General features: G+C 37.9%; 1 protein-coding gene across 2 annotated transcripts; it reads right to left on the reverse strand.

Moving 5' to 3' along the window:
• Nucleotides 1-19,842: 19,842 nt before the first annotated feature.
• On the reverse strand, nt 19,843-28,202 carry LOC119794888 (G2/M phase-specific E3 ubiquitin-protein ligase-like). 2 transcript variants are annotated; one of them, XM_038302635.1, is made up of 10 exons: nt 27,811-28,202; nt 25,101-25,182; nt 24,700-24,914; nt 24,435-24,570; nt 23,691-24,106; nt 23,159-23,481; nt 22,887-23,068; nt 22,548-22,720; nt 22,229-22,443; nt 19,843-20,588 (listed from the first exon to the last, which is right to left on the reverse strand). In XM_038302635.1, the coding sequence occupies exons 4-10, from the start codon at nt 24,555-24,557 to the stop codon at nt 20,329-20,331; spliced, it is 1,692 nt and encodes a 563-aa protein (XP_038158563.1). In that variant the 5' UTR covers nt 24,558-24,570; nt 24,700-24,914; nt 25,101-25,182; nt 27,811-28,202; the 3' UTR covers nt 19,843-20,328. The 2 variants fall into 2 exon arrangements, with proteins under 2 accessions (XP_038158563.1, XP_038158564.1); XM_038302636.1 differs by lacking the exons at nt 19,843-20,588; nt 27,811-28,202 and adding an exon at nt 20,930-21,154 and having other exon boundaries at nt 25,101-25,423.
• Between the last annotated feature and the right edge of the window lie 43,887 nt (nt 28,203-72,089).

Genomic DNA, 72,089 nt, shown 5'->3' on the forward strand with positions numbered 1-72,089 from the left:
AAACTAAAAAGGGCTTTGGAAGTTCTGGAATACTTCTATCAATTTGCATATTCATAAAGTTAGTCATTAAGACGGCAACATTTAGAACTCTACAAACAGATGCCTCCTTTCCATTGCTGATTTTTCAAATTATGATGCAGCAAGCATAGCAAATGAAATTACTTAAAGTTGGATAAATTTAATTGGAATGTTGGTGCCCTCAGCAAAATACTTTCCATACAAACAGATGCATTTGACATTAAGTGATGAATGTTATGCTTTATATGACAATATGTTATGCTCTGTCAAACTATTATCTTGTAAATCTATTAACACAATAAAGCAAACTATTGTGGCCATGCATTATTAAATAGACTATATACAACAGCCCTCAAAAGTCATCTAACAAATAGTGCCACTTCAATCTTTTCCTCCCGGTTATCTCATTTTCATCTGATTTGGGGTGTAGTTGTGGTCAAAATCATTCAGAGAAACATTTCAGTCTTGGTCACTGTCATAGAATAACAGTTTCACTAAAATCTGTGGTGAAATCTGTGGTGCTAAAGAATGGCCTAATCCTAATATCAAACTGGTCCTTCACTACATCCTCCAGCACCTGGGATCCGCAGGAACCTACGCAAGGATCTTGTTTGTGGATTTCAGCTCTGCCTTCAGTACAATCATCCCAGCTCTGCCTCAGGAGATGCTCTCCCAGCTAAGTGTGCCTGACTCCACCTACAGGTGGATTACAGACTTCCTGTCTGACAGTAAGCAGCACCTGAAGCTGGAAAAACATGTCTCTGACTCACAGCTCATCAGCACTGGTTCCCCCCAGGGCTGTGTTCTTTCTCCTCTGATCTCCCTGTACACCACTAGCTGCACCTTCAGTCATCAGTCTGTCAAGCTTCTGAATTTTGCGGACTACACCACTCATCGGACTTATCTCTGATGGTGACGGGTCCGCCTATAGGTGGGAGGTTGACCATCTGCAACCTGGTGCAAGGAGAATTACCTGGAGCTCAACGCTCTCAAAACAGTGGAGCTGATTCTGGACTTCAACAAGAACTCAACCCCAGCATCACCCTGTGTGACTCCGCCATTGACACTCCGGAGTCTTTCCGATTCCTGGGAACTATAATCTCACACAACTCAAGTGGGAGCTGAACGTCAACTCCAGCAGAGGATGTATTTGCTGCTGCAGCGGAAGAAATTCAAACTGCCAAGGACGATGATGGTGGACTTCTACTCCCCCATCATTGAGTCCATCCTTACCTCCTCTGTCACCATCTGGTACGCTGGTGTCACCGCCAAGAAAAAGGTCAGATTGGAGCATGTCATATGGTTTGCAGAGAAGGTGATTGGCTTAGGATCTGTATGCCACCAGGACTCTGAGACATGCAGGAAAGATTGTGGCTGATCCATTGCACCACTGGCAAGATGCTGCGATCCATCAGGACCAAAGCCTCACGCCAGGAGTACAGTTTATTCCCATCCGCTACCATCCTTATCAACGAAGCCCAGAGTCCCCTGTGCCAATGACACTGCCTCTCCCCCTCCCGTGTTCAGGATCTAGAGGCTACACCAATGTAGCATTTCAAACTCTGCCAAGTCTATTTGCAATTTTTCAACAATTGCTTTTTCAAACATAGAAGGCGACAGCACAATATATATATATATATATATATATATATATATATATATATATATATATATATATATATATATATATATATATATATATATATATATACACTCACCGGCCACTTTATTAGGTACACCTGTCCAACTGCTCGTTAACACTTAATTTCTAAGCAGCCAATCACATGGCGGCAACTCAGTGCATTTAGGCATGTAGACATGGTCAAGACAATCTCCTGCAGTTCAAACCGAGCATCAGTATGGGGAAGAAAGGTGATTTGAGTGATTTTGAACGTGGCATGATTGTTGGTGCCAGAAGGGCTGGTCTGAGTATTTCAGAAACTGCTGATCTACTGGGATTTTCACGCACAACCATCTCTAGGGTTTACAGAGAATGGTCCGAAAAAGAAAAAAAACATCCAGTGAGCGGCAGTTCTGTGGGCGGAAATGCCTTGTTGATGCCAGAGGTCAGAATAGAATGGCCAGACTGGTTCGAGCTGATAGAAGGGCAACAGTGACTCAAATAACCACCCGTTACAACCAAGGTGGGCAGAAGAGCATCTCTGAATGCACAGTACGTAGAACTTTGAGGCAGATGGGCTACAGCAGCAGAAGACCACGCCGGGTGCTAATCCTTTCAGCTAAGAACAGGAAACTGAGGCTACAATTTGCACAAGCTCATCGAAATTGGACAATAGAAGATTGGAAAAACGTTGCCTGGTCTGATGAGTCTCAATTTCTGCTGCAACATTCGGATGGTAGGGTCAGAATTTGGCGTCTATAACATGAAAGCATGGATCCATCCTCCCTTGTATCAACGGTTTAGGCTGGTGGTGGTGGTGTCATGGTGTGGGGAATATTTTCTTGGCACTCTTTGGGCCCCTTGGTACCAATTGAGCATTGTTGCAACGCCACAGCCTACCTGAGTATTGTTGCTGACCATTTCCATCCCTTTATGACCACAATGTACCCAACTTCTGATGGCTACTTTCAGCATGATAATGCGCCATGTCATAAAGCTGGAATCATCTCAGACTGGTTTCTTGAACATGACAATGAGTTCACTGTACTCAAATGGCCTCCACAGTCACCAGATCTCAATCCAATCAGTGAGTGTATATATATATATATATATATATATATACACTATATTGCCAAAAGTATTTGCTCACCCATCCAAATTATTGGAATCAGGTGTTCCAATCACTTCCATGGCCACAGGTGTATAAATTCAAGCACTGCCATTGCGATATGCTTTTTTAACATAACATTTTTGGAAAGATGGTGCCTTTCCAGGTAGCCAGTGACACCAGCTGGAACTGCTGTAAGGAATGCACCTGTCAACCAATCCAGTCGTGAATTTCCTGCTCGCTCCTAAATATTTCCCACGTCAACTGTCGCTGTATTTGATAAGAAAATGCATGTATGCGAACGACCGCAACCAGCCACGAAGTTGTAGCTCATCCGTAAATTGACGGAGTGTGGGTCACCGGATGCTTCGACGGCATATGCGAAGAGGGTCGCCAATTTTGCAGAGTTCATCACTCAGACCCCAAACTTCCATGTGGCCTTCAGAGTCAGCTTTAGAACGTAGTGTCGCGATGAGCTTAAGAACTGAGTCTCATGGGGCGTGCTCGAAGATACCCCAGAGCCATCGAAAGCGTCGGATGCCTGGGTGCTGACGCCGCACACTGGCACTCTAGCGCGCATGGATGACCGCTTCTTCGGACATGGACATCGCGCTTCTCCATCTGCATCTGATGGACGGCAATCGGGCTTTGCGTGCCAGAAACGGTGTTTCCTTGTTCCTGCATTGTGGCCACAGTGTAAGTTTCTGTCTGATGGGAGCACAGTCGGTGATTTGTTCTTTGGAGCCTGGCTGGCCCCTTGTCCGTGAGGAACCTGCAATGGCTTCAGCATACCACAGTCATTTTGGGTCAAATTTCGCAATCTGCTCCCATCTTTGTGGGACGCAATCTGGAGCTCCCATTCCTTTCAACATGGGACTGTTAGCCCAGTGCACAAAGCAGGGGTCCTCTCAGAGCTTATGACAGAGTCTGGTGTGGATGACTCTCTGGCCCTGCACTGAGAGTTCCTAACTTTCAATCCCCATAGAAACAATTTCGATTAATTAGAACGGAACAGAGAGCCCACCTTTGAAGATCCCAAACATAAGCTGACCTAACAAAAATGTGTTTTTTGGAAATATACGTGCAAAAATTCCCATATAAAGATATATATATATATATATATATATATATATATTGTTGGGATCCAGAGGTCTGCCCTCCAGAGGGCGACGTGGATCCCTTTCTGAGGGGTTCTGCTTTCGGTTGGGATCCAGAGGCTTGCCCACCAGAGGGCGCCGTGGATCCTCTCCTGAGAGCTGGTGCTCATTTGAAGCAGCTGTTCCCCATCTGCTGATTATGCTCTCCCTATTTAAGCTGGGTGCAAGCTTCCCTCTGAGCCGGATTGTTGTCCTTTCCATGGTAGCAAGCCTGAGCCACCCTGCCTGTCTTAAACCTGAAAACCTGTAAGTCTGAATCTGTCACCTGTACCAGAACCTAACCTGTTCTGTCCTCTCTGCCTTCCAGGCATAAACCTGTGGCCAATAAACAATTGGACTTTTCCCCTGCCTCTCTGTCTGTGTGTTCTGCATTTGGGCTAGAAATCCTGCCTGATCATGACAGAACAATCCGGCCAACAGACTAGCCCAGCAGACTCACCTTTTTCATCCCTGAAGATGTTTGAGGGAGTGTTTGCGGAACCGACCTGGATGGCTTCGCACCGTTGGCATATTATGAAGTTGGAGTGGGTCTTGCAGGATTATCTGCGCCTGCTAAGGACCCCAAACTCGTCCCTGTTCTTGGGGACTCCAGAGTCAGTTCTGAACCGTCTAGTGTCCGCTGTGAGCCGTTTAAGAATCCCTGAGCTCGGTCTGAGGCGTCTGGAGACCCCTGAGCCCACTCTGAGCTGTCTGGAGACCCCTGAGCCCGCTCTGAGCCGTCTGGAGACCCCTGAGCCCGCTCAGCGCCGTCCATGGACCTTTAAGCCCTCTTCATTCCGGTACATGGAGCCACGGTCGGTGGCCTCCTCTGTTCCTGATCCGGAGCCGCAATCGGCGGCCTCCTGTGTTCCTGTGGAGCCACAATCGGTGGTTTCCTCTGTTCCTGATGTGGAGCCACAGTCAGTGGTTTCCTCTGTTCCTGATGTGGAGCCACAGTCGGTGATCTCCTCAGTTCCTGATGTGGAGCCACAATCGGTGGCCTCCTCTGCTCCTGATGCGGAACCGCAATCGGCGGCTTCCGGTGCTCCTGATTCGGAGCCACAGTCAGTGGCTTCCGGTGTTCCTGATTCGGAACCGCAATCTGCGGCCTCCTCAGTTTCTGATGCGGAGCCGCAATCGGCGGCCTCCTCAGTTCCTGATTCGGAGCCACAGTGGGTGGCCCTGTCTGAGCCTGTTGCTGTGCTGCAGAAGCGGAGGCGGCGTCCTCCTCGGAGCTTCCTGCAGAAGCTGGGATGGCGTCCTCCTCCGGGCCCCTGCAGCTTCTGAGATTCCGATTAAAATTTTTAATCGCGATTAATCGCATAGCTGTGAAATTAATTAATCGAATTAATCGCATTTTAATCGCATACTTGGAAACAGCAGGAAGTAACTTTTTCCACATGGATTTTGAATGACAACACATAAGCTTAATAAACAAAATATTGTTTGTTTATTTTTTTTAAGGAAATATCAACAGGCCAGTGCAAATTTTAAAGTTCAACATATTTAGGAACGCTAAACTCAGAAATTCAGGTTGCTCTATAGGTATAGGTAGAGCTTAATACTGCTTTTTAAATGCAAAAATGCAATACTCTCAAGTACATTCAGAACAAAAAGCCTCTGAGGCTTTAACACAATTCGTGGATTTATCAACAGTTCAACTGTTTACAAAAAATAAGTCAGAAATTAAATTAAATTCAGTCCAACTCTTTATAACATTGGCCATTCAAACAGTTCAGTTCAACATAAAGTGACAGTGATTGACCTCCAATTTTTCCCATTTGAAACACAACTGGCCAACTGGCCTCAGGATACTCATTTAACTGATTACTTCCTCTCTTTCAGCCAGTTGCTGAGACATACTAGCCTGTTCACATTTTCGGAGCTCAGGGCTTGCCTCTTCTTTTGAACTATATTACCTGCCAGGGAGAAAATTTTTTCGCAGGGTACCGAAGTGGCAGGGCCAGGACAGAGAGCTGTGGATGGGCTCTCTCATGAGTGGACCACAACTGCAGTGGGCAGTGTCTCTCACTGATGGTAGGCTCTGCCTTGTAGCGGGCCAAGGCTCCTTTGGGCCCATCTTCATCCTCTGATTCAGAGTCGGAATTATACAGCAGGAGGCTCTTCTTCCTTGCTGGCTCCTCTGTGCGTTCCGGAGTGGCTCTGCCTGGTTGTTGTTGCACCAGTGCCTCAATGCTGGTCCACACCTCTCCTCGCTCTCCTCTTGGTAGACACTTTAGGTCCTTAAGATCAGAATAAGAATCAGAATCAGGTTTGTGGTCACATTAATCAGAGATTTACAAGCTGGATGAAATTCATTAGTATACATGGTTTCCATCATCCAGAATCTCCTCTACTGGTTGTGCCTATGGTCAAGTCTAAACTGTCCAAATTAGAACTGCCCCAACAGCATCTTGTTTTAAAAAGAAATTAAAAATAGCATTATTCTCATCTGCCTTTGGTAATAGTTGGTTAATTATCTTCAATCCATAAAACAACATGGATTATTTTTTTCTGTTTTCATTTTTTTTACTCTTTAGCACATTGAATGACAATTATGTATGATAATGTGCTATACAAGTCATGTTGATGTTGTTATTCCATAAGAGAGAGGAGGGGAGGAGGCCGAGGAAATAAAAGAGTCATAAGCAATAAAAGAGAAAAATAAAGAAGACCATTACACACCTTAAAGCGAGGGTCGAGTGCTGTAGCCACTTGTAGAAATCTGTGATTTAGGGCATCCTCACGCTGAGACAGCCCCTTATCTTCTACCACAGCAGCCAGTCAGCTGGTGTAGTGTGGGTTGTTTCGTCTTCCTCCCAGTTGGGCTAGCTTCCACGCTAGTATCTGCCAAGCTAGCTGCTACATGCTTTGCGTTCAGTTGATATTTGAGGCTTGTAACGCGGCGGTGATAGGCGAATTCCTTGTTGCATAATTTACATATGACCGCGCTCTTATCGACTCTTCCCTCCTGTATTTTAAAACAAAATTTCCCCTGCAAAGGATCAACTAAAATGTTTTCATCTCCTTCGTCTAATTCTTCTATGGTTGTCTCTCCTTCTAGTTAAAAGTAACTTTCTTCTCTGTTCTTCTTCTTCAGTTTCCGTCCGACGGTATTCTGGCCATAGTTCTAATGCTGCCCCCACAGGTGAAATAATTACTTGGGTGAAATCCCAAACGACTTCCAGGAGACTGTGGTGTGCGATTAAAATGCGTTAATTTTTTTAACGCGTTAATATTTTTGTGATTAATTAATCGAAATTAACGTGTTAATGTCCCAGCCTTAATATATATATATATATATATATATATATATATATATATATATATATATATATATATATATATATATATATTTTTTTTTTTTTTTTTTTTTTTAATGGCTATTACTTCCCTAAAAAGTAAAAAACATTTGTGTTTATTCTGACAAAATAAAAAAATGTAGATGAACACAGATGGAACTACCTTCTCTATGAAATCAATACAAGGCTATTTTGATTGATTTCTAAGCTGAATGAGTAGTAAATGTTGAGCAATTAGCCTGCTTCTTTTTCTGCACTGTCAGCTTGTAGTTAATTTGTGTGTTCTATTCAGCTGTATACACTCATATGGACAAGAGATAGCAAATACATTAAAAAATAAGCATTCAGTCATCAGTTTGATTTTCATATATTGCATGTTAATGCTTATAGAGTATGATTTATTCTTTCAGTAGGCACGAGGGATATTCTGCAGCGGTCTGTCTTGCACTGGACATTGAGATACTCTGCTGCTCTTCAATAGTCTTCTATAGTGGATGTTTACTGTAGTACATAATATTGTTAATTTTATTAAAAAAATCCTATTTAAAAAAAATCAGCTCCAGAGGTTCAATATGAGTTTATAGAACAGAGTCACCCTCTCAATAAGCTTCTTTTGTCATGATCTGGCCTGTTTGCTCTCCCCTAATTAGTAATTCCTCTCACCTGCCCTCTTCCTTCCCAGCCTCAATTATAATTTATTCCTCTCACCTGTTTCCTCTGGTTTATATTCAGTTCAGCCTGAGCATTCAGTGCCAGATCATTGCTTGTCTCTCTGTCAGTCTTTCTGTTCAGTTTTTATTTGGTTCATGTCCTGGATCCTAGCTGCCAGTGGAAAGAGGGTTTTAGTGTTTGTCTCGTCTCCTGATCGTCCACTGTTCCTCTGGGTTTTTGGCTCATTATGGGGGGAGGTTCAGTTTTTATCTAAGTAAGCCTGGCTCCTGGGTGGAGACCATTTTAAAGTCTGCTTCAAGTTCCGGTTCCTACGTCCTGTCTCGGCTACCCTCTTCCACTGTATCTGCCTATCTGCACCTGATCCTGTCTGCTCCTGTGCGTGACCACCTGGTCATGCTTCTGGTCCCAGTCTGACTCTGAACCCTCCTGGAAGCCTGTGCATGCCTGGAAGTCTGGATCCTGCCACCTGTCTCTGTTCCTGCCTGATCTGGATCCTGCCTGTTCTGGATCCCTCACCAGGATCAGCTTCCAGCATAACCTCTGGGACTGTAGCACTGGGGACACTCGTGGTCTGGACTGTTAAACCAGGTAAGTGACCAACCCAGATAATCATATATCAGTTTATCGTGGTCACTTACCTGTGTTTCCTCCCCTAGAGTGTCTGAGATTGGGCGGTGCCCCGCCCCCCCCGCCTGCAGTGTCCGCGAGCCACAGCTCCGCTTTTGTTTTGTTTTTATTTTAATAAACCTTTTGAACTTTCCTACTGACTGTCTCTCCTGAATACTGGGTCCATCTCTTCACGATTCATGACATCTTTAGCTTCTATTAAGATACTTTCTCTAATGCTGTTACCCAAACAGATGATAACAGAAGAGAGACTTACATGCTGACTTATATGCTGCATCTTACTGCAAACAGTGAAGGACCCAAACTCCCTTAAAGAGTAGTCTGTTCTGTCACTTGTTGTAGACGACTTCACAGTTATGTCTCTGGTGAAGTCTATTGTCCTGATGAACACCAAAGTATTTATACTCTACCACCACCTCATCCTTTTCTCCCATCAATTATTTAGAATTAAATTATTTCCTGTTTCTTAAATCTACAATCATCTCCTTTTTGTTCAAATTCATGAGCAGATCATTGTTTCAAAACCATGCCACAAAGTGACTTACCAGATCTCAGCTTCTTTTCCATCCCTGATGCACCCAACAACTGCAGGGTCATCTGAGTATTTCTGCAGATGATGACAGTACTATGTCGTGAACTGGAAGTCAGACATGTACAAAATGAAAAGGAATAGGGAAAGTACCATCCCCTGTGGTGCTCCTGTGCTGCTGACTAATTGGTTGTACAGTTGACCCTTTAGTCTAACAAACTAGGGTCTGGTTTGTGAGGTAATCTTTGATCCAGGCAATGTTGATTCAGAAAAAATAAAGGCCTCAGAAGAGGCACATATATCCCATGATGCTTTACAAGGAGTGCTCTCCTTGCAAATCATTCCGGGATTTGCTGTCACAGAGGCCCACTGTCACCATAGGCTGCCCCTATCTGACAGTGGCTACTAATAACAAAGATGGCGCAGGCACTGCGCGGTAGAGGAGGAGTTACATCACCAATAGAGCAAAAGGTAGTGATCATCTGTCTGAACGGTCACTTAACTAAGTTTACTTTAAAGACCACTATATAGTCCCCACTGTATGTGGAGACAGTAAGCTTGTATGAGCTATGAGAACAGCACATTTTAAACAGGGCATGGACGAAGAGAAATGGCCTTGTGCATGCTCTTGTACGAGCATTTTTTTTTTTAAAGTGGAGAGGGCGGGCCTTATCAAAATTATCCACCTTTAATTTCATGTCTCCTTTCCTAAAGGCTCATACACCATATTGAATTTCAAAAGTGGCCGAGGTAAATCATGCATCAACATATTTTCTATACAAGGTTTGTTTTTTCATATGCTTTTACTATGTATATCAAAACCATTTATTCTTTACATATGTGACCAAATACATTCGTAAGTACTGTAGATTTTCTGTATTTAAAGTAAAATGTTTTTTATAAGCACTGTCTAGAAATTTGCCATAAGTTGGTCTAATTAGAGCTAAACTGAGATTAAAGCCAACCATCTACTCTTCCACAGGCTTTCACTGAGCTACAACTACTGTACAAAAATGAAGACATATTTGGATAGCATTTATTATGGCAACCAGGAATGCACTTCTGTAGCTTAGATGACCGTACCAATTTAAAGGTAATCAGTTTGAGCCGTTGTTTTTAAGCTGGAATAGCTGGAATGGTGCACAGTCACTTTTAGGGCAGGTGCTCAAATTGGAAAAAGGGCACCTTATACAGTACACTCACCGGCCACTTTATTAGGTACCCCATGCTAGTAACGTGTTGGACCCCCTTTTGCCTTCAGAACTGCCTCAATTCTTCGTGGCATAGATTCAACAAGGTGCTGGAAGCATTCCTCAGGGAGTTTGGTCCATATTGACATGATGGCATCACACAGTTGCCGCAGATTTGTTGGCTGCACATCCATGATGCAAATCTCCCGTTCCACCACATCCCAAAGATGCTCTATTGGATTGAGATCTGGTGACTGTGGAGGCCATTTGAGTACAGTGAACTCATTGTCATGTTCAAGAAACCAGTCTGAGATGATTCCAGCTTTATGACATGGCGCATTATCCTGATGAAAGTATCCATCAGAAGTTGGGTACATTGTGGTCATAAAGGGATGGACATGTTCAGCAACAATACTCAGGTAGGCTGTGGCGTTGCAACGATGCTCAATTGGTACCAAGGGGCCCAAAGAGTGCCAAGAAAATATTCACCACACCATGACACCACCACCACCAGCCTGAACCGTTGATACAAGGCAGGATGGATCCATGCTTTCATGTTGTAGACGCCAAATTCTGACCCTACCATCCGAATGTCGCAGCAGAAATCAAGACTCATCAGACCAGGCAACGTTTTTCTAATCTTCTATTGTCCAATTTCAATGAGCTTGTGCAAATTGTAGCCTCAGTTTCCTGTTCTTAGCTAAAAGGAGTGGTACCCGGTGTGGTCTTCTGCTGCTGTAGCCCATCTGCCTCAAAGTTCGACGTACTGTGCGTTCAGAGATGCTCTTCTGCCCACCTTGGTTGTAACGGGTGGTTATTTGAGTCACTGTTGCCCTTCTATCAGCTCGAACCAGTCTGGCCGTTCTCCTCTGACCTCTGGCATCAAAAAGGGATTTTCTCCTACAGAACTGCCGCTCACTGAATGTTTTTTCTTTTTCGGACCATTCTCTGTAAATCCCAGTAGATCAGCAGTTTCTGAAATACTACTGAAATAACTGCAGGAGATTGTCTTGACCATGTCTAAATGCCTAAATGCACTGAGTTACCGCCATGTGATTGGCTGCTTAGAAATTAAGTGTTAACGAGCAGTTGGACAGGTGTACCTAATAAAGTGGCCGGTGAGTGTATATCGCATGGAGCCTCCAACAGCGACACACTGTCTATGCTGACGTATAACGATCTTCCAGGCAGCAATGTCACATTGGTATCAATTAAATAAATTAAATTTCAAATCCACTAATCTGCAAACAAACCTGAAAATAATAGACTAGATATTTTTTTTTACTTTATTTTTCATTTATGTGGGGGAAAAAAGAAAAACAAAAAAAACATGATTTCCACAGGTGCAGGTAACAGATTATGCTGTACAACACAGTTGCTTGTAGTTTACATGTAACTGCTTTCGTCTTTAAATTAAAAGTCTTTAAATATGTAATGGTCCTATTTCTTCTACTGTCTTTCTTCTTTGGGAGACATATTAAATGTCAATGTCTCCATCCCTTGGATGAAGTTTATATGATTAACTAACAGCCTCGGGGTGGGTGGCTTTGGTCGTAATTCCTCAACGGTTGCACTTAATATCTTCCACAAATATGTGTCACTTGCTCAAACTCATCTGCTAGGTTTCAAATGTACATAGAAATGGAGGGGAAGTCTAATGCAATATGCAGGATTCCAGTATATCTTTAAGTTAATTTTCTTGGATTTGAGTGGGTATGTGTGGCAGTTTGCAAATGAACAAAAATTTACATTTAACATATGAAAAAAAAAAACAACTCTGTTATCTTATTTCATTGCTAATTGGGCACAACTTCATATTATAATGAAGGGGTGTACACATTTAAAGAGCATTTGCATTGGTGCTATTTGTTAAGTTATTTTTTAGAAAGGAACACATTTACATTGTTATACAAGCTGTACGCTTATGTCTTTAGATTGTAACAAAATTTCATATCCTAATCGTTGTGATATAATGTCTCATCTGCATGTAGAGAAAGACATTTTTTATCTTGAGGTGCAACTGTCTAAACAACAATAGACTGACAAAGCTTTTGGCAGTAACAGCATCTCAAACATTATGTATGTGAGTGAATTAATCTAATTCACCCATCCCCTTTCTGCTGCTGGCCACACTTTATTAATTTGATATACTTCCATAAATCTCACTTTGTGTCACAACCGTGAATCAAATCGTTTACTCTCCAAGCTGTGTAAAAATGTAACAAATGACATATAACTATTGACTAGTTTTATGAACTTATATAAATATTTCAGCATGAAAAGATTATTGGCAAATTACCCTTGTTTGAACATTTTTACCCAGACAGCCCTTTTTCTCTGTCTATTAATGTTGATACTGTATTTAAAAAAATTGATCTAAGGCACAAGCCCTAAAATATATTGTATTACAGCCATATCTTGGATATCAAATCACATACTAAGTAATCTGAAAGAAAAGTTTAACCGAGCTATTTAAATTAAAATCCTAAACCATTTAAATAAAATTCAGTAAATAGTAAACTGAGATGGTGAGTCCTGCAACAAAGTGTCATACATTTCAGGATATATATTTAAATATCAGACAATGGTAGCTTGAATCATTACAAGGACCAATTTTTTAATATGGATTGCTTTCTTTAAGATAAAAAGTTATCTAAAGTATAAATTATTACACTTTAAAACATGCTACTGGTTATGTGATTGGTGGGGACTGCTTTGCTCCATTAAAAACTAGACAACTGTCAGTGATTTATAGCATTAATCAGTAATTAATCTTGTCTTGTAATTAATCAGATTAATTGTCTTGCAATTAATCAGTAATTAATCTTGCTTTAGAGCTAAATATGGCGGAAGGATCATTTCTTGCCATGACTACACAACATCTTGTCATTCAACAATTCACACATGGTATTAGGCTACAGAGGGAAATGAGGCTGCTATACAAACAGTAGGCAGGTTGAGGAAAATATCATTCCCAAGGACACATCTGTAATAGGTTAACTTTTATTACATTGATTAAAGGACAAACCAAAATCTCTTGAGCCACCATCTTCTCACAAGTACAATTTGGTTTTGCAGAACGGCAACCATTCAAAGCACATCTGTAAGTCCACTTTATAATAGGGCTTGAAAGGGTGATGTAACAACCCCAATGCACTGTGGGATTTCTGGTCATCTGAAAACAAGTTTTGGTTTGATTACACTAACTGCATTCCCAATACTGCCTTTTTTTACTGTCACGTTTTGTTTTCTTCTTTTTTTAAAGTTTGACATGATTTGATTCTGCTCTGTGGTTAGCTGTCACATTATTATACAGAATTCCTTCAGGACAAAAACATAATATGATAGGTTGAGATATTAATGTTTTCCAAATGTGAAGCAAAACCAAGGTGATCTGATCTCTGAACTAACAAAGATAATGGCTTGGATAGCTGACTAATGCTGGGTATTACAGCATCAGAATTGGCCATGTCATGGCCAAGAAAACAATCCAGATCAGGTTTTTTGTTACTTTCGTCTTCTGACTAAAGTTTTCTTTGTGTTTTTTTGCTGGTTCCAATGTGAAAATACTATTATTTTTATAATTGACTGTGGGCATCACAGTGTGAGGCATATGGGTACTAAAGCCACTGGTATTAGTTTGTCTGCTGTAAAGCTTTTCGTCTTACCTCAACAATGAGAGCATAGCAACAAGTATGAGGGGCCGTTTAGGACAGAAACTATTTTTCCTCTCACGTACACCAATAAAACCATGCACACACCTCAGTAGACACACACACACTCTCAAAAAAAACTATGTTTTCCTCTCAAACACACTACTATGACATGCACACATCACAGTAGAAACACTCACACACTCTCAAAAAAACTGTTTTCCTCTCAAACACACTACTATGACATGCACACATCACAGTAGAAACACTCACACACTCTCAAAAAAACTGTTTTCCTCTCAAACACACTACTATGACATGCACACATCACAGTAGAAACACTCACACACAATCACAAAACTAAAATTGAATACATGTCTTATGTGTGTGTGTGCACTAATACTAGACTGTATGAGAGGGCATAAGTGTGTGTGTGTGCACTAATACTAGACTGTATGAGAGGGCATAAGTGTGTGTGTGTGAACTAATACTAGACTGTATGAGAGGGCATAAGTGTGTGTGTGTGAACTAATACTAGACTGTATGAGAGGGCATAAGTGTGTGTGTGTGCACTAATACTAGACTGTATGAGAGGGCATAAGTGTGTGTGTGTGCACTAATACTAGACTGTATGAGAGGGCATAAGTGTGTGTGTGTGAACTAATACTAGACTGTATGAGAGGGCATAAGTGTGTGTGTGTGCACTAATACTAGACTGTATGAGAGGGCATAAGTGTGTGTGTGTGCACTAATACTAGACTGTATGAGAGGGCATAAGTGTGTGTGTGTGCACTAATACTAGACTGTATGAGAGGGCATAAGTGTGTGTGTGTGAACTAATACTAGACTGTATGAGAGGGCATAAGTGTGTGTGTGTGAACTAATACTAGACTGTATGAGAGGGCATAAGTGTGTGTGTGTGCACTAATACTAGACTGTATGAGAGGGCATAAGTGTGTGTGTGTGTGCACTAATACTAGACTGTATGAGAGGGCATAAGTGTGTGTGTGTGCACTAATACTATAGGATATACATATGTTTGTGTGTGTGCGCATGTGTGTGCGCATGTGTGTGTGTGTGTGTGTGTGTGTGAACTAATACTAGACTGAATGAGAGGCTATACATATGTGTGTGTGCGTGCGCGCGCGGGCGTGTGTGTATGTGACTGATATCGTAGCAGACTGAATGAGAGGCTTGTACTTGTGTGTGAGAGTTCAACCTGTCACGGAAGAGGCGGGGCAAATTGGCTAGCGCATGCGTGGAACCCAAACTGAGCAATATTATGTAAAACGGGGTGGGCAATAGGGGGCAGCACACAAGCCAGTTACCTGCTGAGCCAACAATAATGAGCTTCCGAGAAGAAGACGTAGCATGGCTAACGGCAGTGTAAGTAAGAAAAAATAAGTCAAGCAGCCGCAATTTTAAATGGCCTGTTATCAACACCGGATGCATCAAGCAGTGTGGCCAGGGCTTTAAATGAAAGAGCTCCTCAGGTGGCCCATACTGATTCTGTTGAAACAGAACTATCATCTTTGTTTCGTACTGGAGCAGCTGGCCGAAGTTCGGCGGTGTCAACAGGAAATCAAGGTATAGTAATATTGTGCTTTTTTCCTTTTATAATATATTAAATGGAGTGGATTCCTCCTTATTCGGACTCAATTCTCCATTTTAAAATGCAAAACCCATCTGTTCAAGATTGCTTATTCTCTTTAAAAATATCAATTTCACTGTCACAGCCTCTGTATTTTTTAAATGTCTTTATAATTATTATTTTTATTTTTTTCTGAAACTTTTTATGTTTTTGTACGGTGACCTTGAGTGTCCAGAAAGGCGCCTTTTTAAATAAAATGTATTATTATTATTATTATTATTATTATTAACAGTACATAGTACAAATAGATGGATTCTAGCTTTAACCATTGGAAACTTGCTTTTATTTGCAAGTAAAATCTGAACCCATTAGCTCCATCACAACACTCTCAGGTCATATCACAACACCGTATTCCTCCGCCTGCTACTTCGGCACTATCTATCACAGTAAATGTTTTTTTAAGCATTTTTATTAATCCGACCCCATGTGCTAACATGGGGTGTTATAACATCAGTGGAAATACAGACAATGAAAGCATCATTCAGATGTTCTTCCTGCTGAAACTCTTGCTCTTTGACAGGACCAGGTTTGGTGGCTGCTGCGGCTCCACGTTTCCAAGCCCAGCAGAGTTTTGGACTTTGGTCTACTAACAGGAAAAGAAGGTAATATGTTTGTTGGTCTTCATTTAAGCTACCAGCACAGATTATCCATAATATTAGATGTTTCCGATGATAAAACCGGCCGGTGGAGTTGGCATAATATTACCCATTGTATCTATAGGTGGAATAGGGTCTTTATTACAGTGCAGTTTTCATTCAGATTTAAATTCCCCTGGCCTGCTCTAGAAGCTCATTTTGTTTTCTAGATCCTTGGATTTTGCTGTCAGTTAAATACGTTATTTAAACCTCTCTAATGCGACCCCCCTCTGTACCACAGGGTTTTTTCTCCTGACTCAAGAATGCTTCTTTGGCAGAAGTTGACTGATGGCTGAAAACAGAACATCTCTGCTTTACACATCGGGAACCAGCAGACCAACAATCCCAATGAAACTTCCTGTTGCTCTTGTTCTGCTGCTGCAGCTGTGTCTTCTTCCTTCATTAACATGGGGAGTCTATGAAGCTGATGTTCAACGTTTTATTAGGGACATGCTACATTGTATCGAACTAATACAAAGGGAAAGAACAGCTGACATAAATAGCCAGGATAGACTGTACAGAGAACTTGCTGATCATACTCAGACTTTATCTTCTATCCTGTCAGTGACACAGTTTAATGAACCAAGATACCATGCATATAAAACAATGTTTGAAGACTTGTATAGATGTTTTCAATCAATTTTAGAAGAATATGATGCTATGTCAAGATCTCATGACTTAACCGCTAGATGTCTGCTTCCACCAACAACGTGGACTGGTTTTCCAGGCCGTCCCAGATACGATATCACATCACTGCAAATTTCTCACTGCATTTCGATAGGAATGAACTGGCAGACGATTGCCTCTGTCTTTGGTATTAACCGTCGAACTCTGTACAGACATAGACAACGCTTGGGAATCCCACCCTTACAATACACTGCGCTGACAGACCAAGAATTATCTAGAATTGTGACTGAAATTCTGCAAAGGACGCCAACTGCTGGTGAAACTTATGTGCTTGGGAGCCTTGCATCCAGAGAAATACGTGTTCAGCGTTGGCGTGTCAGAAATTGTCTACAGGCATGTGGAGTGAAAGAAAAAATATTTTTACCAGTATCAGCCTGTCCTTATGTTCACTAATAATATTTTAATTTTAAACAGGAGCTTGATCCAATTGGCCGATCATTTCGCAGGAGGCGTACCATACAACGACGGGTGTATAATGTTCAGACTCCAAATCAGTTATGGTAAGGCAACAATTTAAAAAAAATAATATTCATAAATAGTTTGCTAAAGGTCTTGCTGTAGACTACATGTTTGCTTGTTTAGACATGGTCAAAACTACTTGAAGTTAAAATCAAGCTTAAAAATAAAAAAAAAGGATTTTGGTGCCATCTATTGGGGTAATCTGACATGAAACGATTAATTGCCAAACAACTTATCTGTCAGATGTTAACTACAGAACCTCAATATTTTGATTATAAATGTGAAAAAAAAAAATGACAAAGCAACTGATCAAAATGGTTCAGGGGGCCCGTTCTGAAAAATAGGATAATTCAACTGTCACACCCACTATTTACGACGGTGACAGAGTTTGTCCAGCAATTGGCGGGTTGCTGGTTCAATCCCCCACTCTGGCTGTCTCTGTCGTTGTGTCCTTGGGCAAGACCCTTCACCCACATTGCCTGTCAGAGGGCCCGGTGGCGCCGGTGCATGGCAGCCTTGCCTCTGTCAGTCAGCCCCAGGGCAGCTGTAGCTATTAGCATAGCTCACCACCATTAGAGTGTGAATGGGTGAATCACAAAACTGTAATGTCAAGCTCTTTGGAGGTCGTCAGAGACTAGTTAAAAGCGCTATACAAGTACAAGCCATTTAACATTTAATCATAAGAGGGCATCATTATGATGGTTTTAACATAAATTGCAAAAAGTAGCACTTTTAGGCCCAGTTCATACAGTTTAACAGCAAAAAACCTTTTTGGGGTGACATTTTAAATAAAATACATTTCCAGCCAATGAACAGATTCTTAATAGATATTTATTTTATACAACAATTTCAGAACGGTTATGTGGAATACCTCCACAATATCAAGATTTCTTTAATACTTAACCCCCACTAATAGGCTCATCATAATCGGCTTACTACTTGGTTTAATCTAGGCTCAAATGTCTTGAAAGATACCCACGTCTAAAAGCAGTAAGAATCTGAATGGGGTTTGGCTATCCTTTGGATATCTTTTTTTATGTGATTAAGGGCAGTTAAATCAGAAATACTGTGAGTAATAACTCAGAATACTGATGCTTTCTTTAAAGCCTTTTAACTTTATGCAATTAGTACCCTACGTTTTTCATCTTTTTACCAAATGAATACTCATTTGTTTTATATTGCACTTGTTTACTTTTGATTTTCTTTCAACAGGCATTTTGATGGTAACCACAAACTGGTGAGGTGGCGGATGGTTTTTCATGGCTGTGTGGACGGTTTTAGTAGAACTATAATATACTTAAGATGCACTAACAACAATAGAGCATCCACTGTATTGTCCCTGTTGTAATGGGAGTGAATAATTTTGGTTTGCCTTCAAGAGTAAGGTGTGATCATGGAATGGAAAACACACTTGTGGCTCGTTTTATGTTGGAAAGGAGGGGGCTGAACAGACATAGTGTCATTGCTGGCTTATCAGTACATAATCAGCGCATTGAAAGGTTGTGGGCAGAGCTTAACAGAGTTGTCTCGAATCATTTCATAAATGTATTTAATTTCATGGAACAACATGGCATCCTTGACTCTTTAAATGAAATGCATCTATTTTGCCTTCATTTTGTATATATGCCAAGGATTGAGAGAGCCACAACAGAGTTCCAAAACCAGTGGAATAACCATGGGCTCTCCACACAGAATGGGCAGACTCCACTTCAGTTATGGCACACAGGTGTCATAAACAACATGGCACAACAGAATGTGGCAATAGAATCTATCTTTGAGGAAGATGGACATTTTGGAGTTGATCATGAGGGGCCTTTACCTGATATTCAGACCAACAATAATATTGTCATACCAGATATTGCTGTTGGCATAAATGCCACAACAGTTAATTTGATGTACCACACTTTTGATCCTCTGCAAAATGATGGAAACTATGGCATTGATTTATTCTGCTCTGTATTGACTTTTGTTGAACAACATCAGTTTTAATATTCAGAAAATTGTTTCCATTGTGTGTTGAAAGTGAAAATAAAGACTGAATGTTTTAAAAACGATTTTGTGCTTCTAATTAACCCAGATGCTATGTTGTTTACTAAACCTGTACTAAACTACAAGTGGATGTTATAAGTTATGAAAAACATCAAGGTTTAATTTAACACAGCTCTGCAGTCCCTGAATGTTCAGCAGGCATGTTTACTGAAAAACTCACTGTTTGGCTACTTAGTTTTCCAAGCGCAACGAGAACTGTGATTTTGATGGTGCCAGCTAATGATTTTCATGCCACACATGCATTAACATTCAAAAGTACAACTTGTTTAGCAAAGGTTTCTGTTAATGTAAAATGTATTTTCTGAAATGGCATCAAATAAGACATATCTCATTTGCTCTGTTACTTTGTGTTAGTTCACAATTACATCATGCTATGTATTTTATTTAAAGATTAAATTTGTATGTAGATCTGAAATAAACTGTACTGACAATACATGACTTCGTAGTATCAGTATTCAAATTATGCAAGGAATAAATTTTCAAAATGAGAAGTACAAAGACGGGATACAAACACTGGTGTAAAGACCACCAAATTTAATAGTAAGCCATTGGAAAACAGATGGTAAAACATTTAACAAGGAAGTGTATGAAACAGGCTGGTTTGAGGTAATTTTAAACCTTTCAAAACTAGAAAAATACAAAAATAAAAGCTGAACCATTAAACAAAAACAAATGGCTGCTTTTAAGATTCAATGTAAGACCAGTTTCCATGTAATAGCGAGCGGGTGGCAGGAAAATGGATTTAACAAACAAATTTTGAAAAAGGGAAAAAAAAACAATTTTCCACAAAATAGATGGAAATGACAATATGATTTCAATCAACTTAAAACTGCTTGTTTTTAATTTTAAGCCAATCTCTGCTCTCTGCCAGTGCCCACTGTAAAATTACTTTTTAAGAAAATCAACTTGCTAAACTGGACCGGCCTTAGCAAGTGTAGTAAACCAGTGTTAACTTTAATGTGAGAACTGTAATAACTCCAACAAAAAAAACTTATGTTCTCCCAAATCCTTGGGTGTTCGCAATGGCAAAGTCCATGTTTTCCTTAAACACTTCATAAGAAGTCACAAGTGGGAGTTTTAAGCAGTTTATACATGTGTTGGCCATGGGGAACATTTGTCTGGAAGACCCTTCTTCACTGCCCTCATGGAGAAACTCAATAGATGGTGCCGGGGAAAAGCCGATTGGTGGTATCTCATTTGCTCCAGTTGCAAATGCAAGGATGTTTTGAAGCTTAGATGATCCTTCTTCGTCTGTGGGGTAAAAAATGTTTTCATTAAAAAAAAAAGTACTAATTTGCCATTTTCTGTTCAAAGTACATAAAGTAGATGTAGTAATGACTACACCTTACTAGTACACCTAAATGTGTACACTTACCAAACAAAAATACATTCAACCTTTTCCTCACTCCCTAAAATCAACAATACCATTTCTTTTTTAAGGTCAGTTAGGATTAACTATAATTTCATATTTTAAGTGTTGCTAACTACTGTTTTATTAATTTGCAGTATCATAAGTATTATATAAAATTTGTAAAGGTCAAAATGATTACTTTTAAAGTTTTAATTGGTTGATTTAGAACATTTGACTGAATTGGAAAGAACACCTTTGGAAGTAATTTTGGGCAGAACATCAAACACATTGCTACCTAATGTGTCATCAACCTAAAACAAACAAAAAAAGCTCAATATCCCCCAGAGAGTGTTGGAGCTCTAAGTCTGTCTCTTGCTTAGGTAAAATTTCCGATCCCTGAAGGTGCCATATTCATCCGTTCAATGACACGCAGCTCTGAACATCATTATCTATGGTAAAACTTGTCCTGCACAGACATGGGATGAAAGCCCATTAAAAAAAAAAAAAGCCATTCCTCCAAAGGCAACCTAAAAAGTCATGTTATATCTTGGTTATTAACTTTTGCGAGATAAATCCTGTGCTCTGATGTAGCAAAATTATATTTCCTGACAAAATAGCCATTATTCTAAAAAAATTGGAATAAATGAAGTAAAAAGAGGTGCTAAGAATTAACCATACACTAACAAACCTCAAAGTACCAGCCCAACTGAAGTATGCGGTTGGAGTTTGTTTTGCTGTAGAAGGTACTGGTGCACAACATAGAAAAGATGGAAATATTGGAGCACCATCATTAAACAGACAGTCAAAGCTTGGGCACAAGTAGGGTTTTTGAACTGAAAATTACTGAGCTGAAGTATAGTGGCATCCCTGTCTCAGTTAAAGCAGTTCTGTCAAAAGGACATGGCCAAAATTTAAGCAATGTATTCGGGGACTCTTGTGGAAAGATACCAAAAATGTTCGACCCTAGTTATATAATTTAAAAGGTAATGAAGAAATGAAGGAACATTTTGATTTGTAGAAATGTTGACATTTTTGTTTCAATATAATCTCAGCATCACTTGTTTCGTCAAAAACAAATTTTATTATTTCACGGTGCTTCACTTTCACATGATGTGGGGCTATTTTTAGAGATATCCTAATGTGTAAGAATACTGTAAAATGGGCTTCAAACCCAAGACATGGGGGCCAAATCTGACATACCAAAGGTTTTTCTGTGGCCTTCTATACTCTGGAGGGTCACATAAAAAACCTGATACAACAATTGTGTGCTTAAACATAATTTTATCAATCAAATCAAAGCTGTTTTTTTCTGTATTCTGCCATATTATCAATGTTAAGTATCATTTAATCTTAAACTCTCATCGAACGCGGATACAGCTATTTAGTATTTTTTTCAAACAGTTTAACAGGTTTTATCAACATATTCTGGCACAAATGCCCCTTTGAGGACATTCATGATCTATATGTGGCCCAAAATCAAAACCAGTTTGACCCTGCTTGAAAATATTACATATAGATGAAGAAGAGCTGTGTTAAATACCTTCTGCATCCTGCAAATAATCTCTCCACAAAGGAATGACAGTCTCTTCTACTCTCCTCCTGTTACTTCCTTTGGAAGCAAGCCGAAGGGTGAAAAGGTCATCCATCATGTCAGCAGTTAATTGCTGTGGTTCATGGCAGAACAAAGACCGAAAACTGTTTGGATGTTGTTTGACAGCATCCAAAACTCCAAGTGTCTTTAGACCTTCTGCAAACCTGTAAAAAGTTAAATGAGCAGACTTAACTCTCAGTCTATCTTATAAACTGACCAAAAGTATTTTTCTACCATATGTTTAAAGAAATATTAGAAAAAAATAAACCTTTGAAAGGGGCCTTGAACCCTGTGAACCACATGAAACATAAGCAGATCATGTAGGAGAAGATCTCGATCATTTATGGCTCTTAAGGGCCTGACGCAACCTGCACTGGTCATGTAGTCCAAAAGAGGATCTGTGGCTCTCAGAAGCTCCTCCAGGGTAGAACTTTCAGACACCTAATAAAGGTTAACACAAGAGCAAAAAGACAAATAGGAACAACATAATATTAGTTTACTTTGAAAAATACATTATAAAAATCTTAAACAGTATTGTTAACAATTTATATTTTACATGAATAGTATGTACAGTTAAAAGTAAACTAATTAGTGAGTGGATTATTACTGTTTTCAATTTTTCCTGAAGGTCAGCATCTGTTATATCCTTCAGAGTAGGGCAAACTGCATTTGGACCTCCAACCAAGCCAGCAAAAAGGACTGGAGAAAGGAACCTTGGAGCTGGACCTCCATGCACAAGGCTAACAGCGATTGCCCTTCCAGCCATAAAGTACCTGTCCTCCCTGAGTGCTGTATTGCAAAAATGTCTTTTGTAAAAATATAATTTAAAAAATAGACATTTTGACAATAAATGCTGGAAAATTACGATCCAAAACAAACCTGTACTGTTCATAGCTAAATGTTTGCATTCTTCAGGGCCTTCAAACATTGGAGACATGGACAAGGCTTCAATGAGTAAACGTAAGAATTCCCTCCGTGGGCCACCCAAATCAATTGCTTCCTCATTTTTTCCAAAATCATCAGAAAACTTCACATTCATTGAGTAATGTGGATTGTATGATATTCTCTTAAATCCACGTATGGCTCCATCTAAAACTGCTGAACGATTAATATTGAATTTGCAGTGCATTCCTGTGTCGATATTTTTGGACAACTCCTCAAGTATGTCCTTCACAGGCAAACTCTTTGAAGAAGTTTCTGATCTGAAAGTGGAAAGAAAACACAACAGAACACATGGCGGGTCACATATTTAAAACCATAACACTGTCTCTTAATGTGTTTTACTTTAATCCTAAATGGAAAAACTAAATGCTTAAATAATCTTAATTCAACAATGTAATAATATTACATCTTGTTAAGTTACAAAGATGCTATCAACTACTGGAATTTTTTATCATCTCTAGATACTCACAAGTGAGTCTCAATACTAGCCAAAATGGCATGATTCATTTCTTCGTCATCAGAGGACAGATCAGAAACACTTGACATCACTGACAAATAAGTGGTGTAGTTGGAGCTTGCATGTGGTGTAGGCTCATCTTGGCAGATTTCAAGGGAGGGATTAGAATCTGTAGCAGAAGAGCTGGTACTGATAGTGGTAGCCGACTGAGTTTCAGTTGTAGCAGAAGGCGGCATATTTGAATGGCTGTTGTCAGATGGGCAAAAGGTTGAATGATCTATTTCTGGCAACTCTTCACCAAAATTCCCCATGTCAGTATTGTAGGGGAGGGCATTTTCTGGTGTGTTAAGTTGTTTATTTCTTGTCATGGCTCTTGTTGTCCGGGGAGATACTTCATATGAAGTTGCATTCCTTAGCTCTGGATCTTCCTGTAAAAACATGATTCTTTTGAAAATTAAAAGGTTTGAAATAATATCTCCAAATCTACAGAATTATTCCCTGTAAAATTAAATTTAGAAATATGGCAACATTTATTTCTAAACCATATAAATTGTAAAAAGAAAAAACAAAAAAAACAATAAAAACCTCAAACTTAATGACCAAATGATTGCAGCAAAGGCTGTTCCGAAGCAAAAATATTGCTACATGTCTGTACCATCCAAAGGATCTATAATATGTTATTTATATAGAATGGAATTACTAATAGTGTGTCCGTACAAAACAGTAACATAACATTGTACACATTCAATAACTTACAAGAAGAGTTTGTGATGGTTTGACATACAGAGCCTTAGATCGGAAGACCTTCTGGATCAACTGGCCATTCAGTTGTTGCCCATCTTGCAGTTTAGGAGAGATCAGTTTATTTCCACAGCCCATGAGAATCTGAAGGCTATATAAGACATGTGTGATATTTATTAAAACTATGCCTTTTAGTAAAGTACCTTTACTAAATTTTAAGAATTTAGTAAAGGTACTTCAAATATACTAACATAACGAAAGATTATCAATGTAGGATTACCTGACATTTTGAGGAATTGTCGAACCAAATCCACCTCTAATTTGCTGGATCACAGTATGATAGTCCCAAGACTTGTGGAATTCAAAGGCACTCAGTATGTGACCATTTTCATGCAAGTATTGCTTGAAAGGTGGCTTGCAAATTACTTCCCAGAGGGATTTGGAAGGAGTATCACATCTTTGTTAAAGCATTCATGGTAATGGATACCTTTGGGTCTGAAAAATGAGGAGAACAAAACATAAAATTTAATGAAAACTGCACTGTAATAAAGACCCTATTCCACCTATAGATACAATGGGTAATATTATGCCAACTCCACCGGCCGGTTTTATCATCGGAAACATCTAATATTATGGATAATCTGTGCTGGTAGCTTAAATGAAGACCAACAAACATATTACCTTCTTTTCCTGTTAGTAGACCAAAGTCCAAAACTCTGCTGGGCTTGGAAACGTGGAGCCGCAGCAGCCACCAAACCTGGTCCTGTCAAAGAGCAAGAGTTTCAGCAGGAAGAACATCTGAATGATGCTTTCATTGTCTGTATTTCCACTGATGTTATAACACCCCATGTTAGCACATGGGGTCGGATTAATAAAAATGCTTAAAAAAACATTTACTGTGATAGATAGTGCCGAAGTAGCAGGCGGAGGAATACGGTGTTGTGATATGACCTGGGAGTGTTGTGATGGAGCTAATGGGTTCAGATTTTACTTGCAAATAAAAGCAAGTTTCCGATGGTTAAAGCTAGAATCCATCTATTTGTACTATGTACTGTTAAGAATAATAATAATAATAATAATAATAATAATAATAATAATACATTTTATTTAAAAAGGCGCCTTTCTGGACACTCAAGGTCACCGTACAAAAACATAAAAAGTGTCAGAAAAAATAAAAATAATAATTATAAAGACATTTAAAAACATTTAAAAAATAAAGAGGCTGTGACAGTGAAATTGATATTTTTAAAGAGAATAAGCAATCGGTCTGCGCCAGGTGACGTCAATGTTTACCTCGGGCGCGGTGCATCGTGGGAAAACCACCATATTAGGTGGAAAGTCGAGATAACCCACACGCGGCTGTTCTTTCGGCACAATTATTTACCAGAAATGACACGATCGTGTTGTGTGAGAGGCTGCCAGTCCCGGTGTCGTGCCAAGGTAGTTATCCCTGCGAAAATTTGTATCCCCTCGTCGGGAACGCGCACGGAGTAGGAAGAACAATCCGACTTAACTCCGCTTCAATTCCAACGTGCAGAACTTGAAATTTGAAAGGTTTTACGTGTATGAAAGTTGAGCTTTACTGTTTTATTCTTTACTTCACGTGTTATAGCAGAATATCGCCAGTGATTGATTTAAAACTGATTATAAAACACAAACGTTTGCTTGAAAGCTGGTCGCTGACAGCAGTGTCTACTCCTCCCTCTGAAAGCAAACAGATCCTTGTTCCTTTCCACATGTTCCTTAAAAAAATCTCTCATTGTTTCACAGTATCCAAATGTTCTCATCCCATTGAAAACTGTTGTAAACCATATACTTGTAATAAAAATGAAATAGAAAATGGAGTGCACGTGTAATCATTAAAGACTATATGCAGAAGGAAAATAATTTTTTCCTGGTTGAAATTTAGTACTTAAATCTATATTTGTGTTTATAGTAACGTACAATTTATCTATGTTGTACTATCCTTAATAAACAGTTTGTCTTCTAACATCAGCTGTTTTATTTCATCCCATTTTGCCAGAAATGGCAATATGGGATGAAATAAAACCTGCTGTAATCTGTTCCCCCTGTCTAAATCAGGCAAAAAAGGTCCCAGCTTTTTCATTTTTGGCTTATAAGTATCTTTTATGATGACAACTAACCCCTGAAACTTTGGAGTTGATTGACCTTTATTTCTTAAAAGTTACAAGGGGGGAACAAATTATAGCAGGCCACCTGCCATAATCTGTTCCCCCTGTCTAAATCAGGCAAAAAAGGCCCCAGCTTTTTCATTTTTGGCTTATAAGCATCTTTTATGATGCAAAAAATGAAAAAGCTGGGACCTTTTTTGCCTGATTTAGACAGGGGGAACAGATTAGAGCAGGTGGCCTGCTATAATTTGTTCCCCCCTTATAACTTTAAGAAATAAAGGTCAATCAACTCCAAAGTTTCAGGAGTTAGTTGTCATCATAAAAGATACTTATAAGCCAAAAATGAAAAAGCTGGGACCTTTTTTGTCTGATTGAGACAGGGGGAACAGATTACAGCAGGTTTTATTTCATCCCATATTGTCAATTGTGGCAAAATGGGATGAAATAAAACAGCTGATGTTAGAAGACAAACTGCTTATTAAGGATAGTACAACATAGATAAATTGTACGTTACTATAAACACAAATATAGATTTAAGTACTAAATTTCAACCAGGGAAAAATTATTTTCGATCTGCATATAGTCTTTAATGATTACACGTGCACTCCATTTTCTATTTCATTTTTATTACAAGTATATGGTTTACAGCAGTTTTCAATGGGATGAGAACATTTGGATACTGTGAAACAACGAGAGATTTTTTTTAAGGAACGTGTGGAAAGGAACAAGGATCTGTTTGCTTTCAGAGGGAGGAGTAGACACTGCTGTCAGCGACCAGCTTTATTATATATATTATATTCTGCTATAACATGTCAAGTAAAGAATAAAACAATAAAGCTCAACTTTCATACACGTAAAACCTTTCAAATTTCAAGTTCTGCACGTTGGAATTGAAGCGGAGTTAACTCGGGTTTATCTTCCTACTCCGTGCGCGCTCCCGACAAGGGGATACAAATTTTCGCAGGGATAACTACCTTGGCACGACACCAGTACGGTAATTTCGCATTCTGCTTACTTTTTTCCATATACTCAGAGAAACAAACTCAATCCTTTAGTCCTTCGTTTAGCTATGCTGCGGTTGTTTACACTACGCCTTTTCCACCAAAAATGGCGTCTTAGCAACAAATGTCACGTGACTGGCGGAGAACGATCTTGAACAGATGGGTTTTGCATTTTAAAATGGAGAATTGAGTCCGAATAAGGAGGAATCCACTCCATTTAATATATTATAAAAGGAAAAAAGCACAATATTACTATACCTTGATTTCCTGTTGACACCGCCGAACTTCGGCCAGCTGCTCCAGTACGAAACAAAGATGATAGTTCTGTTTCAACAGAATCAGTATGGGCCACCTGAGGAGCTCTTTCATTTAAAGCCCTGGCCACACTGCTTGATGCATCCGGTGTTGATAACAGGCCATTTAAAATTGCGGCTGCTTGACTTATTTTTTCTTACTTACACTGCCGTTAGCCATGCTACGTCTTCTTCTCGGAAGCTCATTATTGTTGGCTCAGCAGGTAACTGGCTTGTGTGCTGCCCCCTATTGCCCACCCCGTTTTACATAATATTGCTCAGTTTGGGTTCCACGCATGCGCTAGCCAATTTGCCCCGCCTCTTCCGTGACAGGTTGAACTCTCACACACAAGTACAAGCCTCTCATTCAGTCTGCTACGATATCAGTCACATACACACACGCGCGCGCGCGCACGCACACACACATATGTATAGCCTCTCATTCAGTCTAGTATTAGTTCACACACACACACACACACACACACACATGCGCACACACATGCGCACACACACAAACATATGTATATCCTATAGTATTAGTGCACACACACACACTTATGCCCTCTCATACAGTCTAGTATTAGTGCACACACACACACACTTATGCCCTCTCATACAGTCTAGTATTAGTGCACACACACACACTTATGCCCTCTCATACAGTCTAGTATTAGTTCACACACACACACTTATGCCCTCTCATACAGTCTAGTATTAGTTCACACACACACACTTATGCCCTCTCATACAGTCTAGTATTAGTGCACACACACACACTTATGCCCTCTCATACAGTCTAGTATTAGTGCACACACACACACTTATGCCCTCTCATACAGTCTAGTATTAGTTCACACACACACACTTATGCCCTCTCATACAGTCTAGTATTAGTGCACACACACACACTTATGCCCTCTCATACAGTCTAGTATTAGTGCACACACACACACTTATGCCCTCTCATACAGTCTAGTATTAGTGCACACACACACACTTATGCCCTCTCATACAGTCTAGTATTAGTTCACACACACACACTTATGCCCTCTCATACAGTCTAGTATTAGTGCACACACACACACTTATGCCCTCTCATACAGTCTAGTATTAGTGCACACACACACACTTATGCCCTCTCATACAGTCTAGTATTAGTTCACACACACACACTTATGCCCTCTCATACAGTCTAGTATTAGTTCACACACACACACTTATGCCCTCTCATACAGTCTAGTATTAGTGCACACACACACACTTATGCCCTCTCATACAGTCTAGTATTAGTGCACACACACACATAAGACATGTATTCAATTTTAGTTTTGTGATTGTGTGTGAGTGTTTCTACTGTGATGTGTGCATGTCATAGTAGTGTGTTTGAGAGGAAAACAGTTTTTTTGAGAGTGTGTGAGTGTTTCTACTGTGATGTGTGCATGTCATAGTAGTGTGTTTGAGAGGAAAACATAGTTTTTTTTGAGAGTGTGTGTGTGTCTACTGAGGTGTGTGCATGGTTTTATTGGTGTACGTGAGAGGAAAAATAGTTTCTGTCCTAAACGGCCCCTCATAAACAAGACTGCCCGGGGTCAGCACACAAAGCTTTGAGTGTCATTTTCTTAATAGAACCAATAGACTACCATCACAGGAACGTAGGAGAGGATACATTAAGCTAAAAAATTTTAAACACTGAGGCACAAGAATTTAAGTAAGGCGGAGAGTTTTAACAGATGAGAAGGAGGAGAGGCTCTGCAGGCTCCACCAAGTTCTTATCCACAGATAAAGAAGAAAAGAATTTTTGGATATCTGACTCAATTCCTGTCAGAAATAGCCTAGCTCCACTATCTGACAAGGAAGCTGCTTTGTGCCTTTTGTGATATATATATATATATATATATATATATATATATATATATATATATATATATATATATATATATATATATATGAAAAAAGTCCCTAAGGAGTTTTAGTAAGATGCATACTGGAAATGTGCAATAAGTTTAAACAAAATCTCATGCATCATACGTAGCATTAGTATCTCACTGAAGCAGGTGGAAACACATATTTGGACAAATGAGAAACTGAAGTGTGGTTGCCTTTGAATGGCATTTTGACCTGGCATGTTTGTTATGTCCCAGATTCTATGCGATTACAATCAGTCTGTCACCTCTACCGCCTGCTGTCGAGATGTTAGGTTTATGTAAATGAGGCCATCATAATCCTGATCGGGTACTGCTGGCTTAATATGTGAAAGGAAGTCTGTGACCCAATAATAATTGCCTCTTGCAGACTTCTATGTCTTGTTTGACATAACAGCAAATCCAAGAATCCCTGTTATTTTTTTCTTCTGTGACCTTGACAAGCAAATGTCAAAGCTTTTTATTTAGAATCCTGTGAGCATGACAAGAATTTAAATTGCAATTTACTTGCAATTGTCTTACATTTCTGGATAAAATATATTTGACAAACAAAAACAGAAAAATCTATTGTCTCTGTTTAAGAGGGATGTTTATTTTTGGAGGGACTACTGTAGAACCTGTTGAATTTCCACAGTATTTCATAAGAGGAAAGAAAAGGAAGAGTGGCAAAGTGATTGCTGAAAAGTAGAAATTTGAATTACTAGTAATTTGGTAAGGTTGCTGACCATCCCTTAAAAAAGGAACTGCCCCCTATCACAAAATGAATGTCTAAATTAACTAAAGACAGAAATAAATTAATTATGTCGGTATGGTGGAAGACAATGCCTGGCCAAAAAATTTTGTTTGTATAGCCCTATTTTGGGAACACAAAATATATTAAAAAAAATTTAATACTGTCATGATTTGAAGTATCACATTAGCTTATTATATTTTTAGTTTCTTGGCATTTAGCTTTCAAATGAGCTGTTTTGTAAAAAGTTTATTGCTAGCCATTTATGGGGTTGTCACAGCAGTATAGGTTCTGTTAAGGGTAGTGATTTTTCTGGCAGAACGGGGGACCAGAAACTATCCTCTGAATTCTGAAAGGGACTTTCCAACAAGAGTACCTCTTTAAATCATGTCTTGGACTTCTTGACCTATCTAAACACTTCCAGTAATTAAAAATTGTTTGAAGGCCATTTTAGGGGATACAGTGGGATGAAGATAAGAAACGTTTTTTCCCATAAAAAGTTGCTTGAGAGCAAAAGTTTCTGTTTTTTTATGGTCTTTAGAGATAGCTAATGTATAGCAGTATACAGAACCTGCTTTAGACTGATTAGGGCCAAGTAAGAATAATATTCTGAGGAAGACTTAAGGACTGACTGTACACCAGGCTGGAGTCAGTGACTTGAGCCAGGGCAGGAGTCTGCAGTGAGAAACAGTCCCCATAACAGGGCCTAGATGTTCAGATATTCTAACATTAAGATCTGTGTTTTTGTTAGGCTAGATGTCCTTTTTTATCCAGACCTTTTATTCAGGACCACCTGCAGTGGTGATCCCTTGAATTGGAATAAAGGCATCCTTGTATTATGTATTGTTAAGTAAAACATTCCTTACTTCACTGTGTTGATCATTGAGTCCACAGATTAGAGGAATAATTAAGTCAGAGTCTTTGGTAACCTTATTTACATTACGGTGACATTACAGTCACAGATTGCTACCATGAAATCTGAGCCTTTACAGTCAAACGTCTACTTTTAGGCACCCTCTTTGGCATTGGTATGTCACTCTGGATAATCTCAGAGCCGTTGGCTACACTAAGCAAAATGTTGTTCACCAGCTCCATCATACTTGCACACATTTCTGATCATGGGAGAAGAACTCCTCTTCTCCTCTCTTAGAGGTATATATCATAAAATAAAGCTGGAGCTGCACTAAAAACATAGCACGATGCCCCGTTTTAAAGAGAAACTTACTCCCTTCTCTACAAACAGTCCTTAACACAGCCTAAGATTGTTATTCCCCAGTTCTGTCTCTAAGGTTACAATCACATTGTGTTAAATAAGCATATATATTCTTGTGAAACGTTAGCCTATTTTAACTCTGAATAACACATATAATGATTTTTAAGATTTACTATGATTGTAACCTAATTAGCCTACTCTTTCAATCTCACTTGCTAAGAAAGCTTTTTCTTAGCAATTACTGTTTTTGCTTCTTGTGAATCTATTTGTGATTTTATGGAATTGCTGTTTTTTTATGTATGTAATACTTATTAACTTGATACATTTATTAAGGATTTATTTAGCTAACTTCTCACCAATTGCTTGCCACCTGATGCTTTGGCTACTCGTTTCGGCTACACAAATTATGACATGCATCCAATGAGTTACTATGTATTTGATTTAGAATATACATTTCCATATAGTCTACAGAGCTTCTGTACAGATTAGCCAACAGAACATTTATTTGATTTAAATATAACAGCCATATGCATACCTTAAGCAAAATACCTAACACACAAATTTTTCCAATGTTGCTTTATGAACTGCTGACCCAATTCTATATGTACAACGATTAAAACAAATATAAAATAAATAAGTTCATCATGTTTTTCCTTTATGGATGCATAGCTGTGTTGAATGAGGTCATCATTAAGAAAGTAACTCAAGTGTATCTAAATTACATGTGAAGTGGGGGAGTCATTCAACTGTGACTCAGTTACACAAAGACGACAAAGGAGCCATATGATCGCTTTTGTCTTGAATCCACGTAGCAATCATATTTGCTACCTCTAAATTGAATCAGATGACATGGATAAGAACAGGTAGCAGGCAGAATCAAGGGGGCTCTTTCCTCATCAGGACTAATTGTGTCTCTGAATGACACAAAGCCTTCAAAAGAGAAAGCACTACTATAATCGGGGGCTGTGTGCTTGTTCATCAGCCCAGAACCTTTCTGCACCATTGACTCCTCTGTCTGTGCCTATGACAACAAAGGGGAACTGCTGTGCACTGATTGCGGCATCAACCCCATTGCAGAGATGTAGGCCACTCTGGTCTAAAAAACACATATAATCTAACTAAAGGAACAGGCAATATCTAATTTTGTGACAATGTGAAATATAAACCACAAAAACAAGTTATTTTTTTGCTTGTCCCACACAAATTATCTATGTAACATATGTTTGCAAAGTGTGGTTATTAACTGACTTTGGAATAATCAGTTAGTCAGACTGAAAGAGTATTGCTACTCCTCCTCCTTGCACAGAATTTCTGGGTGTGTGAAAGTTTAAATAACTGGAGGAAGTTGCCTCATTTATCCTCATATAATCCTCTAGCTGCAGCCAAGTTTCTAAATCAATTTGATTATCAGAAATAAAGTCATTAACTAACAAACTTTTTAAAGAAAGAGATCTTATGTTAAATACACCACATTTAATAGTTTTAACTATTTCCCCAATTGGAGTTAATATTATTTTTTATTAGATTATCATGGTTTACTCCTTTAGGATTCTTTTCTAATTTGTTTGCTATAGGTCATGGGCAAGACACTGTCTGGATGGAGTAATGATAGGGTAACAATAGAAGAGCTGCAAAGAGGTGTGTTAAACTACAACTCTGCTTCCTGGTCTGCACCCTGGGTTGACAAGGTTTTTGGGGACTGATAAATTTGATCAGATTCCTTGAAAGAGGAGCTGTACCATCTAAAGAGCAAATTAGACCAGGTTTTCACTTAAAAAGATTGCCAAATATTAATATAGCCTACGTTATTTTAAGGACACCACCTGGACAACCAGCGGTTGAATAATGACGTGGGACTGAAGATGTTATTACTGGTCAGATCTGGGAGGGGACACTGGAAAACTATGGAGCCCAACATTGTATTGACAAACTTACACACCGAAGCCACTTTGGCTTTGAACTTTTGGTGACACCAGCACCTTCAAATCTCTCCAAATGTGCCAAATTGTGTCAAATGCTTCTACTCAATTATTTGACCCATAGAATAACACTGAAGCATTTTGATGGCCACAAAACATTGATGAAGCAAGTATTTTCCACTTTTTTCAGAATCAGTGTACAGTATATAACAAAACGTAAAATTTTACACGTACATTAACATAAAAATTTATTTTAAAAAAACAGTGAAAGCTAAAATAAACCCCAGTGCCTTTTGTTTTTTAGGCTTAGGCATTATAATAAAACAAAATTAGCGTCAAAACTTTAAAAAGCTAGAACCATTATTCCAGCCTCAGCTGTGTGTTTTGTGCTTATGGAAGCTGGTAACACGGCTTTATATAACCCACCCATGTCTAGGTGTTTGAAACCTTATTTCACTGGCTATTAAGACAAACAGCCCACGTGGTCTTAACCAATAACAGCAGGACTCTATGAGGCGTAATATTACGCTACTTGCTGCGTCATTGGCTGACAAGCAAGGAGCAGAAGTGAGATTTTGCGACTGTCCCTTACTCAAATGGTGTCATACAAAGATGCGGACACTTTTGTCTTGTAGGTAAGAAGACGATGTAAAGAACCATACCAAACATTGCGTTCTAACAACTGAGGAAATAAGTATTAGGAAGAAAATATTAGCAAAATGCTAAGCCTTAGTTATGACCCGCTAACTTTTCTGATGTCAACAACCAGACGTATGTAAGTTGAGCCCAAAACTGGACTAAGAAACAAAATATGATTAATTATAATTTATATATTTAAATTTTTTTTTCTTATTAAACATGTTTTTAAATGTTAAATTTGGCAAAATTTTATTCAAATCATATATGTATATTTCTATTTTTTTTATGTATTTATTAATGTTTTCAAGCTGCAAAATGAAATTGTCTAGAGCTGTTTTAAATAAAATTTCTTTTTGTTTACACTTGTGTATACAAAATGACTAAATAAATCTGTCTAAAAAATCTGTCTAAAAACAGAAGAGACTAAAAATAACAGTACGTATGAACAGCACAGGGTACAGACAAAAAAGCATGAAATATTTTACATTTGTAGGAAAATTTATCCCAAAATAAAAGATAGTATGTGGAGTTCCACCTTAAACTTTTTTGGCAACTGGGAAAATTCTCTACAGCCATCCTTTTTTTCCTGTCTGTTTTCACTTAATTTTCATAGCAATGAGGAATCATAAAATAAGGATAGTAACAGCCTGAACTTTTGTATCAAGCATCTCTCTTATATACTTTTTTCAGTTTTTTTTTACTGTTTTAGATAAGGTCATAAAAGTCTTCAAATCTAACATCAATATCAGATTGATGTTTGTAGTGACTACGGAGCATTTGGCTGATTGGCTCATCTGCCACAGTTGTGAGTGATGATAGAAGCCTGTGAATGTAAAAATCATATATTTATAACAGTTACACTTCTCCAGGGGCTATAAAGGATTTATAGTACATGCAGTACATTTCCTCCTTGTTTTAATAGGACTAATTCTGTTTCTGTTCCTGCAGCCACAACTGAAGATGAATAACCTCTGCATTGGCACCTGTAATCTACCTAAATTACTTTCTTCCATTTGTAAATAACTATCAATAAGGGTTACAGTAAAATTGTGTTTTATAGGTAAAAGGCTCAGGGTAGTACAAAACATGTATTTTGTGTTTAACTCCTCTAAGTTCTATCTGAAATTCAAAGTAATCTGCTTCTACTTTGATGATGTTAAGTAAAATCAGCAAACCTGACAATTTCCTACCTTAGTGCAACTGTAAATTTGGTCATTCTTTTGTTCTCAAGAGCCAGTGGCATATTTTTTTTTTTTTCTTAGCTCTGCATCACAGATTGTAGGAAAAAATAAGTCTTTAACTAGTTGGAAGGCCTGACCTATATTGACTATGGCTTGAAATGACATAAGAAGTATATAGACTGCAGCAAAGAACATAATACAGCATTGCAGAGCTTAGACCATAAAAACGAAACAAAAAAGAGTTCAATTAGAGTATATGAGCCTGACATATGGATGTCACGTCAAAGTGAATTGAATTGTCCAGTATCTCTCAAATCAGAAGAGACTTGGTTGTGTGATGAATGATGACATTTATTTGATTTGGAAGATATTACAGTAGGTACTGTCAAGAGATATAAATGAATATAGTGCTACAATCATATTTTACCAGAAGAGCAATATTTTTTTTTTCTGGAAGTGTACCAAAGATGGTAAAAATAATAATAAAAAAAAAAGTCAGTCAGTTACAAGATAGGCTTTGCATTAAATAAAGGCTGTAATATATTTCAACTACTATAACAATAAGCTGAAATATTTTGTTGTTTGAAGTTTGAAATTGATTATGATAGGCTTGTTATTACTTTAATTACTTTCACTACAGTATGTAAAACCTATTTTTAACACATTAACATTGATTGCTTTTATAAATAACAATTTATAGGGCTGAATTTGTATGTTCTCATCTTACAGCAACCATTTGCCTCTTGACTGCCTGGTAGCACTTAATCAATTCAGTTTAATTTAATTCAGTGTATTTATATAACGCAATTCACAACACATGTCATCTCAAGGCACTTTACAGTTCACCAGATCATACTGTCAGATTGATTACAAGTTTTCTATCTAAGGAAAACTAGTTGATTGCATGGACCCATTGACTCAAATGTAATCCCTTTCACTAAGCATGCTTGTAGTGACAGTGGAGAGGAAAAACTCTCTTTTATCACAACACATTATTTCTGTAAACTGTGAAACAATGTCACCAAGATATTTCTCAGTGCAAAGTATGGCACAGAAGAATAAATCTGATTAATTGAATATATTTGACTCTAACCACAACAATCCAAAACTACAGATGTAAATGAGTGATCAAAATGTAACTGTCTACACTGTATTCATTTTCCCCTATGCAACCGCTAATGTAGGCATTAGCCTCTTGTAATCCACGTTCTAAGAAAGCACAACCCTTAAATAATACAAAAATCTGTCAGTGGCTCTTGTAAGTCTACCTTCTTACAACCAAATTTAACCATGCCAATATCAGACTTCAATCCCATTAAGAATACTGTAGCAGGAATGGGATTGAAATTCAGGTTTGTAATAGTTTTAAAGAAATCTCCCTCTCTAAGAAGAAGAATCTAAGAAATCAAATATAACAAGAAAAAAAAAAACACAAAATAGGTATTAAACCAATAAAACTACAAAACAAAAAAAACATGGACCAACATGAAACTGAAAACTCAGAAACAAGACAAGTGTATTTAATTCAGTAAGGAAATTGGTGGCAATTCACATATTTGGGAATATGATTAAAGGACATAATCTGTTCATTTCCATATTAAAAAAAAAATCACTTTTTTTTAAATGAATCATACTAGTCTGTGTATTTAATACCTAAAATAGTGATTTTGCTATGAGTACTCAAAATTTCACTCAAAGCTCAGATGAAAACTTGAGAGCCCTTCCATTGGATCATTGATTTATGCTTGTACAAATAGCCAGGATTGCTGCAAGTATGGTGCCTGGGATCTTTAAGCATGCTGTTGGGCAACCTTTAATTTAGTAATCAAAGGATGAAAGAAGAAGTCAATGTCATGAAACGCAGACAGATGGACCCAGTATTCAGAGAGAGACAGTCAGTAGGAAAGTTCAAACGTTTATTTAATAAAACCAAACAAAAGCGGAGCTGTGGCTCGCGGACACTGCAGGCGGGGGGGTGGGGGGGGGGGGGGGGCGGTGGGGGCACCGCCCAATCTCAGACATTCTAGGGAGGAAACACAGGTAAGTGACCACGATAAACTGATGTATGATTATCTGGGTTGGTCACTTACCTGGTTTAACAGTCTAGACCACGAGTGTCCCCAGTGCTGCAGTCCCAGAGGTTATGCTGGAAGCTGATCCTGATGAGGGATCCAGGACAGACAGAAACAGGCAGGATCCAGATCAGGCAGGAACAGGAACAGGTGGCAGGATCCAGACTTCCAGGCATCCACAGGCTTCCAGGAGGGTTCAGAGTCTGACTGGGACCAGAAGCATGACCAGTTGGTCACACACAGGAGCAGACAGGATCAGGTGCAGATGAGCAGGCTCAGTGGAAGAGGGTAGCCGAGACAGGACGTAGGAACCGGAACTTGAAGCAGGACTTTAAACTGGTCTCCTCCCTGGAGCCAGGCTTACTGGATAAAAACTGAACCTCCCCCCCATAATGAGCCAAAAACCCAGAGGACTCCACGGGGGAGGAACAGTGGACAGTCAGGAGACAAGACAAACACTAAAACCCTCTTTCCACTGGCTGCTAGGATCCAGGACATGAACCAAATAAAACTGAACAGAAAGACTGACAGAAAGACAAGCAATGATCTGGCACTGAATGCTCAGGCTGAACTGAATATAAACTAGAGGAAACAGGTGAGAGGAATAAATTATAATTGAGGCAGGGAGGGAAAAACGACAGGTGAAAGGAATGACTAATTAAGGGAGAGCAAACAGGCCAGATCATGACAGTCAAAGCCTGGACGGCATCCTAATTTTGAAGTTCTAATGAAAAGAAGAGGTCATACCTCCCTCTCTCCTTATGTGAAAAACACTGTCACTTTGGGATTGAAATTAGACGTTGATATGAAATTTGATGCTCAAGTTCAAGTTCAGTTGTAAAAACAAGCTATTTTCAACTTAGAGAAATTGCCTAATTTTAAAAGAAATTCTTACTAAACAGGATTTTGATATTTGAGTTATTCATATATTTTGAGACATCGTAGTTCCCAGAGAAAAAGTTCTCACATTTAAGGGAAAAGGTTGTCAGTTCTCAACAAAAAGTCTCAGGTATCAGGAAAAAATTTGACAGTTCTTGGGGAAAAAAGTTGTGTTTTAATGAGAACTAAGAACTTTTTTACCAATGACAATTATCAAAAATTGTTATCATATTTATAAATGAAAAAAAAAATTCTATTTGTATTCTACCTTTTTATCAAGCTGTATTCTGTTCTTAGAAATTCACACTTGGAGTATAAAAAGAGAAAACGATTTTATTGTTTCATTAACTTAACCCTCAGGGGTAGGCATGAAAAAAAGAGAAATATGTGATTGACAGCTTAAAAACTTGTTTATCGTGAAGCTGCACATCAACTTTAGCTGCACTGGAGGGCAGCCAATATTTTATGCTGGGTAGGTAACATGCTCCATTTCCTGACCTGTCAGAATGGACAAGCTAAACACAGGGCTATTTGACTCTGGGATTTTACGTTGATCATTCTCAATGACAACTACAATTGAAAGAAGAATTAATGTACTGTAATTCCCCATGGATCACCCTAACATCTAGTGTGCAGTGCTTACAGTTTTTCAGATGGAAATCAGTGCTGTCTGTAATAATTTGTTTGTCTTTAAGGAATGAAGTTCAAAAAAGTCACATTTGACAAACACTGCTCAAAGGAAAAGTTGTTTTCCCTTCTGATGGTCAATAGAGTTCCAACTGTAATGTGACTCTTTCACAGGGAGGATAAATCTTATTACAAAAAAAAAATCTACAGAGTGAAGGATGTAGAAGTAGGTTGTATTTGATTTACATTCAAATTACAGTTGAAATGAGACATCTATAGTCTTTTAGTGTAAAACCCCACAGCAACCCAGTAAACCCCCAAGTAAATAAATGTCTGATATTAAATCAAACTTTTTAAAACTGTTTTTTGTTTGCGATTAGCAAGAATAATAACGGACACATTTTTATCGGAAAACAATGATTGCATTGATTTCTTAAGTGCTGCAGTAGAATCAGAGTTTAACCTACAAAGCTTCAGTCAATTGTTTTGAGTTTCCTTCCAAACGTTTTTATTGCCCACAAAAATGTTGGCCCATTGAACCTACAGTAACTGAGCGACTGTAAATCAGGATCAACACCTTTTCTTACATAGATATAGTATAATGTTTTTCTTTGAATTGGTCGTAAGGGGTTTGGTGTTATCACTATATAATAAAAAAAAAAAAAAAAAAAACTATTGTTCTTAACCTATTCTGTAACTGATTTTGAGGTATAGTTTTTGGATCTTCAGAGAACATATTTATTCTCAAGCTATATCTTTGTTACCCCTGACTTCTGATGTTAAACATTTCCTCATGATGTAATTTCCTTGTGACGACCTCCATTTTGTTAAGCACCCCAGTCCCTACTGCAGTAAAAAGCAATTAACAGCGCAACACTGTTGACATGTTTTTGTGGATTTGCGCTATATAAATAAATTAAATTGAATTGAAGATAGACTCACCATAGGTGAATGTTAGTGATAGCCTTACAATCCACATGGGTTATATTTATTGGTATTGTCTGGTATTGTCCGAGCATACTTTAGGGTATCAAAAGAAAATATTTTCAGTTTAAAACAATGTCAATGTATCATGATCTTGGCACTGATGACTGGCTTAATTACTAATTTCTTTCACCTGTCTAACCGTTTTCTCATTACTGCTCATCTGATCCACCTCTTCCTGCCACTGTTGAAGCTGCCTGCTATCAGTCATCAAGCCCAGATTATTCTCAAGCCAGTGGGGACAGTTCTAAAAAAGTTATAAAAGTAAAAAAAGAATAAAACACTCAACTTCCAAATTTGAAGACGTTTCGCTTCCCATCCAGGAAACTTTCTCAATTCAAAATGTCTGGATAAGCATTAAGTTCAGGCTTTATAGACTAACCCAACAAGCCCAACGCTAATTTAACGCTAAGCCCGGATCTGGTCTCCTGCTTGTTCTTCATTCTCCGGGGCTGCAGCATCTGGGACACTCTGGGCCGCATCTTTTTGGCAGCCCACCAGCTGGATCCTACCTTGTTTCCTGGGCTTGGACTGAACTAGTAAAGCAGGTTAGTGACTCACATTCATAATCTTCCTCCACCAGATTTATGTGGTCACTAACCTGTGTTCCCTTTATGAAGAGGTACCTTGCATTAGACACCCTTGCCACTGCAGGCACTGCAGTCGGCCAGTTTTTAATAAACGCTTTTGAATGATCTGTCTTTCCGCCTTGAACACTGGGTCCTCCCGTTCTAAGCCTGACACAGTGTTAGGTATGTGCTTATCTTAGGGCTGGGGCTTATCTTAGTGGTACAGTATATGCTACCTCCTCCAGACAAGACCCTGCTGACAAGGGACACTCATTTGAGGACCAGACTGTTCATATTTTGGAAAAAGAAGACATATGGTTTGAAAAGGGTGTGAAGAAAACCACTTATGTTAAGAAGGAAAATCCAACCTTAAACAGAGGGGAGTAGACTCAGGTTTCAGTTCTCAAAACCCTACAACTCAGCGATAGAGTTGATCCTTCCCGCTATCACTTCAACCCCCTACCCCCATACAGGAGACAAAACATCTCGCCTGGGCAGCCAAGCCAATGCTTTGTTCTATTAGAGCTTTGAAGATTGGCTTAAAGAAACCACAAACTGTTATTAAATCTGACCACTTTGCCTTTTCTGATTTCTTTGTTATTTTTCACTGATCAACTGTGTGTTTTAACACATAGCGTGTAGTAGAGAACATACAGCTTTTACCTTCCCTTTAGGTGATTTATTACTTGTTTTTGGGATAAACATTGACATCCCTGCCTGATGCCAGACAAAATCAAAGGAACCAGTGGTAAGCCTGTGTTTCTTTTTTATTATTCAAGTTCTGCCTGGACTGAAAAAATAATGCTTTTGCTGCATGATCTGAATTAAAAGTGTAAGTCTTCTTTTTTTAATGCCACAATGTCATTGGTTGGGATGTTGTTTTTCTCCGGGTGAGAAGATGGATATATGGTATGAGAGTATGTGAAAAGTGGGAATTACCTGCATCTCAACTTCAGTGCCTGAGATGAGACCTCAGCAGTTTCTCTACACTACAGAGGATTGACTCTTTTTATCTTTAAAAAACAAAATTATTCACTACCAAGTAGACTGAACAAGTACATTGTGATGAGTATGTATAATCTCTTTCTTTCTCTGGCTTCTCTGTGTTATATTCCACAATATATCTGATTGGTTACTCTGTAACCCTAACTATTTTTACCTAAGTGACTTGTTGTGTGCAAGTTAATTTTTTTTTCTTGTTCTTTTACTTGCTTGTCTCTGTATTTGTTTTCCCATAATAGAAAAAAAATATGCATTTTCACGCCTTGAATGCATTTTAACTTGCCGTATGGAGTAGGCAGGTTAACTTAACTATAAAATGATTATTTTTCCCCTTGTCAAATCTACAGCATGCAGTAGGAGTCAGATCAGGCCAGATGACAAGCGTTATGGTGCTTACTCTTCAGATAATGGCAAAGGGAGCTGGTTTTCCTGATGCATTTTTGTAGCTTATCAAATATCAGTTGAACAAAAAGAATTGAAAATCTTTCATTGTGTTATCTACATAGAGCAGTTGTGTCTGATTAAAACGGATTGACCTATTAATCAAGGAAGCAGTTTTACTGAGTAAGCATAGCTGATTCACTGTGATAAAGCTTACTCTCTCTCACCCCTTTTCTGTTGATCTGATTTATGTAGGGAATGGCTTATAAGCAGATTATAAAATAGTAGTGCTACTGTACATATCTTCAACGTGAAGCTCAATAACCGTGTCTTAGACTTTGACAAAATTATTTTTGATTTTGATTCCATTGTAGCATCTTGTGGTTCTTTTAATTTTTCTATATCAGGTAAGTAAATTTACTTTTATCTCAATGCTTGCTGATAATTAATACAGCCATTTCCCATCTACTCATGTACTCACCTGAGTTGCAACACACTTGCCATTATAAATACTCTTTGATTCAGTGACTCTATGTCAGATCCTCTGTTGTTGTGCTCTTGTTGGTTTGTTCTGATCACTTTATTGTTCTTTCATTTTTGACCTGCTGTTCCCTGCATTTGGGTCAAACCAATACAACTAAAACATAACATTAATATGAATCAAGGTCTTAGAGATATCCATTTTGAATTATAAAAAATAATGCAGTAATTTTACTAACACTTCTATGCAATTGGAGCTTATGGTAAGTGAGTAAAGCCATCTATTTATTCCAACATAATTCAGCTTTAAAATACCACTTTAACACTCACCCAGGAAAAAAGGTGTTGTACATAATGAATTAATTGACATCAAAATACAATTCAAATCTGAAATTTTTGTTCTGTGAAATATTTGTGCATGCAATTAAAGGCTAATTGCAAAATGGTAATATTTCAGCTAATCCAGTCTCATTTTCTAAAAACCTCCAATTAAGTATAATCCATTTTCAAATACAAAGTGGGCTCCTTGGTTTAACAAAATACTGTATACTGTGTCAATACTCTTTATACTAGCAGCAGGGCAAAGCAAGTGCTGGAACAGACAGTCTCGCCTTGAGAAGCTAAAATTGTTTCACGCACAATGAGCCACCTTCTTTATGACCAAGAGGCAGGAAAGGAGAGAAAACGACTGATGCTATTTGGCTTGGAGTCAGCTTGTAGTTCAGGAGTGTATGTGGAATAATCTTCTTTCCTGTCTCTGGGGAACTCTCTTGCTGAAAGAGATGGTTTGCAGAGGACTGTTGATGAGGCAGTAGGTAGATGATGTTGAAGAACATTTGGGTCCTGGATAGATTGTTTTTGTGCTTTTGTGCTTAGTCTTAAAATAGAATATAACAAATACACTGTTGAAATAGACGGAAAATCAGAAATGTGGCATTTAAAAAAAAAATGAATTTAAAAATGCCTCTGTAATTTTGTAGAATAAACTATGCTAATGTCTTGATATGCAATATGTTCATATTTAATATTACCCTCTCAATAATTAGCTATTTGTAAAATTAAAACAACACTTCAATGTGTTGATTGCTTTTTATATATTTATTAGCAAAGTAATTGAGGATGTCATTCTCAAGTGTAAAAAAAAATGGCTACATAGTCTTCAGGTTTCTTGACACAAATTTTCAAAAATGTGGTGTGCATTTTTATTCAGCCCCTTAATATCAAATCTGCATGGCTGAATACGTGCATAGCCATGATTTTCAAACATTACTACCATGTACAGTATAATCTTTCTTTTCCTTTAGAAATATGTCCCTCTTTGTGTTGTTTTATAACACCAGAATACTTCAAAATAAATTTGTGGTTGCAATGAGCTGTACAGGTACATGTAAACCACAGTTGCACCTATTTCTATAATGTACAGTTTTATCTTTCTGATTAAAAGATTTATTATTCTAATGAAACAGAAAGAGGACAACTTTATTGATAGCAGTTTTGCTCCACTGTATATCTCTGATACAACTAGTTGTGGTTCAAGGTCAGCTTATCAGCTTACTTTTTTGGTTCTGCTTGGAATAACAGAATGTGTCAAACCCTGATACTGAAATATTACAGAGCAGTGTTTGTTCAGTCAAGCTGAAATACAAATTTAAACACCACCAAACAGAGCAATCCTTCACAGTGATTTGATATGAACTATGCAGGGTTTATTCTTTCTCTGCTGTGTTTGTACACACTCACACTCACACAAACAGTCTCACATGTTCAGTAAATACAGTGAGAGGCTAAAAAGATATTCAGCGGTGCAAAGTTTTATGATATTTGATTCTTTTGCACATTTAAGCTAATTTTAAGGTTATGGCAACACAAAACTCTTTATCTTCTCAACATGCTTTAGCGACCATTTAATCTGATGCAGCCAAGAATTTAGCAGACAAAAAATGATTAATTTAGGGTTTTATTTTGGTGGGTTTTTTTGTGGAATCACAGACACCCCCAGTTTTATTTAAACCAGCATGAAGATTCCACATTTTTTAAATTTTTGTTTGCTGACATGACACAAAATCTGGAGAGTCTGTGAGGAATCTGTAAGGTTTGCGCCGTTGTTTCTGTTTTCTTCATGGCATGTGGTATCATAAGTCCAGTATGTATTTGAAGTGTCTCCAAATAGCTTTGCCTTATGTTTCATTTCACTGTTAATTACAAAAAATAAAAACAGTTTATTTGTGTCTTTTTTTTTGTTTATTAACAGTGTCCTGTCTAGCGCTGTGGCAATAAGAATAATTGTCTTGATTCCAAAAAGAGCTCAACAGGTTTTACTTTTACAAGTGGAGCAGTAGGGCTATCGCCATAGTGTTTCGCTTTGTTTATGCATATAAATTGCTTTATTATAATTATGCAGGGAGTTTTACAGATTATATGGACACTGCAATGTAAGTAGAACAGGAAAGGAAAAACAGAAAAAAAGGAGAAAAGATGAAAGAAAGAAAAGATAAAAGGGAGATAATGATAAAACATTTTCAGTCTGCTTCATCACCTGCAAAGAGATGTAAAAAGAACAGCACAACCACAGGACATGGTACGAGACATACAATAAAGTAACACCTAGATACTATCACTGAAATATAAGTATTTGCGTCTTTGATGAGGTGTCAAAATCTTTAATACAAGTCTACAGTACTTCACAAGTTAATCTTTTATTACCCTATTTCCTTCTATGGTAAACTCTTTTCTGTTTACCAGACTTATACAGATAAATCTGATTGATATACAACTGGTAGAAATAATAATTAAAACACAACTATCAGAACCTCAGTCGTAAGTCCTCTACAAATTAAACTAAAAGAGCTACACACAAAAACTAAATATTTTTAGAATTACAAAGGTAGATAAATTACTTTCAGAACTTTAGGTTGTCTTCAGCTAAAAGTCATTACATCATGTATATGTAAATAATTTCTGTAAAAAAAGGAAACTGCACATTGTTATTTATGCATGATAATATAAAAATCTGTAACTCACAATTATCAAATATAGCATATATATATATATATATATATATATATATATATATATATATATATATATATCCCTTTAAATGATATAACAAGCTATTTCATTAGCATATGAATAGTCTGTCATTATAATAAGGTACAGCAAAATGTGCAGTCATGCAAGAATTGTGTAATAAATGATATTAACCAAGATTCTTCACTCCTTAGCTATGGCAACACGTTTTCCCCTTTTTTTGTTTGACGTACTGTGAAAGGCAAGTGAGAGTTTCAATGTGATTTTAGAATGTTTCTTGTTATTTGAAGTGTTGCATTGAAACTGGTGATTTATATTAATATGTCTGATTAAGAGTGAAACATAACATGTCTGTTTTAATTTGGTTAAGCTAGGGTCGGAAAAAAAGGCTTCCTTAATCTTGACACAAGAAGGATTTATTATAATTATACATCCTGTCTGACAATTGGTCCACAAAAACAATTTACTCTTTTATTATATTACAGAAAAACTCTTTTTAAAGACAGTTGCATTTTGTCTTGATGATGAATAAATATCTGCCGTTAGGAAAGGTTACTCCATAGTATCAGGTAGTCATTTAGAAAAACGCTAAACCCTATACACAGCAAAGGCATTTAGAATTGTATTGACTCCATGAGAGGCAAACAGAATTTTTCATGTAAATAAAATTTGGGACGGGGTGCAACCTTGTTGGCCTCTTTACATTTTCTGTTTCACATAGTTATGTTTCAATAATTCAGAGTTTGGAATTTAAATTAGGGGGTTTCTTTTTTCGTTTAACTTTTTGCATTGTTTCTGACCTGCAGCCTGTTTTCACTGAGTTGAAAACCAATTCCCTTCACAGCTAAAATAAATAGGTGTTGTTAGCTGTTTTTGTGGGTTTTTGGGTCAATGCCACAAGGGATAAAGGGGTGAATATAAATAGCCCCTCTGCCCATATCTCTTTTTATTTCACTATCATGTTTTTTGTTGTTGTTTTTTTTTTTTTTTTTTTTGTCTTTGCAAATGTTTTTTTGTGCTTACATGACCTTTCATATTTGCCAAGAACTATACTTTGCTGAGTTACTGTGTACTATAGGCCTATTGCTAAATAGTTCAATTTTTATTACTGATTCGAAAACAAAGAACAATAAAAGAAGAAAAAAAAATGTTTAATAAAAATGTTTAAAAAGAACATTAATTGTCTTATTCTATTTATGTTAGTAATGAATCATATGTTTTACTTTGTTTTTCGCTCCTGTGTTTAGGGAAATAATTGCATTTAATCAACAAAGCACATCCAAACAATTAAAACCTCACCTGACAAATGGTGCACACAATTTTGATGTTAGCATTTTTAATTGTATCTGCACATTAAGTAAAAGATCTTATGTCCTTGTGTTTTATTTCCCCACTGGGGATTAAAATTGTGCCAGACAAATTACAGCAAAGGTAGTGGAACTACAAGGTGGAATGTCACTCATTTTTGCAATATAGTATCATTCAGTCTGAGTTACTACAATGCCATTGTTTGAGTCACAGAATGTGAAAAATCAATTCCAACCAGCCTATTGTGATGGTTTATAGTGATTTTTGAAGACAATATGATCTATACTGTCCTCTTTTCCAGATGTTATTTACAATTCTCTTATTAATTTTCAATTATAATCAGTCCGTTGATTGAATGGATTTGCTCCGCATATCCATCTGGAAACCTTCCATTGAAGTAATTTTGGGAAGGGGTAAAAATACTGGTTAGCTGATTGGCCTATGTTGGTGATAGACGGGCCAAATAAACCAATTAGATCAACAAAGCATATGACGTACTAACAGAGCGACAAGAGGAACCAAATGATAGATCAAACTCTTGCCGAAACCAGTCGGGAGAAGAGCAAAAACATCTTTTCCTCTGAGAAAAGCCTCCAGAGCAGTGTTTTGCTCTTCTTTCAGTGAAGAAATACTCTGTAATTCCGATAAAACTTGCTCGATAGCCACGCTAACGCTAGTTTCATCGGCTGAAGCCGCCATGTTCTTTAAACTGAACTGTCGCACTTCTCGTTGCGTCACACCTCAACCCGCCTCAAAGCCAACGCTGATTGGACGTTCGTTTGGTGAACGGCTCCAAATTTTCTTTAAAGGAGAGTCTCCAGACTGATCTGCGAGTGAAACCTTGAAAGCTCGCGAGATCAGGATGGTCTCACAAGGCTACTGGTTTGATGCAGCCTTGCTTCATAGTATGAGTGGGAGCTGAAAAGGTGCAGACAAGAAAGTTCCTCTTCACCTGGCGGACCCACTGCCAGCTCAACATACTGCACCCTTGTGTGGCAGTCCACAATCACATTAGGATCAACCAGACATCAACAATAAATGACTGCAAGAACTATCTTTTCCTTTTGACTCAAGTACTGTTAATAGTGCAAATAAAAGATAAAATAAATAAAATAAAATATGACTGCACATTTTGTTTGTATGACAATGGCAGTAGTGTAGGAACCTCTGGCTAGCTAAAGCATTGATTTCATTACTATTACCAGTATTGTATGGAAGATTTTGCAAAGTAAACACAATGCATGAATTGGGCTACTCATTTCCTTATTCTGTACTCTTAACTAGTCTCTATGAAAAAAAGAAAAAACTTGTTAAAATCAAAATTCTACTAAAATTAGTTTACAGCCTGTTGTGAAATCAATCTATCTCAAAGGTTGAGTTGCTATGACTTACAACTTCCATCAGACTCCCGTATAACTGAAAACTGACTACATGTTGTTAAAGAAATTGACTACAACACAGTTGCCAGGCATCCTGCAGAGGGAGTCACTCTTTTTGCCCCCCAGGTAGAGGGCTTGGCCCATTAGGCAGGATACCTGACTTATAACTACATTTTTTTCCACATCCATGCTGTGTTCTGTCACAGTGACTGCTCTTTCCATCTTTGTTTATGTTCCTTTCTGTTCTCTCCTTTTTCACCACTCTGGTAATTGATCTCTTTCTCTCTCTCATCTCTTTTCTTTTCTTTGCGACTGTCACTAATTCACTATGGGGGTATGTTTAATTAAAGCAAGTAATGTTTGGTTTCTTTTCATTACCCAGAAGGTGAGCGTGCAGTTAAAAACGGAAAATTTTAGCTGCCTTTACTAACCTTGAAAAAGGTTTGTACAACTTAGTTTTGATATTGAGTAGAGAAATATATAACCATTATATATATAAAGTAAAATAATAGGGACACTACACTTGGATAAAATAGTTATATTAGTTATATATAGTTATATAAAAAGTTAATATTAAGGAAGAAAAAAGGAAACTGGTGACAAAAATTAAGGAATTAAAATTAAGAGAAATTTTCTAATATAGTGTATATGTAGATTTTGTTGTTAATGCAAATTATTTAAAAGCTTTCGCATTAAACTAATAGAAAGTATCTATACTGTATAATATAAAATACAAATAAATATAAATACAAATAGATCCAAAAAACACAGGTTTTCTTAGGTTGTCTTCATTTTTCATGACTGTTTCACTTATGAATTCCTACTTTGTTGCATGTTTATCACAACAGACTTCGCCTGACATAATATTTTGATGCAGGCCAAATAATTATTAGATGAATTAATGAGCTTCTAATCAAGCTACCTTATGCTGTTGGCAGCCTGCCTTAGCTGGTAACCAAATTGCATGTGCATCAGAAAAAAAAAAAGAATTTATATTTGCATAGAGAAGATGATACTCAGCATATTTACTGAAAGGCACTTATGTCATAAACATTACATAGCAAGGATTTTCATTTGTTTTCTTTTTATGGTGCAACATTTCTTCATAGTGAACACCACGGTTATTTGGTTACCATAAAAAAAAAAAAAAAACAGCACTATGACCTTTGTTATTGGAATCAAAAGTGCGACAAACACTACGTTTGGTGATCCTGTGAGATCTGAAACAAGCCTCTGATTGTTTACTCCACTGATATCCACAACACTATCTTTGTTGCCTGTTTTTTTTGTCTTTAAAAACTTAAAACATGGTTGAACATAGTGTTTAATTAGCTGTAATACTCATTCACAACTGTTGTGGAGAGAAAAGAATTTTTTTTTTTTCAGTGAGGAAACAATAACTGGAACTTTGATCTCTGAACTAATTTAGAGTTATCCATACCTTGGATTAAGGTATCCAGATTTCTGAAATCCAATCTCGGGACATTTCCAGAAGTAGATAAAAAGAAATACATATTATCTCAATTGAAATAGGATACGGAGACAGTGATGCTTTCATATGTTTTATATATTTATTAATATTTAAACAACAAAAATTAAGTGTAAAATCCAGGAATGTGCCTCTCCTGTATCCTAAGATTAATAAAATGAATCAATTGATAGTGTTTATTTGTGGTATCTGGTCATTCAGTCTGCTCTCTGTTTTACTCTTCTAAGTAGATTTCTCTTCCTTCTCTTCAACTGTTCTTTCCATCAGTGTTCCTATTTTCCTCAGATCATTCAGTCTTCTTTCTATCAGTCTTCTAATCTTCTTCCTCTCCTCTTCTATCAATCTTAAACGAATCTAAAATGGGCATAATGCAATCAGAATCTCTTACAAACGCATAATCTGATCATACATATTATGATTATTTTGATTATTATTTTATTGATCTTGTCTAACCTGATTAAATACTAAAAAGGCTAATAACCACAATATTTGGAGCTGCAACTTTCATATATCTAAACAGTGATAGAAAATTACACCTAAGCCTGAAAGTCTATGCTCATTACTTACAACCATAAAACAGCAAAACAACTTATAACTTTTCTTACAGTAATTAACTATCTGAAGATATAAACTAAAGATCACCAAACTGTTCTGAAAATGTCTTTAGATGAACCTTTGTTGATCCCTGGAGAACCAACAAACCAGATTAGCACCTTATATTGAGTTTTTAATCATTCTGTTTAACTTTATCTGAGTCTATTTACTCATGCCATCTGCAGCAAATAGTCTGTCTTACTTTTTGTTAATTATCTTATATTACATTTCGGGTCCTCATCTTTAATAAAACTAAACACATCAAAGCCTTTTATTTTTATTAGCCTGGGCACGAACCAAACATTTATCATAATGATCAGCCCACTTCAAATCAAAAGAACTGATTAACACACTCACCATAGGTGAGTTTATATAAGTTAGAGGAGTTAAGTTAAGAGTTAATGAACCCCTGAAACAAATACATTTTGTGGCTCAAGTAAAGGTGGGCGTCTTAGCAAAGACAGAAATCCTGTTGTATCTTGTTCACAAAAATACTTCAACACAGATCTTTAGGTGATCCATATCATCACAGCAGTAAATAAATGAAAATAACACACCTAAGTATTGGCTGAACAAAAAACATGCTGAAGATGTTTCTATTATTGATAAAAAAGATACATAATATAAATGTTTTAGAGATACTAGATTTAAGTATTTTTTTCAAAGTACTTTCACCTCCAAGCATGGAATATCATCATTATTGCAGCTCCTCATGGTTCATCAGCACCTGTCCATAATACAGTACTTCTATTACTGTCATCATGTGCATAGAGACATACATTAACATATAAATATATATATATATATATATATATATATATATATATATATATATATATATATATATATATATATATATATATATATATATATATATATATATATATATATATATATATATATATCCATTTCAAATTAGTTTGTTTTATCTTGGACTCTGTTCTCTGGCTTTTTCAGACCTACTCAGTGGACATTATATTTGAGTGCAATCACTGCAGTAGTTAGAGGTTTGTTGAGCCCCTGGAGTGTGTATGCTCTGCCAAGAAAATAAACCAAGGGACACAGTGGCATTATACGTACGAAGGTCAGCTTGTTAACCAAAGTAATTGGATTTTTCATCCCTCTCTGGGTGATGAGAGCCTTTAGCTTGCGTTTGTTGCAAACTCCTCTCCTGACCACACTTTTTGTATTGATTTGTCTTTTTGTTAAATTCTGAGTGAAAACAATGGCAAACATCTTTCACCCTCTGTACTATAAAGCACTTCAACATCTTGATTAATAGTCATCTATTGCTGAGTTATGTGAGGAGCAATTACCATCGTTCAGCAAAACCCTATTATGGACTCTTGGATTAATAGTGATGTACACAGAGACAGTTTGTCTCTGAAACAGCAGCATACAATTAATACTTTCACATTTTGTTTCACATAAAATACAAAGCATAACAATGACAAAACAGTCTTGCTTTACTATGCATGAGTATCATATTTCAGTTCCACGTGGAAAAGATCCAGCTTTTTCATATTCTCAAAGTTAGCTAAAAGAGGAATAAGACGTGTTTTTGAGGTCAAAGAATAGGGATAGAAAAGAAATGCTGTAAAAGAAAACTATATAATTCAAAATTCTGAATTTGCTATGTTAAAACAATGATCAGCAATATACTAATAAAAAAGGTTTTCCTTTTTTGCTGTTCAGAGGTACAATTTTTTTTCAAAGGTGACTTTTATTATAATCGGGTTGCAGATTTATTGGGCCTTATTGAATATATATAACAAACCATAAATTACAACATTATTACACTACCCCACCATTGTTCTTAAAATTGTTGTTGTAGAACTTATTTTCTTTGCGACACTACAGGCAGTGTGACAAGAGGCATCATTTCCCTTTCATACACTAATGTTGCTTTCACACTGAACATAAATGGTGCAACTGGAGCAAGTGATTCAGAAGATAAATGATGCAGAAGACACATTTCTAGCTGGGATCGGCGTGATTATTGCAGATAGAGCAAAGCAAGAATGAAGCTAAACGCATGATAGGAATGAGGCCGATTTGGCTGCAGTTCAAAAATCTGAACTGTTATGTCAGTTAGAATGATATCAACCAACCAGGAACTAGATGTTGTTGTGACGTAGGGTAAGGAGTGTAACAAAGACAAAGCTTTAATTTAGCCCTAAGAAGAACTCTTAAACCAATAATCATTCCTCTTCCTCTTGTAGCTCCAGAGCTGGTTCTTGACAGCCACTACCTCTGTCCTGCTCTAGTACCTAGGCTCTCTGGCTACAGTTCCACTGTCCATCCTGTGCTCCAGAGCTGGTTAATTTCTATAAAGCATTGAAACACATAATGTCCATATCAGCATGTTCACAGTACTTGACACAAACATTTATATAGTAATCCAGATTCAAAGTCTACTTGATCCTTGTTATCAAACTATATTAGAGATGAGTTTATTATTTGACAAAGTTAAAAAGGTTGGACACCAGCAGATTGCATTTAGTCAGTGGCTTGCTGCATTCACTTCCACTGGATGAGCATGTAACAACAGTTGTTTGCATTGCGCAGTTGACTTAGTAGCAATCGCTCCTGTCAACAGTGCATTTAGCTGCAGGTGAAAGGCAGACTCTCCTTTAACAGGAAGCTAAGTGTGAGTGGCCATCTATCATGATCTGGGCATTTTAAAGGGGGAGTATCCATACAAAAAGTACAGAAGCTTTTCTGTTCTTCTTCTTTTCCATAGAAGTATTTCTATAGAAAAGAAAAAGGGAAAGTTGAAAGAAGCACTAGGTAACTGATTTATTCTCATAGAGCAAGACAGCAAAACACATCAGTTTACAAGTCTCTTTGATAAAAAAGATCACATACTGTAGTTAGTTGCAGTAAAATCTCAGCCAAATATATATCTAGAAGAAAGACACAGTTAGCTAACAAAAGAAAGCTCAATTTTGGTTATATACTACATTCTTATTAGTAAAATATAGCTAAAATAGATATTTTTTGTTCCAAAATATGCTTTTATATAGGTTCTTTAAAAAATGCAGTAAAAATAATGTAAGATAAATGTTCTGTTTTTAGCCAGTGACATGAGAGAGATAAGGAAAAAGTGTTTGCTGTTAGGGATGAACCCAAAAGCTTTGAAACAACAGATCAATCAAATCAAAGAGAATTGCAAGTGTTGTAGTATTGTATTGTACAGTGAAATAACTTTTTTTCACCTTAAAAAAGATTCTGAAACTTACTTTCAAAGTCTCTTGCATCATATTGCTTTTAAAGTCTATAAGATTTTAATATTCACCAAATGTTTTATAGCCTATAAATTGCCTAACAGTGGAAATATTCATATGCTGAATTCATGTACTGTATTTTATGTGGTTCAGTGTTATTTTTATCTAATTCCCCAAAGCCTCTTAACACCCTGCACCGCGCTGCTTAATTAGTACTTGCACTCCTTGAGAGATAATCTGCTTCAAATGCACAGACATGACATGCATAGCACACTAATGCTGTTTTATGACAGTTTGAGAAGGAAAGCAACATAAACCTACCTGGTATTATATCTGTCACACTTACCTCTGTAACTTCATGCTTCTCTCTGCAAAACCCTATTTATGTACTTTACAAGAGGAACATGCAACTGCATACAGAAAGAGGGCCAAGGACATACTCCCCATTAGTACAAATCCCAATCACCAACCTATTGCAGAACTAATACATTCTTTAGCATAAAATACCATTATGCATTAGTTCCAAAAACAAATGGAGATTAAAAGTGAAAAATAAGATTGTGGCCTACTGAATACACCAAGGGGGGGTCTATATCAGGGTATGTCAATTAGGGTCCTCAAGGTTTGGTGTCCTGCACCTTCTAGATGTCTTTCTGTTTCCTGAATCAAATGGCTAAATTACCTCCTTAGCATTGTCCAAGAACTCAAGTTTAGCTCCTATCTCTTGTTCACTGGGTCAAGTGTATGAACCCTATCACGGTTAGGAAGGGAGATCTGGACTGCTGTGCTGAATCCAGACAGCCTTCGGTCTTATGAAAATCGTTTTAAAATGGACACACACACATATATGATGCATGTCAAATTACAACTACAGCCCTCCAGAAAAATACTTCAAAAACAAATGTTACACAAATGTAATGGATGGCTCTATATGTCATCATCTTGGCACTTCTGACTGGCTTAATTACTCATTACATTCACCTGTCTAACTCTGCCAGGTTTTTAATCTCTGCTCATCTGATCCACCTGCTCCGGCCTCTATTTATTGCATCCAGTTATTAAGACCAGATTATTCTTATTCTCTTGTGCCAGTGGTGAGAGGGTTTTTGGAGTTCCTAGGTGTTTCTGATTTACTGATCCTGTTTTTATAATGTTTTGGACTGATCCTGACCTGTTCTGCCTCTCAACCACTGAGCCTGCCTGTTCCCATTTGATCTCAGTGGTGAGTGCTTTTTGCACAACCTTAGTGTTTCTCATTACCTGATCCTGTTCTGCCTCTCATCCACTGAGCCTACCTGTTCCCGCCTAAACAATGTTTGGTCTCCTTGACCTCTTAGCCTGTCTGTTCCTGTTCTGATCTGTTTGCCTGACCTGGCTTCGGACTCCTGCATGTTCTCTGGGGCTGCAGCATCTGGGACACTCTGGGTGGCACCCGCCCCATCTTGTTGGCACCCCACTGGCTCGATCCTACCTCGTTCTCTGGGCATGGATTGAACTTGTAAACCAGGTTAGTGACTCTCATTCATACTCTCCCTCAATTAGATTTACATGATCACTAACCTGTGTTTTCCTCTCTCCAGAGTTTCCTGCCTCAGACGCCCTAGCTGCTGCTACTGCAGATCTGCAGCCTGTCATTTCAATAAAAACTTTTTAAGCTAACCCACTGTCTGTCTTGCCTAAATACTGGGTCCTTCTCTTCTGAATCATGACATTACATTATAAACCCAAGTGATAGTACATGGAGCTAGAATATCAAGGAGAAAGTCATAATAGCTTTCTTAGTATAGACCCAGCTCCCAACCCAACTTTGATAATAGATATTTCTGGCGTTAATGCTACAAGTTAACGCTGATAACGTCCCAATCCCAAATATATATAAAGCAACTTTTTCAGATTTTTTGGATTTAGAAAAAACTAAAACTGTTTTGGATCACTATTATACTATTATTAATATATTACTTTTTTCCCATTTGAAGTGTTGATGATGATGAGGAGGAGGAAGAATAAACCTGCTCTCTGAGGCACCCAGTCTTCTGGAGAGAGGAAGAGGAAGAGGAGGAGCCATCTGTGTATAACTACAGCTGCTTCATGGCATGAGTTGATCTTATGACCAGCTAATTGGCTCCTATTCCCCAAAAAGAAAGAGCAGCAATTGGTATCTGACAGTGTTGCTTCAATTACCAAACAGCTACCTGTTGCACAATGAGCTGTGTGATCGACTGGTTCAGCAGCCACTGACCCACCAGGCTGTCAGGAGCAGTCCACAACAACTTCTAGATGTCCTCAGCACATAACTGTGGCCATTGCTGAGGTAGCATAGACTCCAAGAAAGCCACAAAGGGTTGCATGAAGTGCAGGGTGTATGGGAATGCACTTTGCATGACGCGTGTAAAATCCTTCTGTGTGATAGTGGACAGGAGCTGTCAAAAGGTCATTTGCCCCTATGATCAGATCAAACACTGATTTTTGCTCAGTGTCTGTGGTTCCAGTGTTGTAAATCACTGTTAGGATTTTGGTGTTCCTGTTGTTCTTTTTATATAATGATAAAGAATATTATTTGAATATGCGTTTATCTGTTATAAGGATTAGGATAAAGTAAAAAGGACTATATTTTTTGTTGTTTATAAAACTTTATAACTTGAATATGGTCTTGTGAATATTTAAGTGTGTTCATATGTATCTGGGTAACTCAAAGATTTTATTGCACTATAATAAACACTCAATTATGATGTAGCTACATATAATGTGTTTCTGAAATGTTTCACAATACATATATATATATATATATATATATATATATATATATATATATATTTTTTTTTTTTTTTTTTTTTTTTTTTTTCGTTTTTTATCTCTGTTTATAAAAGTTGGAGTATTTTAAAAAATGAAGTTTTGAACACAAGCCAAATAAATTTTCTCTGGTTGGAAATTATTTTGTGTAAAATTTTTATTATTATAATTTTTGACTGATAGAGCTTTGATTTTTTTCTGTATTTAGAAAAATATGTGTAAAAAGATTATTTGCACTTTTTGTGATTTTCTTCAGTTATAATAAACTCATTTCACACAAATTCTTAATATTTGGAGTGCAAGGGTTGTAATGAAGTATTACATATATTTAAATGCTGCTCAGTGCTGCAGTGGGTAGCACTGGTGCCTTGCAGGAAGAGGTTTCTGGGTTCGATTCCCAGCCCAGGGTGTGTCTGCATGGAGTTTGAACCTTCATGTGACAGAAAATGGATTGATGGATGGATGGATCCTAGTTAGACTGTCAAATTTCTGCCTGGCCCATGAAAGATTGGGCAATTTAATACAATAGGGTATTTACTTCTTTGATAAACTGTTTAAAAAGAAAAATTAATTGCTAAATGTATAGACTATTGGTTCAATTTATTTGGTAACATTTATCAAAATAAAACTGGCAACGATTACATAATATTAGTGAGTAAGGTAATGTTGCAGCGTTAAATTGGACTTGAATCTTCTGTGTGCAAATACTTAATACTCAACTCAATATTGTAACGAACAATCTTACATTTTCAGCCATCCTTGATGAACATTTCATAGAAAGATAATTATATGGCCCTTAGCATGTTGATTACTTTAGATGGTTGCTTTCACTGAGGATATAGACTTATATCTTGGTTTATTTAACTTAAAATGAAAGCTTTTATCCAAACCATAATAATACAGCGCCTTGTAGTTTTAGGGACATTTAGAAACACAAGCATGTTTTTCTGCTGAGTAATTTTTAATGCACTTACATCCAATTTTCTATCACTTATTATTGATTGTTAAATTGTAAACCTGAAGTATTTTAGCTGACAATAGTTAGAGCAAATGCAATTAGTCAAATAAGGGAGTTTAAGCTTGTTATCCCATTTACAGCATCTAAAGAATAGGACATTTCTGGACTGGACATTTTTACTTCTTTATCTATTGTGTTAAATACTTTGCTTTTTTTACTCAAGGGCTCCATCTGTGACTGTGAAAAAAGACCTCCATTCTGTTGAATTGGACCTAGTGTGTTCATGTTTCCTCTTCACATCTGCCAAGCAAGGCCTGTCAGCTGCCACTTGGACTTGTCCAATTACTTCCCTATTTGAAGCAACACATGGATAGATGGCAGGAAGTGCAGATGGATTGACAGGCTGGTTATATCTAAAAATGAAAATTGCAAAAAGAACGGTTGTAGAAGAGAAGTGATCAGTGATTACAGCTTTTCTGTTATGTGGCCTTCAGTTTCAGTGGGATGGAAAAATATAACACCATAAAAAAATACTAATCTGACATTACCCTGCAATACATTTGACACTGCAACGTACAATACTTGTTCAGCAGCCAAATTAGGCTGTCACAGATTTTTTTAGAGAGGTTGGGAAAAAATCCAGTTTTTAGATGTTAAAGTTGTCACATCCTTTGTAAACCATACACACATATCAATGCAACAGCTTCACAATTATAACTCAAATAACAAAAGGAATGACCCAGTAATAACATTACTTAATCTCACTTTATGCTATGCAAGATACAATAATGGAGATTCCTTTATCTTATAAATGTTGAAAAAATAAATGCTCAACTGGCCAACTTTTCGATCATGATCACATGTTAGGAAATCAAAGCTTTAATTTTTTTTATCCTGGATCTTTTAGTATGTTTATAAATAAATACATACATAAATATGTACAACAATAAACAATAGGTTAAATTAGCCAGTAAGGGAGAATTACTGATACAAACTACCACATCCTTATTTATTTTCACCTAAATATATGTATTTAAGCCTGTTAAGAGAACCTAAGCGGACATAAATATTACACCCTAAGAAATGTAAATGTTGTTTCTCTTCACTATTGATCTCAAAATGAAGCTGAATATATGGAGTAGGCCTTGAAATAATGCAAGCTTTATGGTCAGATTTATGGACTCCATTGCCCTCGGACACATAGGGACACACATATACTTTTACACACTCTTTGTCATCTATCAAAGTGCAACACCAAGGATGTTCAGTTTTATCTTATGTCTGTTGCTTGAAAAATTCAAATTGTCTGACATGGCGAGGTAACTTATGCTATTTTCTTTTGAGTATTGCATATTGAAATGCAATGTGCTGAATTTTGTTTTGGTCTTTGTTTTTACATTCTGCAGCTCAATTATCCAAGACCGCTGAGACAAAGGTAATCATATATGATATTATTTGTTTCATGAGAAATTTGAAATTAAGCTTTACAATATAATTTATATGATTATTTTATTCAGAAAGAGATTCATGTAAGAATCCAGATTATGCTGATATTCTTTTAAGAAGCTGAGCAGTGCAGTGAGGGCACTACCTTAACAGTAAGATAAAGGATTCATTTTGTTTATTTTTTTACCTTTTACAAATGTATGTTATAGAAATGTATAACCTTTTGTTTTGTTTTGTTTTGTGTTTTTATTATACTGTAAAAACTTAAGCTCCACTGGGGTTCCATCTGAAATGACTGAAAAAAAACATTCAGAAAAGCAGCAGTTCATCAATAATCATTGGCCTAATAAAAAATTAATTAATTTAGGCATTGAGAACAGACAGCAGTTTCCCTAATGGAAGAGTGCTGATATAAGACATCCTTTTAAATCATACATTCACGCTGTCACTTTAAAAAATTGAGGATGTTTTTTTATAAAACAAGATTAAAAACATAAAATAAACACTATCACTTATGCCCTCCCTTGTGTTGTTATATAAGTATAATCTAACTGATTTATATATATATTATATATATATATATATATATATTTCTTTAAATGTAAATGCCTGAAGGAGTGTGTACTTGTAGAGCGGTAACTCTAGAGTTGACATTTTCTTATTTCCTATTTGAGCTTGTGAAAAACCAAGTATACAAGCAATGACGCCTTTGAACTACAAACCAAAATAAAGCAAGAGATGTATTTGAGAAGAACTCTGCAATTTAAAAAAAGGGAAGATTGTAGTCATTATTATTCATAGAGGAAGGGAGAGGACATAAAATGTCACTATATACCCGTGTTTGATCATGAAATTTCACTTTACAATATTATTTAGTTATTGTTAATAATGGCCACTTTCCTGCTATTCTCCATTTCTGTTGGGATCCAGAGGCTTGCCCTCCAGAGGGCGCCAGGGATCCCTTCCTGTTTTTATGTTTTTTCTGTTGGGATCTGGGGTACTGTTGGGATCTGGAGATCTGCCACCTGTCTCCAGCAGAGAGCGCTACGGGTCTCCTGAGCTGGAGCTCCTACATAAGCAGCAGCCAGACCTGTCTTCAGCGCCGGAGTGTTGACCAGTTTTGGTTAGCAGAACCTGAGCCTCAGCTTGATTTATAAATCTCTGCCTGCCCTAGGGAGCAACCTGATCCTAACCAGTCTCTGTCTTCTCTGCTCCTAGGTAACCTGATCGAAGTCTGTGGCTCTGGAGGAGCTCATGTCTGGAAACCTGCCTGCCTGCTCAGAGAAGCCAAACCAGAAGATCCTCAATCTGAATCTCCAAGTTAGTTCTCAAGGGAGAACTAGGAGAAGAACTCAAGGTCTGAACCTCGCTAGCCTGAAGCTAAGCTCTGCCGCTGTTAAACCTCTCTGCTGAACCCTCTGTCTCTGGACCCAACTGGTTCCCTCTCTCCACCGCTCAGTCTGAACCTCATCAGGTACAAATCTGAATCAAGACTCAGTCAAGACTTCACTCCTACCTGGCTAACCAAACAATCCCTCTCTGCAGATTCTCTGTGAAACCCGTCCCCGACCAGTACCAGAACCAGTGCATTCTTTACTCTGTGTGTGTTTATAAAATAAACCGTTGAACTTTTACTCTGTTTCCTGTGGTGTTCTGCATATGGGTTTAATCACACCTTCAGACCCTTCTTGACAATTTCTATAATACATTTTGTTATTGCTTTTATTTATGTTTTTTCTCTGGATTTTCTTTGCATAGAGTCTAAATCTGTCATGATCTGCCACTCTGCACTTTTTGGTTCTGTGTAAGTTTTCATTTTGTGTTCTCAGTTATACTCTATTTTATATTATTCTGTTTTGTCAAGATTTATATATATTTTTTTTTCATTATTTATTCCTCAGTCTAATTTAAATCAAGTTATTCTTTCTCTTGTCCTTAGGTTATGTTTTCCTTGGCTTTAGTTATTTCCAGTTCCATCTCTTATGCTCTAGTTTTCCCGTTTGGTAATCCTTATTTTGTAGTTATTAGTTTTATTCCCCATTTACCCTTATTTATGTTCCTTTCTATTTACAGTTAAGCCCTGTTTTCTCTGGTTGCTTTATGTTGCCCCTGGTGCCCTTTTCCTTTCCTATGGGTCCTTTCTAGTGGCTTCTGTCCATACCTGCTCCCAATTAATTGATTACTCCACTCTTGGTTCTGTCTCCTATATACACTCCTCATCTGCGGTTCCTCAGTGCTGGATTCTCTTCATTAGCTACTCCTAATGTGCATTTCTTCCTATTCTCTCTTGGTTTTTTGGTCTCCTGTTTATTGTTTTGGGATTTTGTTGCCACCTGTTCTTTTATTAAATAAGCAAAACATATATCTGCCTCCTCATCTCTGCAGTTGGGTCCTCAATCAACCTCCACCCAACCTAACAAAATCTGGTCTAATTTTCTGCTAAGCTTTGACAAGCTCCTGGGAAGGAGATGTGGACTTTGCTAGCACTACTAGCATTTTTATGGTCTTCTTTAAATGCCATCAGTCTTTCTTTCAGTTTTGTCTTTCTCTTAGACACAGCTGTGTGACTATGTTTTACCGGTCTTTCTCTTGACTTGGAAAGCAGGAGGGTTTGCTCCAAAAATCAAGGACAAGCAACATTCCAGTGTCAAAACATGCTTGTCCAGGAGTAAATAATTCATGTCATGTAATACATTCTGATGGTTTCCTTAGAAAGCTTTTTAACTAATTTGAAAAAAAAAATGGATTTGACTGCATTATTTAATAACTACAATAATAAATTTTTAGAATACTTTAATTAATTTTAAGCTTAATATTAATAATATGTAAATAGGACATTCTTTAATTCAAATAAATTCTGTAAAAAAATTCTAATTAAAATACTTTAAAGATAAGTTAAACTCTAGAATTTTTTTTCCAGCTTTTATGGTCATTAAACTGTCACAACTACAGAGCAACCGAATGAGCTCTCTGCATTTAAGCCATCCCCTTGAGGAGCAGTGGGCTGTCATTGTGTGGCATCTGGGGTCAAGGGTCTTGCTCAGGGACCCAGAGTGGCAGTCAGAGGGAATGGGGCTTGAACTCAGAACCTCTGGATTCCAAGCACAATGTTCTAACCACCAACATCTTTTGTATATTAAACTAAAATAAGCAACTAAGTGATATTCAAAGTTTTCATAAAATTAATCTAACTTTAATCTTTGTTTTTACTAAGTCTATGAGCATGCATGTAGAACACTTAACCCATAATGGTTTTTCTGAATGGGTTTTCTGAATCTCAATGGCAAAAGGACAAGTTTCCATCTTGAAAAAATATATATTATATCCTTATATGGATCATTAGGGTGCTTGTCTACATCTTAATAAAGGTTTAAATATAAGTTTAGGCCTCTTTATTTAGTTTTTTTATATTAGCTCCTGAGTCCTTTTGGGGCACCTGTCAACACAAAAACATTCAGGCCTGGCCTCTTCCTAGCTCACACAAGTAGATATAAAGACATAACCCTGACTGCAGTGAGATAGCATCATTCAGCATCATACCATTATCCCTCTTTTCCATTCTTTCCCCTGACTCCACTAGACTTTAATCATTTATTAATTTCCCTTGTGGTCTGAGGGGAGGCATCATGGGCTGAATTTAAACTGGCAAGATCAGAGGATTGGGATGTCACTTTCTCATATAAGTAAGAATATGGAATGCGCTTTCATCATAGCAATGAGCTGAATCCACTGTGGACAAGCATGTCAATTCATTGGTGAGTGACTGTCTGTGGGAATTTTTATATAATAGCACTGAGACATTTTGATTTACCCTTCAACTGATAAATGTTTGATTTGTTTCCTTTAATAATGTAATAAATTTCCTTTAATGCAGAAATATTTGTGTATATATACAGGCAGGTTTAAAACAATGTGCTCAACCAACCAGAAAGATTGGGTACTGCATTCACTACAAATGTAGGATATTCTTACATTAAAGGGGTCATAGAAGGAATATATGAGGTATTTTGTGCTTGTCCTTAAAGGAATAGTACACCCAAAACATGATTAGCCTTCATTTTCTACTCACCCCCATGCTGAACAACACTCTGGAGTACTTTTTTGATATCTCAAATGCATCTGGAGATCTGGGAGGCTTCTTGCTGTCTGCTGACATTCAAATAATGGAGGTCCATGGCGCCCGAGACAGAAAGGTCCATAAAAGTCCACAAAAACGTGTCAATATTCCTCCATACTGCTCGTCCAATGTAATCCAAGTGTCCTGAGTGGGTAGCATCCAGAATTTACTCGAAACGAAGTCATTTAGAACGTTTTAGATTCTAAACAGTAGTGTATAGGATTTCCTAATAGCGCCCCCATGCGCGCTCACGATTCTACGGAAGCCGGCAGACCAAACCGGAAGAAAGTGCGCATTCAGCGTCTGCTCTGCCGATAATGCAAGCGTAGAAGAAGAAATGTGCTGTTTACCTGTGCAAAGAAAGAAACAACGAAAGAAAAATGTCTGAGGACTTCAGTGATGAGGAAGAGCATGAGTTCTTTGCCGAGCTGAATGCGCTGGTTTGGTCTGCCGGCTTCCGTAGAATCGTGAGCGCGCATGGGGGCGCTATTAGGAAATCCTATACACTACTGTTTAGGCTCTAAAACGTTCTAAATGACTTCGTTTCGAGTAAATTCTGGATGCTACCCACTCAGGACACTTGGATTACATTGGACGAGCAGTATGGAGAAATATTGACACGTTTTTTGTGGACTTTTATGGACCTTTCTGCCTCGGGCACCATAGACCTCCATTATTTGAATGTCAGCAGACAGCAAGAAGCCTCCCAGATCTCCAGATGCATTTGAGATATCAAAAAAGTACTCCAGAGTGTTGTTCAGCATGGGGGTGAGTAGAAAATGAAGGCTAATCATGTTTTGGGTGTACTATTCCTTTAAGGTCTCTGAATAGGGTGTGTAACATTGGTTGGGCTGAAAATGACATATTTGCTGTTCTGTAAGCCCTAATGCAAGCCTGGTTAAAAGCCCTAGAATGAAACGACAGGGTGTCTTCCTTTTATGGTATGTTCATGAATATCTAGACGAGCTGTGCGCTGATTGGTTGCTTTAAAATGAGTGAAGCTGCTAAGCAAAGACGTATCACAGCAACAAGCACTCACTCACTGGAACATCAAATTGTTGATATGGTAGGGTGACCAGACGTTCTCCTTTTCCCGGACATGTCCTACTTTTCATACATAAAAAAATGTCCGCAGGGAATTTCAAAATCGTCCGGAATTTTGGTCGACTACAGTGCAGCATGTAGTTGAAACACACCGGGCATTCGAACGGAGCTTTCAGCTCTGGGGCTGGTCCGGGAACCCCGGCGGTTGGCGACAGGGAGCCAGTGGGGGACTAAGCGACCGAACCCGACCGGGTGATGGTAGCCTGGACACCAGCAGCCCGGTGCTTCCCCGGGCCTGCCTTACCAGACATTGGGCCAATGAACCAGTGGGCTGGTCTGTATGTCAATTTCAGGGCGTGAAAAAGTACAGGCCAGAACCAAATAAGGCAACAGCCCTGAGTTGAGGTCAACTCGGGGCATCATTTGGATTGGCCGTTTTGTGGTAGAAGTTTGGAATAATGAGATTTGCAGAGAAAGGAGGTGTTGATTGGGTTTGATCTTCTCCGTATGTCCATTTAATCCACTGAACTATCGTTATTCTTCTATGACAATGGAAACTCGTTTTTTTCATTCTATAACCCCTTTAATACATTACTTAGGTTGTGGTTTGTTAGTAGCAAAAAAATCGCTCCTTGATGAAGGAATTGTTGGGATCTGGAGATCTACCACCTGTCTCCAGCAGAGAGCGTTGTGGGTCTCCTGGGCTGGAGCCCTCAGCACACCTGAGGATCATCAGCCCATCAGGAGACCTTCTACATAAGCAGCAGTCAGACCTTCCTTCAACGCCGCAGTGTTGACCAAGTTTGGTAAGCGAACCTGAGCCTCTGTTCATCTTAAGTGAATCTTAGTTGACTCTAGAAGAGAAACTAGATTCTAACCTGCCTCTGTCTTCTTTGCTCACAGAAAACCCGACTGAAGTCTGAAGCTCTGGATGAGCTTTGCCTGGAAACCTGCCTGCCTGCCCAAGGAAGCCAAACCTGAAGATATCAGTCTGGATTCCTCCACCAGCTCTCAAGGAAGACCTAGGAAACCAAGCCAAGGTCTGAAACTCACAAGCCAGAAGCTAGACGCTGCTGCTGCTGAGCTCCCTGCTGAATCTACAGTCTCTGGACCCAACCGGTTCCCCCTCTCAAAGGGATCAACCAGAACCTCATCAAGGTACATTCTGAATAGACACGCTAGACAAACCATCAGAGCTGCCTGGCTAATCAAACTATCCACCTCTGCAGATATCAGTGATTCCAGTCCCAGACCTGTACCTGAACCAGTTCATATTACTCTGTGTGTGTTCCTTCAATAAACTCTGTTAAACTTTTACTCAGCTTCGTGTGGTGTTCTGCATGTGGGTTAAGTCTCTTAAGCCTATCATGACAGGAATAAGACAAAGGCATTTGTAAACAAGCACAAATTGGTTGAAAAAACATTGAAAATGACATGATATATGTCCACAAAACATCTACATTTGGTTGAAACGTGAAAGGTGAAAAGCCATACATTTCTGATCATCTCATTGTCTATTATTGGACTAAAGTGGAACAAAATTAGACCAATCAAACACAGCCCAATTTTTCAACAATGATTTCTGAACTAAATAAAGACTATGATGGACAGACCAGATTTAGCCAAAAAAAACATTTTCTAAATGAGGCCTGGTGTTTTGGCGATTAGAAGCTACATTATCCAAGATTGGTCACATATGTAAGATCTCGTAAGGCAAAGTAAGGTAACCCTCTTCCCAACATCCTAAAAAAATAGTCTTTGCAACCATACATACAATATACCGCATTTTCTTGATCATTTCACCATCTTGCACATTACGTGTGCAATGTTCTCTTAGGTATTCTAAATCTACATTAAAATGTCACAAAATATGTAATTAGCAGAAAGCTCGTTTTCAATGTACTTAAATAATTGGCATTAACAATTTTTGCTATCCATTCAATTCTTGCAAAACTGAAACTGCATACCCTCTTATAGCACCAAGGTTGTCCGGCCACCCTTCAGAAAAAGCTTTTCAACAGCTAAATCGGTCAGTAAATCTGTCTCTTTATTATCTCTTTATAATGACCATAGATGAGAACCCAAGAGTAAAAGTTTTGGTTTATCTCAAACTTTGCCTTTTGGCACAGCTTCTTGATTGGTGCAACATACTGGAGTGATGTAATATGGAGTTATTTTGGGGTTTTTATTAAATTCAAGAAAAAAGCTTCCTATGAAGAGACAATAATTTTGAGCAAAATCAATATATTGGAAAGAAAAGAAATTTGCACAGATAGCAAAAACTGTTATTTGAGACTAAAGAATAAGGTTTGAGAGAAAGTATTTTGTCAATGAATAAAAAAATCTATCTATCTATCTATCTATCTATCTATCTATCTATCTATCTATCTATCTATCCATCTATCTATCTACAGTGGCTACTACTGTATATATATATATATATATATATATACGTATATATATATATATATATATACATATATATATGTATTTCAATCTGAAAAACTCACACAGAGAGAAAAGATAATTAGAAGAATTTATTGATAAGAAAGTATAGTCTTTGGCGCTCAGACCTCGGCAGGAACATTCATGCTGAATTATGCTTTAACATGCATGAGTAGATGAATGTGAATAGGGATGATCCCCCAAAAGCCGAGGTCGAGGCCGGAGAGTCCGTATGCTCGTAGGGCATACGCTAGGGACAGAATAAAGAATGCGTAATGAAATGCTGAGAAGGTTTGCAAACAACTTACCGAGCCAGGTTGTTGATGAGGATGGCGACCACGGTTGACGCCGAGAACTTACCGATGATGATTTACCCATGATGATGATGATGAATCCATGATGATGATGAACCCATGATGATGATGAACCCATGATGATGATGATGAACCCATGATGATGATGAACCCATGATGATGATGAACCCATGATGATGATGATGAACCCATGATGATGATGATGATGAACCCATGATGATGATGATGAACCCATGATGATGATGATGATGAACCCATGATGATGATGATGATGAACCCATGATGATGATGATGAACCCATGATGATGATGATGAACCCATGATGATGATGATGATGAACCCATGATGATGATGATGATGAACCCATGATGATGATGATGATGATGAACCCATGATGATGATGATGATGAACCCATGATGATGATGATGATGATGATCCCATGATGATGATGATGATGATCCCGTGATGATGATGATCCCGTGATGATGATGATGATGATCCCATGATGATGATGATGATGATGATCCCATGATGATGATGATGATGATGATCCCATGATGATGATGATGATGATGATGATGATGATGATGAACCCATGATGATGATGAACCCATGATGATGATGAACCCATGATGATGATGATGATGAACCCATGATGATGATGATGATGATGATGATGAACCCATGATGATGATGAACCCATGATGATGATGATGATGATCCCATGATGATGATGATGATCCCATGATGATGATGATGAAGATGATGATGATGATCCCATGATGATGATGATCCCATGATGGTGATGATGATGATGATCCCATGATGATGATGACGATGATCCCATGATGATGATGACGATGATCCCATGATGATGATGACGATGATGATGAATCTTGCGGATGAGTCCATATAGAACATATAACATGACGGGATACAGACATGACGAGACGCAGACATGGTGCATATTGATGCATTAAAAATGCAAGCAAAATGGCGTAAGGGATGCATGACGGGACACGACGAGACACAGATAGGGTGCATGTGATGCATGGGGAATGAATCTTGCGGATGAGTCTGATAATGAATCTTGCGGATGAGTCTGATAATGAATCTTGCGGATGAGTCCATATAGAACATATAACATGACGGGATACAGACATGACGAGACGCAGACATGGTGCATATTGATGCATTGAAAATGCAAGCAAAATGGCGTAAGGGATGCATGACGGGACACGACGAGACACAGATAGGGTGCATGTGATGCATGGGGAATGAATCTTGCGGATGAGTCTGATAATGAATCTTGCGGATGAGTCTGATAATGAATCTTGCGGATGAGTCCATATAGAACATATAACATGACGGGATACAGACATGACGAGACGCAGACATGGTGCATATTGATGCATTGAAAATGCAAGCAAACATGACGAGACACAGACCAGACGTGACGTGACACAGGAGAATGCATATAATGCCTGTCATAAAGGTGAGATTGCATGAATGCGAGCCAGAATGAAGATAGCATGAATAGCAAGGAGACAGCATGGAAGACTGCATGAAGCAGGGAATAATGAAGATAACTGATAAGGAGTGGGAGTAGAAAATGAGTTAGAGGATAATCGTGATTAGGTCAGAAAATTATGAAAATGAGTTGAACCACCACCAGTATTTGTAATAGAGTTACCTAGAGGCAGAGAGAGCACTGAGCTGAGAGAATTGGTGAGAGTTCTGGGCGGATGAATGAGGTATAGGCTGGTAAGCCATCGGCCCAGAGCTGAGGGAAGCCTCAGAATCCCGCGAGTAGCTGCAATGCAGCTGCTCGGTCCAGAACGAATGCCCAGATTACCTACTAGAGGGAAGGCCACGTGATTCTAAGAGTATCCTGAGGTGGTGAAGGACCATGAGTGACGTAGGGTAACGCTTGGGCGAATAAAAGTGCTGAATGCCTGAACATAACGCGCCGAGATGATGGAACATTAGTGACTGCTGCCAGTGATGCTTCTGATGAAGGCATGAGAGACTGGGAGGAGGAGTGACTTATTAGTGGCTTCAACTACTACGAAATTATCGCAGTGGGCGGACGCGATTCCTTCCCAAAGCCCCACGATGCAAGCTAGCTAGGGTTAGACCTCACACAAGCATAATGGGTGTGAATAAAAGAGGCCATGAACCCGTGACGGAGCGTGCGGACAGCGTCGAAGGATTGAGTGAGAGAGTCCGGTGGAGCGGAGGGAGGCGGAGAGCTGTTAAACGCCAGAAGGAGTAGACGGGGGAGCTGCTATGAATCAGGAAGCTGAAGACGGTCCAAGGCTGCAGGAGCGGGCGTAGCGGTGATTGCTGCTGGGACAGATCCGGGAGGCCTTCTGCGCCTGGCGAGGGGAGCAGAGGATTTGCATGTCTTTTACGGCCAGGAATCGGAGCGGATTGCAGCGGAAGGCGAGGGAGATGAATCACGAGGAGGTAGGAGGGAGGCTCGTTAAGACATCTGAGCAGAGTTTAGGTCGGAGCCTGGCAATATACCCTTGGAGTGTAACGCGGAAGAAGGAGATGAGAGCGGCTAGACGGGAGCTTCTCCGAGCGGGGAAAATTGAATTGTCGTCTGGATCGAAATCCGACATTGCGATTGCAGGATAGCGGCTGTGGTGAGATTTGAGGGAGTTTATAAAGTGGAAGCAGGACGCTGATTGGGCTTCGTGGTGAAGTAGTTCGAAGCTGATTGGCTCGCTTCGGAGATGGATCGGCTTCTGATTGATGGAGGTAAGTCAGAGTTTCTTCAATTGAACTTTCGCTAGAGCTTCATATATATATAGATGTATATATATATATATATAGATGTATATATATATATATATATATACATATATATATATATATATATATATATATATATATATATATACATACAGTTCCCCACTTTCCCTAATGGGCCCTTGGCTGGTCCCCTACAATTCCTTTTTAAACAATCAACCTTTGTACTAAAATATTTTTCTGTCATGATTTGTAGACAATATCATCTACACAAAAGTGTCATCTCCTGGTCAGACCCTGTAATTCCATAAAAAGGTGGAGTATATATATATATATATATATATATATATATATATATATATATATCGCTGCTGCTGTATATAGATTGAGGAAAACAAACCAGATCTTAATCCCCCTCTTTGACACCTAGTTTAAAGGCAAGCCATGCTTGTGATTAGCTTAATCAGGCTTGTTAGCTGACTTATTGTCTTGTATGCACCTTGTGTAAAAGAATGATAGGGAGGAAAGGCACAATGAGTGAATAGAGGGATCCTTTTATTTTTGTTTCAAAACTGGGTTGGGTTAATGGGGTGGTCTCTTTACTGTAGGTAGAAAAGCAGCTGCATTGTTGTATGAGCAGCCGCATCCAGCTGCAGCCTGCAGTCTCCACCCCTACATCCTCTGTAATCATCTCAGCATTATAGCAGGAATCATTCACACACTGACATAGAACATCTGCCTTCATGCACATCAAATTGCCACATTAGTATTAGTAACCGTCAAGTATTGATAAGCTCTGAGCTTTTTAGGTTGTTGTGGCCTTCCAGTCTATCACCATCGAGTCAACAAAGTTTTGTCAAAGTAATTTCTTATTATCCTTCCTGTAATAACAGGATGAGGAATTAATCAAATAAATAAATGAGAATGTAACCACAATAGAGCCATCCCAATGCAATTTAAATTAACCCTGTCCTTATTCAACCAGAAAAAGGTAGCAGCACAACGTAGTGACAGAGGTAAACTGGACTAACTGTCCAAACTATTTACTGGCTAGTAAAGATAGTCTATATGATGAACCAATTGATATTTGCAATAAACCAGTTAGAGAAGAACTTAGCTTTGTTAAATTACACAACATTTTATGCATGATCAAAGTTTCTACAAAGCTTGAATGACAACACATATTTCCGGACGGTGATCTTGGAAAAGATAAATACACTTTTACAGGTTAACATGGCCTAATATCAGGTAACTTTAATATTGAGAGAAAAATGTGCATCATACTAATTTTTATGATCATGATAGCAGGATTTTACATGACTCCAAAAAAGAAAACAAAAATAACAGTAAAACTAAATAATGCTCAATGAACTTAGAGCAAATCTTAAATTAAAAGATTGTTCATAAAGACTTTTCCAGCAAGTTTTTTTTTTTTACTGAAAAATGACCTGGACTCACTTGATTGAAGGGAAAATGGAATGTGACATCATTGACAGGCTGTGCCTCACTTCAAAACACCAATGAGTCCTTAGGGAGGGGTAGATTCTGATGTGAAGGCCGACACACTTCACAGCTTGAAAAGCTTTTTATCAGTCATTCTGTCTGACTTTGAGATGGAAGAGACATTTGTAGACTCTCGGATGCATGATACCAACTGAAAGTTAACCTGGAGTACCTAGATCTAGAGTGAAATGGACACGGATTCTGACTGGAAAGCTGAATGTTTAAATTTTACCTATTAGGTTTTCTAGATTTAAAGGCATAATTGCAAGGAGTCAAATATTAAACACATTGTATCTTAATTATTTCCTTTAAACTGCTTTTACAAGAGACCTAAAAATAGTAAGGATTTCACTGTTGTGAAATATATCTTTACTAAAAAGAACTTTGCCTTTTTTATGTAACATAAATCTAATCCGATTTCACTAAAAAAAAAAAAAAAAAAAGTAGATCTGAAGATTAGTTTGTCTCTGCAATTTCTTTCTCAAAATCCACAATACTGAAAGGATTTTCTGACTGATACAGAGTCAGTGGACCAAATTGAGTGAGTAGATCTCTGTTGTGTCATTGGGGATGATTCTGTCCTTCGTAAAGTATTAAAAAAGAAAGTTCTTGTAAAGACTTTTATGCTCATTTTCCTGCCAAAAACCAAGAGCACACACTTTCAATTTGAGAGGATTTCCTCTTTTTTGTACTCAAAACTTGTAATGCTCACATTCAAACCTTCTGCTTTCTCTCAAATATATTCTCCTCCCCATCAAATCTTTGTTTCTACTCTCAGATCTAATGTTTCTTGCATACATAATTATCCTCTTGTTTACTTCTTTATTCTTGGGTGCAAACCAGTCTTGGCCTGAATCAGAGATACACTTGTAAACCCCTTGGCTCTGCTTGTGGATTTTTTTTTTTGCTCTCTCTCAGACAACAAATAAAAAACAAACATACAAAAAAAAATCTGTCCAGAAAACTTACTCAACTCTTTGGGATTTTTTGACCTGTCTTGTTGAGATGCAACAAGCCTGGGTGGTTGTTGAACCACGTTTGCCAGGGTTGCTTAAAATAAGACGTTTGTTGGAGAAAACAAAATGTGTCTACAAGGAAGAACCCATCAAGAAGACTGACTGTTCAGGTTGTAGTCTAACCATACATATAGAGGAGTTATGTATACTATAATGACCTAAGACATTACAATCAAGCAGTTTCACAATTCACAATACTTTTTAAGGAAATAATGTTTGGAAAATAGTTAT

The sequence above is a fragment of the Cyprinodon tularosa genome, unplaced genomic scaffold (genome assembly GCF_016077235.1).
Source record: "Cyprinodon tularosa strain WSP-4 unplaced genomic scaffold, ASM1607723v1 ctg496, whole genome shotgun sequence".
NCBI lineage: Eukaryota > Metazoa > Chordata > Actinopteri > Cyprinodontiformes > Cyprinodontidae > Cyprinodon > Cyprinodon tularosa.

Coding starts and splice junctions, on each gene's coding strand:
- LOC119794888 (XM_038302635.1), bottom strand. CDS start 24,557: ATGGGCTGTGGAAATAAACTGATCTCTCCTAAACTGCAAGATGGGCAA. Junction 24,107..24,434: donor AACCATCACAAACTCTTCTT/GTAAGTTATTGA, acceptor ATGTTTTTACAG/GAAGATCCAGAGCTAAGGAA. Junction 22,444..22,547: donor GTTCAAGGCCCCTTTCAAAG/GTTTATTTTTTT, acceptor AACTTTTTACAG/GTTTGCAGAAGGTCTAAAGA.